Source organism: Dipteris shenzhenensis, chromosome 13, assembly GCF_047967505.1.
Source record: "Dipteris shenzhenensis isolate YYH24624 ecotype China chromosome 13, Dip_SZ_1.0, whole genome shotgun sequence".
Classification (NCBI taxonomy): Eukaryota; Viridiplantae; Streptophyta; class Polypodiopsida; order Gleicheniales; family Dipteridaceae; genus Dipteris; species Dipteris shenzhenensis.
The window spans coordinates 3741413-3813501 of NC_141608.1; the positions used below are offsets into that span (position 1 = coordinate 3741413).

The following is a 72089-nucleotide window of genomic DNA, read 5'->3' on the forward strand; positions in this document are numbered from 1 at the left end:
CTTGCCCACCTCTAGTGACAACACTCATGATCCAAACCTGGAACTCACTCTAGTTTGCATCAGTAGTAGACTCATTTAGGCATCTTCACCACAACATGGTCTCACTTTGACTTTGGTCTCTTGGTTTACAATTGGAAGACTGGACAATGACTATGTCTAGGGAATTCCCATGGATCTAACAAGTTAAAAGCTCAAACAGGAGACTAACAAACATTTAAGGGGGACATACCAAGGCAAAGAACCCTTATTAACTACACACACAAACAACTAAGTTGAAGATGTGGGGAAATTTCCCCCCTCGATGGCAATCTTTTTTAGGCGTTGTTTCCAAGCCACCATTGTATCAGACTCATAAACTTGCTTATCCATTGCATTGTACTTAGTGTCGATGATGAAGAAAAGCTTTCCTTCTAGGCGAGGTCTTACCACAGGGCTGTGTCTAATGCCTTACAAGGTTTGACAAATAGACTCAAGCAAGTGGAACTTGAGAACATATTCTTCTAGAGCATAAGCATCATATCATCCACATAGAAAAGCAAGAGTATAATGGTGAATATAAGCTTCATGATTGAGTTCTGTTGTGAAGCACAGTAAACATATTCAAACCTTTTAGTCAAGTATAAAAGCCCCAAATTTTGAGTGCTTGGTCAATTGTCTTTGATTAAAGTACGAAGAAATCTGCCTGCATAAATAGAGATCGACTGGAGGGTGGAATTCACCCTGATTACAAAGGCTATGAAGGGGCTTTTAGTGGCAAAAGAAGCCCCTATTAGTGGACAATATCTAAACCAGAGGATGCTTGGAAATATGCACCAAGTCACCGGTGAGAACTGCTTCAAAATTGATTGGTTTTTCTTTGATTTCTCCTTCATCTGCTGACCAAATGTGCTCAAACTTGAATAACAGCTAGCTCATAAGGTCACTGAACCTCCCCTAAGAAGAATTAGAGAGATTTGTCTCCAATAGCTCGCAATTGGCAAAATGGCACGGACTGAGTATTATGTCGGCACAGGCAGATGAAGCAGGCATTTGTAGGGCATTTGTCAATTCCTCCTAGCTAGAGGTTTACCTAGCATGGAGATGCTTCAGCTCAAAGGACATGGGAAATGGCATAGAGAATGGAGAGAACAAACCTAAGCAAATTTCGTGGAAGAGAATGAAGAAAAAGCTTGTTGGATCATGGCTAAGCAGCAAGATGGGAGTGGAACAACCAAAATAACTCTTGTACTTTATTCATGAGAGAAGGCCAATATATAGGCACTTGATACATACATACAAGCCAAGCTCCACTAATTTCTCCATTGATTTCTCAATCAGCATCTCTCAAACACACCACACTCCTAGATTCACTCATTCACAACCTACTAACTGACACATCATCAGTCACACCTAGCTCAGGCACACCTACACACATGTGTTCGCACAATCACTTATGTGATCACGCTCACAACCACAGACCTTGTAATCCTTGGTATTGACCCCAGTACATCAATTTGTCCCATCAGGGGGCTCATTGATGGGTCAGTGGCTCTAAAATTATGACCATAGGATTAAATTGAAACATTGTTCCAATTTCTACATGTAGAGTTGAGGGATATAGTCTTGTAAATATATATATGGTAGCACCAAATCCATGAGAGAAGGGAGCCATGACATGAAAAATGAATAGCTCACGAGAAAGGTGTGTGAGGAGAGCATGGAAGTATGAGCCTACCTTGCTCATAACCATCTTGTTTCAAAATCTCACCTCTTTTAATGTTTATTCCATGAAATACTTTTTCATAAAGACATATATGATAGTCTAAGGCCTACAAAGCCATGTAAAATCCTATACCCACATGAACATGAAAGGCATTTACATATGCATACCCCCCCCGCTAGTATGCCAATCAATTACTAACATTAGAAGATGCAACAATAGAATGTCCTCCAACTCTAAAACATACAAAATTGTACAACAAGTGAAAGATAACCATGTAGCACAATAAATATGCCTCAAGTATGTTGATGTAGCTCTAAAATTCTCAAAACAACACCATCTAAGAAAACCCCATCATTGACATAATTCCCCCTTGAGAAAATGAGCATTGTAATGATTGATTCATTGAACAAATGCTACAAAACTCCATTTTGGCTCCAAAAAAAACCCTGAATGCCAAGTCACATCTCGAAAGCACCCTAAAAAGATTATCCTAAGAATAAAACAGAAAATACTCTAAGTATCCATCAACAAAACCCATAACTATTAAATCAAAACAATGAGGACCTAGAGGAGCTCGTACACGATCTATTGCTACAAAGGACCACAACATTATACCAGGATCTTGTTGAGCTTCTTAGAAGAAATGATCATCTTGAAGGACAATTGAGTGGAGGTAAAACATCTCAAAATATATTGTCTTAAAGGAAAAGCCTAGACTCAACAACTCAAAATGTTAAATGCATTATGCACTCTCAATTGGAGTAGACTAGTGGGTGAAAAGACTCCCCTACATCTAGGCTAATACATGGATGAAGATGCAGAAAAGGTGTTTTGTCCCTCAATATATGCGAGCCTCATATGAATGAAACAGATGTAGTGATGGCCTATGAATGCATGATGGGAAGTCCTCCTCTTTGTGTAGTAGCTCGATGATCATCAAGTTGCATAAGGGTAGGCACAACATTAGGTTGTGCTAGTAGATTGCAGTCTCTAAGCACAACTCTAAGCACAAACTGTAAGTTAGAAGCTTGGTCTAGACTCTACATATTGTAGGTTTGGGATGATTTAGGCTTACTCTAAAGGTGGCTCTTCGCATGCAACCTTTAGGTTTAGTGTTCACCATTTTTTGTTCACAACAAATACAAGATTTTTAACATACCAAATTTGCAATTTATCCACAGGACTTAAAGCCTTCAAGATTCAAAAGATCCCACTCCCTCCCTCTGTAAATTACTCTTGGAATCCAATGCATCCCACTACCACAACATTATTTATCCTCAAACCATCATTTTTTCACCACACTACTTGCTCTTTAACTGGCCCTACAAAAAGCCACATAGGCACGTCCTATAACTTAGGTCCTAATCTCACACCCTATAAATTAGGCCCTAGACCAAGACATATATGAATTACTGTTAAGAAATTGCAAATATTTCCATAACTACCTTATGGTCCTTCAAAATTCACATTTTCATTTTCTCATTGTAGGTCCAAAAATTGGAAACCCCAAAAAAACCCAAAAACCCGCAATCCATGAAACCTTGCACACTCTTTTGGTGCAAAAATTGCATACCCAGAAAACCCAAGAACTTTCAATCCATGAAACCTTGCACACTATTTTTCAACAATTCAGTTGACATTGAAGCTGAGTTTTTTGTGAACATTGTCCCAATCCGAAGCTGAGTTTTTTGTGAACATTGTCCCAATCCGGAGGTTGGATTCCCACCACCGGCCAAAAGGTGGTATCAAGGGCTGTAGTCCTACTTGGTCCACCTGAGTCTCTATGCAAAGTTGTGCATTGACTACCGTGTTGCAATCTGCATCCGCAGCTCAACAGATCATAGATCCGGTCTTTGACGACGCGGTCACGGTCTGGCTATGCCTAATCTCTGCAGAAAACACAAATCATGCAATTATGAAAGGTCGTCAGGAAAGGTTGATATCTTTGCTCTCGGAACTCCTTTGTTTAGTTGCAGAATTATTTTGGCGGCTGTAAAAATCGAATCGGAATGAAGAATCCACCTGTCCCACATCTAATGTTTTAACCAGGAACTTTATGGCATGTCAGATAGGTCTTGTAAAGCAGGTTCCATCATGACGTTTGCTGTACACGGAGAGTTATCATACAGTAGTATGAGCTAACTTTTTTAAAAATTCATTATCTGAAGATTCCATGTAATCTGTCTTCAAGACTACATGACATTTTGAAGTTTTCAAAGAAATGAGAGCTGTTGCTCGATGTTCTTCACGTCAAGCTGCATTTACAGATTGCAGTGTTGTGGGATTGTATGGCTGCAGGACTTTCGCTTGTTGGAAGAGACATTGAGACTAGAGTAAGGCAATGTGGGTTGGAGATTATCAGGAGGCAACGATGTCATGACTTGTGAACCACATACAGAGAAAGATATACTTTCTCTGTTAAGAGAGGTAGCTATTGCTGATATGATGATTGCTGCTACTACATCAGTTTCTATAACCCCAGCTATTGAAAAGAAGTTTGTACATGGCGTATATGATGCTATTGCCCCTCATTTTAGCTCCACACGGTTTGCTAAATGGCCTAAGGTTGCTGGTTTTCTTGATTCGTTAGAGCCTGGCTCAGTGATTATTGATGCAGGCTGTGGGAATGGTAAATACTTAGGACTGAATCCAAAGTGTTTTTTCATGGGCTGCGATATAAGTTCCTCTCTTATTTCTATTTGTGCCCAGAGGGGTCATGAGGTTCTTGTAGCGGATACTCTGCGTTTACCATACAGAACAGGATTTTTTGATGCAGCTATATCCATTGCTGTGTTGCATCATCTTAGTACAGAAGAACGGCGAAGGAAAGCTGTAATGGAATTGATTAAAGCAGTTTGTAGAGGAGGAAAGGTCCTTATTACTGTTTGGGCAATTGAGCAAGAGGATAGGACACTGTTGTCAAAGTGGACGCCATTGGTGTTGAAGTACTCAGAGGAGTGGGTTGGTGAAGGTTTGAACGCAAAATCTGGCACACGGTCAACAGCTACCTTGAAAAGTATCAAAGAGCATGATTCACATGGTGGTTTAGCGGAACAAGTCATGCCAGGCATGGCTGAAGAAGCCGTTGAAGGTTTGGAAAACATTGAGAATTATGGAGAAGCTGCTGATGCCTGCACAGCTCAAATCCAAACACAAGAGTTCTTTGTACCATGGCATTTGCCTTACCATCGAGCTGAGATAGGAGCATCTGCTACAGCTGTTGAAAGTGGATTCGCAAGGAAAGATGATACCAAGTCAGCCATTGTGTACAATAGATATTACCATATCTTTGTTGAAGGGGAGCTTGAAAGGTATGGCAATTACTGTTGGGTCTGAATATTAAAAATCCAGTGAGCACTGGTAGATGCATTTAGCTTTTTAAGGTGCACGGTTGACTTTGTCGTGCTATCTGTGGCTGCTTGTACGTGTTTTAAGCATCTATAAGGACATGTGTGTTTGGTGTCTGAACACTAGTACAATTGCGAGCCCTGAATTGTTCACTAGGACTTTATCTGTGTTTAGATATATGTTGCTTATTGTTAGATGTCTTTCATTTCTCTGTTGTCTTCATTTCTGTCTCAATTTTAGAAGTGTGGATGTGTTCCCCTGGTGCAGTTTATTGTGTGCAGGTGTGGAAAGTTCTAAAGAAGGAAATGTGATGATGGGTGTTGCTCTTTCTTAAAGTTTGGATGTGCACATTTTCCGAGTAAAAACCTACGAGCAGAAAAGTCCGAGAGAGAATTTTTGACACCAACCATGCTTGTATATTTCTCAAAGGAATATACAATTCTTTCTTAATTTCTCATTTATGGAAGCATATACTTACTTATTTTTCATTATAACCCTCCTTTTAGAGAACATCATCTATATATGAATAAATAGTGAACACTTTAGAAACTCCTATAAATACCTCCCTACCATACTCTCTTTTGAGGATTATGGTAATTAAATCAATTTAAAAGAGTTTGCCTAATCTTTAGCAATCCCATATTTGAAGCTCTCATATAACAATGTATACCATATTGCTTGGATGAGTAGGAAAAAGATATTGGAAACCTCATACTTGAGGCCATTATAATCGATCATAAATTAATATCTAATACATTATCAAATATGGGAAGGCAAGGAACGGATTTTCAAAATATTTCCAATTCTCCAAACCTAAGTACTTTTAAGGAAATGTGGTCTCTAGTGAACTCCTTCCAACCATAATATGAATTAGGGAGAAGTTGTAACTCTTATATACATCTTGAAATTTTCACTTTTTCTCTTTTATAACTATAAAAAGTATAATTTTAAGCCCTCCTTTGCATAGATCATGAAATTTTGAACATTTTTCCTTTTTATAGCTCTTCAATATGAGATAAGGAGCAAAAGTTATGACCCCTTTTGCGTAGCCTCTCCAAGGGTATTCCGTCTGCGGAATAGGGTTGGGACAAGCTCTTCAAACCATATTGCTCTGGAAAAATACACTTAGAGGGTCTATTAAAAAAGTATTATATTATTTTTTTAGGTCATCGTAAACTGTAAAGAGGATATTTGCTCAAAATTTCATGATCCAACCAATGGTGAAAGGAAAAGAAAGGATTTTTAAAGTAATAAAATAAGTCACCACTTGGACATTATATATGTATATTATATAAAGGTATATTTATATCTATATTTATTTATCAGTATTTCATATTTACTTACATATTCCTTGAAATAATTTAGATTTTTTTGCTCCCCAAAAATGACTTGAGCCTATATATTTTGACTCCTCTTACCTTTTGGCCGCTCGTCGCTCCGGGGTTTTTGCTCGAAAAATGGAAACCCCCCTTAAAGTTTGTATGACATGAAACTCAACGCGAAGTGGACCCGAGCTAGTAAAGGATTCCTTGTGTCCAACTTCTCTAGCCTTTGCGGCTACTCTCTCCCCTCATCCTCGCTCAACCTCCACTTCCGGCTACCTCCTCCTTCTAGTTACGTCCTCCTTTGTTTCTTGTAGAGCTAGCTCCTCCTCCACTCTTGGGCCCACCTACCCCGTCCTTCACCCATTGACTTGCCTTCCTCTACGTCTCCGTGACATATCATTTTGGTTCCTCCTCCTCCATTCTCCTCGCCTTGTACACCTCTTGCCTCTGTGGGTCCCTCCCAACCATGTTAGGTTCTCTTGCACAAAACCTTTAAGGTTAGATAGCTCTTCGTTTCTCTCTCAGTCCTCTACCTTGATGATACTAGCCATTTCTTAAGAGTTTGGGACCTTTGGTGCTTTGGATCTTGGTCAATTTAATTGGTAGGTTGCAACCTTGTGAAATTCCATTGATATGAGTGCCCATTATGAGCTAAGCTTTGACAGGGCCTCATATAGTCCTTGTCTGGGCAAACTAGAGTGTAGCACTTGGATGCACAGGCCAACCAAATGGACAATTTATATTGTCTTGGGCAACAAGATTTGGATGGCCTTGAGGAGGGTTGATGTCACATGCACCAGTGCTAGGCACAGGTGGCAGTGACAACTATCTCGCAGCCTTCGGATGCAACCTATTTTCGGGACTTTTTGGGCCATTCCAGCAGCAGATTCCAAGGCCAACTTGGTCTCGTAGATTCAGCCAAAAAGGGTTGATCAAGCAAGTCGGTCAACCGATTGTTTGTTGGTCAGACTGACTGGACTGGTTGGTCAAACCACTAGCCAGTCGGTCCCCTTTGCCAGCCCTATATAAAGGAGCGCTTGTCCCTCAGTTGAGGACTCAGCTCCGAGCCTCCATCAGCATTTCCAGCTAGCATATGAGCGAGGTTTGGGTGTCCTAGCTCCATCTCCACATGTTGTAGTTAGGGGAATGGTCTCATGCTTCAGCGCAGTTTTGCATGCTGAGTTAGCAACCATGTACAACAGTATGAATAAAGCAATGTACTATAGTTAGGAAGATCTTTGGTGCTCTCATACGTGAGTTCTCTTTCTACATTTCATCTATGTTTCTGCTCAGCTAGTCCCTGCATGTTACATTGGTATCACTAGTCTTTCATCATGGACCCATCCAGTAGAGCAACTCTCAAGCAAACGTTCAAGGAGCAGGATCATCGCCTTGAGCACTATAGGCTCTCGTCTGAGCAGCCCGAGCAGGAAAATAAGAAAAAGGAGGATGCAATGACATTGGACCTGTTGGCACAGGAATGCCTTGAGGCGGGTGAGCATCGATCCAGACGTCGTGCGGACTTGGTAGCATACGAGGTCCAGCGCAGGCGAGACCGAGAGTAGATGCGTTTGTAACATTAGCAGTTTATCATGGCCTGATCACAGTTTCTCTCTTCATCCGCAGTACTTATAGACGGTGCATAAACAAGAAGTCCTTTATCATCACAGTTTAGTGGACTATTTTTGCAATAGCTCAAACAGTGGTTTCCCTTGGGTCTACCAATCCAGGGGAACATTCAGTTTCCACAGTAGCTATAGGTAGTGCCTCAGGGTCTTCCACCCATGGGGGTAGTGCAACCATTTCCTCAGCGTGCTCTTAGGGGTTTTTCATCCCTAGGGCCAGCTCAGCTCATTCCACACGCCCAGATGGTGAGACTCTTGGGTCTACCACCCACGAGGATCATCCAGCTTCAGCAACTTATTCTCTTGGAGTTCCCACTCAAGAGGATCAGTCAATTCGTGCAGTTACGTCGGATGGGTCTGTTACTCGTCCAGCAGCTTTATCATGTCCAGGTAGTTCCTGTGGGTCTTCTACCCTGGGAACTCAGTCAGCTGGGTCAGCTTTAGTAGTGGAGCAGATGGTTTTCACAGCTGAGTGATGGGTCTTCCACTCTTGGAGATATCTCAGACCTAGCAGTCGTTGCCATAGATGAGTCTCTTGGGTCTGCCACCCGAGGGAGTTGTCTATTCCTGATAGTTAGTTCTCTTGGGGCCTCCACCAAGAGGACACCCCAGATGCAAAAGATAGGTGTGATGGGTCTTCCACCCATCAGGTCTCTTGATCAGCTCCGGTCAGTTCCTATGGGGCTGCCACCCTTGAAGCTCAGTTGGCCACATCAATTTTAGTTAGCATGACTCACATTTCACCTTCTCATCAGGAGTGTTCAGGACTAGGTGGCTCAGTTCCCAGTCTCATTGGCTACGATGCTCAACAAGAGAGGGCGTCTCAGGAGTTTGTTGGACCAGTGTCAGGCCTAGCAGGAGGGAGTACCCTCGTAGTGGGAATCGCAGCTCTCAACGGTACAGAGGTTGATGATTCCTCGGCAGTCCGTGAGGATAGTCATGCAGTTCCTTCTGCAGCTCTTCTTTGGGGAGGCAGCAGGTGTATACCGGTTAGCAGGTGTATATCGGTTAGCAGAGTGGTTGATGAGGCCTCCCATTAGTGTGTCCTTCACTCCAGTGGGTTAGTCATACGGTATCCTCTCCATCAAGTCACGAGCCACGAGCAGTAGCAGTGACCAGTGTCTACATCAGCAATGCCCTTGGTGATGGCAACAGTTTGGTCGATTTATAAGAGGTGTGCTCATCAGCCTTAGTACTTCCTCAGTACCTCAAGGGGACATGCTCAGATCCAGTATCCCGTTTGGAAGAAGCTATGCCAGCCATCTCTCTTTCCTTTCGAGAGGTATGCTAGTCATTCATGGTAGACAAGGTGTTCTCAACAGTTCCGGACTTCTCTTAGCTCTTTCCGGCAGCATGCCATTCAGTTGATTCATTAGGAGGGTGCCCAGCAGCTCTCCGTTCATTTGGAGAGCATCCAGTCCAATCTCCTCCTTGTAGGGGTGCTTTGCAATGCTAGTTGCCACTCAGCTCCTTGGAGAGACATCCACAGTTCCATCTCTCTCCAAGTTTCTAAGAGAGATAGCTACAGTTTCTGCAGCTCCCGGCATCAGGCAGGTTCTTCAGGAGACATTTCCATCCACAATTTCATATTCCAAGAGGGTGGCAGATTTTTTACCCTTAGCAGTTATCATGCCAGCAAAGGAGGCATGTCCATCTTTCCCTCACCGCAATCATGCAGACATCAGTACTAGAGTTTCCAGGAGTGAATGTGAGTATACTGGAGTTGCCGGAGTAGCATCGGCATTTCTATGCCGGTGCATCTTCTGCAGGGGGGAGAATGCATGCCAACAGTTGGTAATCAGTTTCCTGCCATTGGACTTCTAGAGTGCAGTGCCTCCACATCAGCAGCCCAATCCGTCCTCATCAGGTCACGAGGATTGAATGCAGTTCATGTGCCCAGGCATAGTTTTTTTCATAAGTAACTATACGCATATGGCATATGGGTATGGAAGTATGATTGGAGTATGGTTCAGCCCTCAGGGCTGAATCATATGCGACCTAATTTTACAACACAAAACAATAGGATAATATACATTGTACACATTTAATGAAAGAGAGTTACAAAACCTTTAACTTCAAACTTGTATTAATTTTAAAGTCATGAAAAACGTTTCATAAAGATTTGGAAACCCTGTTTTCTCCCCCAAAAAAAGGCAAGTATGATTGGCCGTACCATACGTGTGTGCAAAATTTATTTCATGTGTATGGCTCAGCCAACCGTACGCGTACGGACCCAACTATGTGTCTAGGAGCCTATTAGAGTGCCATACTGCCCCGATAAGGAGTTCGCAGTAGTAGCATGGTGGGAAGACTGGCCTCAGCAATTTAGCTTCCAGTGTTAACGGTAGTACCGATTCTCTGGAGTTTTAATTGAGCCGTTGTGGTATCATAGGAGAGCATTCGTTCCTTAGCCTCTTGGAGCGATACTAGATCAGTCCCAGTGCCAGGCTGTTCTTTGCCCGTTCTTTGGGAGGACAGTCAAGTTTCGAGCAGCAGTTGGTGGTCATCACGATCACATTTGCTTGGTAGATTCACTCACTCCCTTAGCAGCTATCATCATCTAGAATTTTAGATGGAGGGAATGTCACATGCACCCCTACACTATGTAGCATTATGACACAAAGTCTATCCCATTTGTCGTACGCCATGACCCCGTTGTGAGTCCTAGTCAAGGGACGAGTCAGGCATGAGCTACGGGGATCCATTCCAAGTTGCCAAAGTCACAAGCCATGGCGGAGTAGGCTGGGTCGCTAGGGCAAAGTGTTGCGAGGTATCCACCTAGCAACAAGTTCAAAAGAGGGGAATGTCACATGCACTAGTGCCAAGCACATGCGGCATTGACAACTAGCTCAAATTCACCATCTTGTAGCCTTCGGATGCAGGACTTTTTGGGCCATTCTAGCAGCGGTTTTCAAGGGCGATTGGGTCGCGCAGATTTGGCTAAAAAGGGTGAATGTATTCATGGCAAATTGCCACAAAATGGTGTGAAGGAGGAGCAATTTGTTTTCCCAAATGAATTCAAGATAGGCAACCTTGTTGCTATAAAGTGGATGAGATCTAAAATGGTTGATTTAAAGGATTGGACAAAAAGACAAGGCTATTTGTCATATAAGATCACTCGTGCACAAGAGCTTATGAATCAATTAATTCAAGCAAGTCGGTCAACCGACCTTGCAGTTTGGTCAAACCAATCCAGCCAGTCGATCCCCTTTGCCAGCCTTGTATAAAGGGGGGCTTGCCCCTCAGTTGAGGACTCAATTCTTGGCCTCCAGCAGCATTTTCAGCCAGCATATGAGCGAGGTTTGGGTGTCCCAGCTTGGCAACATAGCTCCATCTCCTGCATGTCGTAGTTAGGGGAGTGGTCTCAGTGCAGTTTTGTATGCTGATTTGGCAACCATTTTAAAGTAGTGTACTTTAGTTAGGAAGATCTTTGGTGTCTCTCATGCTTGAGTTCTCTTTCTACATTTCATCTACGGTTCCACTCAGCTAGTCCCCGCATGTTACAGTTGACCATTCTTCCCATGCTCGTTGTGTCATTGACACAAATTACTCTTTTTTAAACATCTTTTGGAATCAGTAATTCAGATTCTTCTTCTTGAGATCACGGTTCCTCATTCACTATTCACAAGTGGAGGCAGTTGGGAGTAGTATGTCTTCCCAATCATTGAGCGTGACCTAGGATCTATGGGCTTTCAATGCTCTTTTGGCCTTTGTAGGTTAGATGACTTCTTTTATTTGAGTGATTGGGCATTGCAAAAAGGAGGCTTCAAGGACATCCTTGCAAGCACCACAATTGTTTTATTTGTTTGAAGTTGAAGGAAGAGTGGAGAAGCCACCTGAGATTAGTCCAAAGCGTGAGGGACTCTATAGACAAGTTACATACGATCCTTCCCATTGGTGGAGGCATGGGCAAGTCGTCTTTACTTATGCACTTCGGAGATGGAAGAGAGATAAGGGTCAAGGTATAGATAGTCGACAACCAATTAGGTTCCTATACCCACTGAGGGCCCTCTTCCCCCTAGTATAGGGGATTTGCTTTAATGTTGGAGAACCGAAATACAATGAAGGACACTCTTCGAGAGAGCATGGAATGCAACTCTGAAGAGACACTTGTGAACACTAGAACAGACCCAAGGCGTGAGAGGAAGCTCCAGCCAATAACCAAGACCTCAATGCTGTCCACATTGTAGATCTAAACCACTCTATGAGGCTAGTGATGAGGCTAATGCTGTCCATGGGCATTTAGGGGTATTGTGTGAGTGAGAGAGATGAACTAAGAGGAATGTGGATTGAGATAACTGAGTGAAAACTGAGAGATGAAGTTCTGGACTGTAAACTGAAAGACACTGCTGAAACAGACTGCCCAAACCTCAACTGGTTGCTGTCCAAACACCCTGCTGTTGCTGCATGTAAATGCTGAAAGGGAGTGAAGGGGGAAGAAGAGCAAGAGAGTGAGAGTCAGAGAGAGAGACACTCAAGTGCGGGTGTGAAAAATGATGAGCCACACCACAAACTCACTTGTGTTTTATTAGGATTAGGTTTACCCTATGATTGTCTTAAGACAGTCATAGGTGTCCTATCTTTTAATGAAGGGTTGGCAATGTGCCTTTACCCCAACAACCTCCCACCTAAAGGCCAATGTGCCTAAAGGGGAGAAAAGAATAAAAAATTACAGCAATATACAGTTACTGTATACAAGACCATAAAGTAAGAATGGTCTCATCCTAATCCCATGATGTGGCGGCAATGTGCAAACCGCTCTGTAGGCAAGCTCTTAGTGAGCAAATCTGCAGGATTATCATCAGTATGCACTTTCACAAGCTCAAGTCGCTTGTCTTCCAGTACCTCCCTGATGAAATGATATTTCACTTCTATGTGCTTGGTCTTCTGATGAAAGACCGGATTCTTTGCCAACATGATAGCACTCTGACTATCACAATGCAAAACTGGCATATCTCCTGTAATGCCCAAATCTCCCACCAGCCGAGTAAGCCATATTGCTTCCTTGCAGGCCTCAGTGGCTGCAACATATTCAGCTTCTGTGGTTGACAGTGCAACGCATTTCTGCAACCGAGACACCCATGATATGGCACCTCCTGCAAATGTGAAAATATAACCGGTAGTAGACTTCCGGTTATCTGCATTCCCTGCATAGTCTGAATCTGTAAAACCATGCACCAATGCATCTTGCCTACCATAGCATATGCACAAGTCTTTGGTACCCTTGAGATACCTCAAGACACCTTTCACTGCTTCCCAGTGCCGCTTGCCTGGATTTGCCATATACCTGCTGATGACTCCCACCGCAAAAGCAATATCCGGACGAGTGGCAACCATGGCATACATCAAAGATCCAACTGCAGATGCATACGGAACCTTGGCCATTTCAGCCTTATCATCATCTGATCTGGGGCTGTCCTTACTGCTGAGTTTTAAATGTGGAGGCAACGGGGTACTAATAGACTTCCCCCCCTCCATTTTAAACCTTTGCAGTACTTTGTCAATATACTCCTTTTGTGACAGAAACAAAAGTCCCTTAGACCTGTCACGAGTAATCCGCATGCCAAGAATATGATTTGCATCACCCAAGTCTTTCATATCAAAAGACTTATGCAGTTGTTTCTTCAAAGCACTAATCTCATGCTGACATTTACTGGCAATAAGCATGTCATCCACATATAGAATGAGTAGCATCAAACTGCCATCCTTTGCCCGTTTGGTGTACAAGCAATGATCGGTCTCACACCGATGATACCCTTGGGACTGCATGAAGGCATCAAACTTCTTGTACCATTCCCTTGGCGCCTGCTTGAGTCCATACAAGCTCCTCTTGAGCTTACACACAAGCTGCTCTTTCCCTTTAATAGCATATCCCTCTGGCTGACTCATATAGATCTCATCATGGAGATCTCCGTGAAGAAAGGCTGTCTTCACATCCATCTGACATAAATCCATGTCGTCATGAGCAACAAGAGCTAACACTGCTCTCAAAGTAGTCATCTTGACTACAGGGGAAAAGATCTCATCAAAGTCAATGCCCTTCTCCTGCTTAAATCCCTTGGCAACCAATCTGGCCTTATACCTAGGTAAAGCATTTGAATCCACTTTGACTTTGTAGACCCACTTGCATGGCAAAACCTTTCTGCCTGCAGGTAACTGCACCAAGTCCCATGTATCATTCTGAAGCAGGGAGTCCATTTCTGACTGCATGGCTTTCTCCCACTTCTTTTTCTCTGTTCTTCCCATAGCTTCCTTGAAGCTGGAAGGCTCACCACAATCTGTCAGCATGATAAAATCAGCCACATTATTGGCTCCTGGAACAAACCTGGTAGGAGGCCGTTGTACACGGGAGCTCCTCCTAACAAAATGTTCCGGATTAGGCTGCTGTCCAGCCTGTTCTTCATGCATGACGGGTAGCTGTACCACCATATCTGGCTGTGCTACAGCTCCATCTGCTGGCATATCCAGTGGTGCATCATTGGCAAAATTATTTGGCTGATTTTCAGCTTGTATACCCTCTTGAACAGGGTTATCTGCAGCAGGCTGCTGCTGCATATAAATGGGCATTCTTTGCTGTCCAACATCATCATAAATAACCCTCCTGTATTCCACAGGTTGCATGGGTTCCTTGTGTACACTATCCTCCTTAAAGATGACATCATTGCTGCGTATAATCTTCCGTTTAACGGGATCCCATAACCTGTACCCCATTTCACCTTCGTCACCATAACCCATAAAGATGCATCTGATAGACTTTCGATCCAGTTTGGTGCGTAGTTCTTTGCGTACATGAGCAAAGCACTCGCAGCCAAATACACGTAAGTGCTTATATGAAGGTGGCTTGCCAGACCACACCTCTTCTGGCACTTTCAACTCCAAAGCCTTGTTTGGCGACCTGTTAATAATGTGAACTGCTGTTTGCACGGCTTCTGCTCAAAAGCCATGGGGTAATGCAGCATAAGACAACATACATCGAACCTTCTCCTGAATAGTTCGATTCATACGCTCACTTGCACCATTTTGAGATGCATTATGAGGGGCTGTGAGTTCCTGTTCGATGCCCTTAGCTTGGCAAAACTGCACAAAAGCATGTGACAAATACTCACCCCCATTATCGGACCTGAGGCATTTCAGCCTGCGTCCTGTCCGATTCTCAACGTGAGCAACAAACTTCTTGAAAGCATCTAAGGCATCTCCCTTATGCTTCAAGAAATAGACCCACACCTTACGTGTGGCATCATCAATGAAAGTAATAAAATATTTTGCACCCCCTAGTGATAACTGTGGCATCTCACACAAATCAGTGTGCACTAGATCAAGTGGTGCTCTATTCTAGGGAGTTCTCCTCTTATGGGGAGTCACAGAATGCTTGCCAAATATACAATGATCACAAGTAGGCAAATCTGAAAAAGAAAGAGGCGGCAGATAACCCAAACGTGACAGTTCTTGCATTCCTTTAACAGACATGTGTCCCAACCGGCTATGCCACAATGAAACCTTTGGCAGCTCGGTTATGGCAACAACATGATTACCCACACTGGAAACATAAAGAGGGTACAAGGTATCACTCTTAAAACCCTCAGCCACTACAGTCTGGCCATCAGTAATTGATTTGCGGCACATGACGAACACCATCAAGCATAAATGACCGTCCATCAGGAAATACTATCTGTATACTGCCAATCCCTGCAATCTGACATGCATAGTTGTTCCCAAGATGAACAACTCCATGAGTACCTGTGTAGGAAGTAAACCACTCCCTATGAGGAGTAACATGAAAAGAGGCACCTGAATCCAAGAGCCAGGTGTGCATGTCATGGCCATCAACAACCAAAGCATGTGCTATTACAGCAGAAGAGCATAAAACATCATGTATGTCACTGTCACTGTCCTCTGCTGCAACATTCACTGCATCCAAGTCATCTGCCTTGGCCTTGCCTTTGCCTTTGCTTGCATTTCCTGCATCCTTTGTTTCAGCCTTCTTGGCTTTCTGATCCCGTATGAACTTGAAGCACTTAGACTTCACATGTCCCTTCTTGCCACAATAAAAGCATTCAATGTCCTTTTTGCCACGGGACTGACTGCGGGATTTGGACTTACTAGCAGATCTCTCCTTTTGCTGAGTCCTGCCTCTGTCCTGTACCTGCAAAGCATTTGAAGACTTGCTGCCCGCATTATTCTTCCTGCTCATCTCCTCCATAAGGAGAGAACTCTCTACATCAGCATAAATAAGAGTGGCATTCGAGTTTGACAGGGTGGTCTTGAAAGTGTCCCAACTCTCGGGGAGGGTACACAGCAAGAAAGTAGCCTTGAACTCCTCATCAAGGTTCAACCCCTGTGCAATCAGCTGTGTAAAGATGGCATTGAACTCACTCAAGTGTGAGGTCATAGCTGTACCTTCCTTCATGCGAAGATCGACCAGCTTCTTCAGCCAATAAACCTTACTGGCTGAGCTCTTTTGGGCATACAATTCTTCTAGCCTTTGCCATAGACCATAAGAGGTCTTTTCAGCCTGTACATTGAACACAAGAGTGTTTGAAATAGTGAGCATGATAGCTGCCCTCGCAGACAAATCAAGCTCTTCCCAGTCATCAGCTGCCATGTCAGATGGCTTGACACCCTTCACCCTTATGGGCTTAGCAATCTTCTTTAACAGAAGTACATTCAAGCACTGTTCTGCCCATAATGCATAGTTGTGTGCTCCTTCTAGTTTCTTTATGTTCAGAATTGAAGAATCACCTCCCCCTGATGCCATATCAGATGAGGAAAGTACCTGACTCCCTGGAAGTAAAAAGACTGAATAAAAATTCTGATTTCTCAGAAAAAACTGCTCTATTTAAGAGCCAGAAGCACTCTCAATGGTGCTATTTTTACTGTCAGGAAAATCTGCAGCAAAACAGTAAATGACCCTGCAAATACTGTACCTTCTGACACACTGTACTGTGCTCAAAGAGGCATAAAAACAGTAATTTCAGACTGCTGCAGCTGCTCAACAAGTGCTCAACAGTGCATAATCATCTGACAAACCACAAACACTGCTGTAAACACTGCTGTACTGACTGTACTGATCACTTCTCCCACCTCAGATGAGGTATTGCACTGAGTTAAATTGCAGAAACCACTTGGCAAACACCCAAAAAAAAATGACACTTCAGCCTGTCACATAACCTGCAACAGTAAATGGGATAAATCCCAAGCAATCACCCTTATACCAAGGGGAGAAAATGCATCTGAAGATCTCTGTCGGTAACCCAAGTGCTATCAAACAAAGTCTGGGCAAAAGCCCTTTGATCTGACACCTGAATCAAGTGGAGAACACCTCAACACTGAGGTAGCATGCAATATGAAAATCTCTATGACACTTTTACGTGACAATGTGCAATGCATAGACTGCCCCTGTGTACTCAGTAACAACACAAATCACAACGTACAAACACCGAGAAGAAAATCTTTTGAGCACTGTCAACGATGGGCAGTTAGGGACTGAGTAAACTCGATGCGCCCTGACCAAGCGTGGCTCAACTGAGATTTTCAAAGTGCGTACAAAGAATGTGACCTGCAACAAATGTCACCAAATGCACTGCGGAAACAAAGCAAATGTGTGCTCCCTGGCTACACACTGCCTCAAGGCATATACTGCAAACACGTCCAGGCAAAAGCCCTTTGAAATGGTCACCCAAAACTGAGAATTGCACTCAGTAAATGCATAGAAGCTTCTGCAAAGCAAGCATCTGACCTTCCTGAAAGACAAGTAACTGCGCAAACACCACCACTGTGGCACAAGTCACCTCAAGCGTGAGGGACACGAGAGTACCTGCTGTACCTCAACAAATGCACAGTATACAGCTGAAATGCTTCAGGAATGCATCAGGAACGCTTCATGTACTTCCGTACTTGCGCGTACATGCATGTACCACGCACAAAACAGAGTGCTTCAGCACTATTCCTCTCCCAAAAAAAATTTGTGTGCCTGCTGTACTTTTCTGTACCTGCAGAGTACCTGTTGTACTTTTTGTACCTACAGTAGGCACGCTTCCCCAAAAAAAAATTCTGTCGAGTCTTTTCAGCGAAAAATCGAATGCTGTACTTGCCTGGCTCTCTACGCGCACACACGCACGTCAAAGGAGATCCAGCTGCGCGATGCCTCGAGAGGCTTAGCAGCTAGTAGCAGCTGCATAGCAGCTGCTGGCTGCTTGCTTGATGCGGTGCCTCGAGTTGCAGCTAGCAGCTGCTATGCAAAGAGGCCCGCGACCCGCGTCGCCGCCCGTGCCCACGCCACAGCCCGCGCCCACGCCCGCGCTGTCGCCCTGCAGCCCGCCTTCGCCAATGCGCCGCCGCCCTGGTCTGCTGCCTTGCAGGCGAAATGCGCCGCCGCCCTGCAGCTATGCCTCACAATGCGCTGCCAAAGTCCGTCCGTACGACCGTACGGATGACGTACGGTCGTACGGCGTTGTCCGTACGTCCGTACGGAAGGGGGGTGGGTAGGCTAGGGAGAGAAGGGAATGGCTCTGATACCAGTTGAAAGGGAGTGAAGGGGGAAGAAGAGCAAGAGAGTGAGAGTCAGAGAGAGAGACACTCAAGTGCGGGTGTGAAAAATGATGAGCCACACCACAAACTCACTTGTGTTTTATTAGGATTAGGTTTACCCTATGACTGTCTTAAGACAGTCATAGGTGTCCTATCTTTTAATGAAGGGTTGGCAATGTGCCTTTACCCCAACAAATGCTGCCAGAAATCACTATTAAAGTCTTCGGAAGACTGATGGGTCTATGAGACTGTGAAACCCTGGTACAATCAAGCTGTGAGGGTGGAGCTACTAAATGAGCATCCACACCAATGCATAATGCAAAAATAATGCAGAATGATAGTTCTAAGTATTAAGTACAACATAGTCATGTGATCGAACTACAAATAAGTCGGTGATCAAGATAAGGGAAAAAGGGAGGAGAAGGGGTAGGCGATAGAGAATGAGGTAGGAAAGAGTGAGGGAGTGACTGAGCGTAGGGAGGAAGGAGGAAGGGAGAGTAGATAGGATTAGATGTCACATCAAAAAGTACATAGTAGGGGGTGGATGCGGACTTGTATAGTCCCTCCACATTTTCCACCTAAAGGACCTCTAACTTGGCCCTTTTTTCCCTTCGTTACAGCCATCCCTTCCCATAGAATTTTGCCCTCAAAATTTCACAGCATGACTGTAAAGTGCAGCAAACAGCAACTACTAATCAGATAGGGGTGGCCCTGGACAATGCTTTCTGGCTGCCATGAATTTTCATCCTCATGGAGTCCCCGCCACTTGATAAGATACTCTACGTAGGCCTTGTTTCGGAGTAGATGGTCTCTGAAACCCACGATGCGCTCCGGAACATAGAATATGTGGCCCTCTTCATCCATAGGTGGCAACTCTGGAAGAACATGGACATGCTGTCCAACATGTGGTTTCAGCAAAGACACAAGGAAAACATCATGGATCTTGGAGGTACTAGGTAGCTCCAACTGATATGCTACCTCTCCAACCTTGCGGGCAAATGGGGCTGCGAGTGGGCATTGGCATGCCTTATATAGGCTAGGCCCTTGCCTTGATTGGAGGGCCAAAAGCCCTAGAAGTGGGGGCCAAAGGGCCCTAGTTTTGTGAGCCCTTAAAGGGCTGTTTTGGGGCAGACTGGTCGGCCCAAACAGACCAGCCAGTCGGCCCATTTAGGTCTGGCTGGTCGGTTAGTTCAAGGGGCCTATAAAAGGAGAGGCTTGTGGCCTCATTTATCATCCAGCAGCCAACAATCCAGGAGGCAGAAAGGAGCAGCAGGAAGCCACCCTCTGGACCTATATCCAGGAGGTGAGAGGGTGCTTGAAGGTCCAACCAGGAAGGGGCTGGACCTTGGCTGTCTTCTAGGGCAGCAAGGTGCTGAGATCATCATCTTCTGGAGCAGCCATTCACAAGTAGGTTGGAGCAGTGGAACAGGGACTTGTGTGCTGCAGACAAAGCTTGGCAGGGGCTGCCCACCTAGGCTGATTCACAGGCAGTAAGGTGGAGAAGAACACATTGGACGGAGAGTCTACAGACGCTCGAGGTGGAGCACGCAGACTTGAGTCTAGAGATAGCCAGCAGATAGGAGAAGGACCTTGTGGTTAGATCAGAGGACCACACCATTGGTGGGACTCTGGATCTATCTCTTTTGTATTGTGTCCATAGTTTTGGACGGAAATATATATTTTGGTGTCTTCTATATCTGGCTGGTTCATTGTCTATTGATGAGTCTGCACACCTATTTTATGCACATTAAGTAAAGAAGTTTGTGATTCCACACCCACACCACACTGTGTGAGCTCCTAGGCATTACTATAAGTCTTCCGTTGTGCGTACCCTCTGTTGGGTATTTTCTAACAAACACTAAGTGATCCTAATAGCTTGGAGCTGACTTCTAATTAACCTAATAGTTCTCCACTAGGTACTAGAGGACTTTGATTGACCCTCGGGCTCGGAGACTGACGTACGTACCTCGTGCTTAACTCATCCCCGGATTGGGGCTGACAAAAAGCCTATTGACTTCTACTTATATACAAGATGCATTGAAAGTTGAGTCTAGTGTGTCACAATGCACCTAACTGCAGGGGTGTATGTGACAATTGGTTCTTGATAGGTATTTTAAGGCTTGAGGTGGCCTCATCAATTAGCACAGGTCATTTGGTTTTTTCCATCTAGAGTGGCGTCCTTGACATGGGGTGAGACCAAGGGATTCCCTTGAATTTGATGCGATACCTTGGATGTCGGTGGGGAATGGCATTTTAGCACATTAGTAGGTCGTCCTAATTTTGGATAGTGTCTGTCATAAGCTTTTTTATTGGAACGTTGCACGTAGAGCATTCTTGATGAAATGGTGAATGTAGCTTTGTAAGAGCTCTATAATTGAGATGACCCATTCTCTCATGCCAAAGATGAGTTTCAGCAAGCTGTGAATCTGAAATAACCAATGCTTCAATAGAAAGTGCAGCTGAGTGATGATCAAGGTGATAAAGCCCCTTTTGCAAAGTGCGAGTGAGAACTATGGCATTTTCATCATGAAGATCATATATTAGGCATCTATAGCCATCAAAAATCACTTTGAAACCTGAGGTGATAATTGCTGAAATTGAAATCAAGTTGACTTCAATTCGAGGCACAAAAAGAACATTTGTCAGAGTGACAGGATGGCTTGAAATAGATGTGAGCTGCACATCTCCAATCCCTTTTACAGCATAGGAAGCATTATTAGCACATGTGACAGTGCCCCCTCGAGGTGCATCTGCTAAAGAATGAAACAACTGTTTGCAAGGTGTGACATGCTTGGAAGCACCACTATCAAAGTACCAGGATTGAGCATCATTGGCAGTAAAGAATGCATCAGCTTTGGAGGGATCAAATTAGCTATGGACAGCCCATGCCCAATCATCCTGAAGAGCATATGCATGTGAAGCATCTGCTGGCTCATGGGATTCAATAGCATGTGAGGCATTAACTGTCAATCCTGCTTTCTTTTTCTCCGAAGCAATGCGCTTCCTGCATTCTGAAATGTCATGTCCAGGCTTGCGACAGTAGCAAACTAATCGACTTTGCTCTTCCTGCAAAAGCAAAGTAACTAGCTCGACTTTGCTGTCCTGCAAGACCGGATGTGTGGAATAATGATTCTCTTGCATGATAAAGCAATACATGAATGTGCATTAGCATCTCTTGCATCCCATCTTGACCGTTCCTGAGTTGGAAGAGCAGCAGCAGGAGTGCTAGAAGAAGAGGCATCAGGAGGAGTACTCCCTGCAGAGGGACCAGCAGTAGAGGCAACCACAGTAGCATTGGCTTGCCTCAGATCAACCCCAGAAACAATATTCCACAAATGCTTTGCAACAAGAATATGTTTCATGAGATAAGACCACATCGGATAGTTGGTGCCATCCAACTTATCATCTTCATGAAGAATGCCAAATAGATCTTGATTGTTCCCAGCCACAGCAAATGTGATACCCTGAAAAAGACCTGAAACCCCAAAAGCCTCAAGGCTATCACTGCAAAAAGCTGGCTGTCCAAAACTGACAGCAAATATCTGCAAATTTCCAACCCAAATCAAAGGGCAAATGCAAATCTGACCCAAATGTGACTGTGTCAGGCAATGCTCACTGCAAAAACAGCAAATCTGGCAAAAGCCCCAAATTTAATGAGGGCAAATAGGCCAAAAAGAGGGCAAATGTAGAAAAGCCTCAAATTTTGCTGAAATTTTTGCAAATGTGACCCAATGTATGTGAATCTGACTCAATGTTCTGTAGAAAAGACTCAATCTCTGGAAGTATGACTCATTGTCCTGCTGAAAGACTCAATGTCTGAAAATATGACTCAATGTTCTGCAAAAAGACTCAATGTCTGAAAATCTGACTCAATGTCCTGCAAATGTGACTCAATGTTCTCCAATCTGCTCAATGTATTGCAATAAAAAGAGAAATTGCAGACAAAATCCCAAAAAATATAGCCTCAAGGCTTGTAACTGCAGAATTAGGACTTGCTGTCCACAAAATGACTGCAAAAGTGTGCACCTGTCCCTAAGTATAGACCTCAAAATATAGGCTTTCCAAACTGTTGAAAAGTTTGATAAACCTTCAAATAGTAAAAGCAAGTTAAGGACAACAAAGATCCTAAAAAAACCTCAAATTTTGAGAGAGTCCACACAAGCTGTACGGACAGCCGCAGGTACATGACTGTACGGTATAGTGTATGGAGCAGAATGTACGGCAGAAGTACGGATACATGTACGTGAATCCAATGTACGGTACGTGAAGCCAATGTATGGCGCAAGTACGGAGATTGTACGAACCAGTTACTAGACCTTCCGTACGCTTGTACAAAAGATGTACGATGATGTAGGTACTGTTGTACAACGACACATGTACGAAAATGTACGGCAGGTGTACGGATCGCAGGTACGATGGTGTACGGACAACTGGTACGGAAATGACGGGGATAAGAAGGCGAGTCAAGCCTAGCTCTAATACCACTGTAGGATCGAATGAAAGAGAGAGAGTGCAGGTAGCAAAGAGTCACACGAGTCTTAGCCGTCACGTCAAACTGGGATAACTGAAAAATACAAGTACAAAGTACTTGTATCTAGACCTAGGACTAAGTGTCCTAGGTGTCGCATAGGACTAAGTGTCCTATGTGGCCTAAAAGGCACTAACACTACAAGTGCCTATATTTATGCCTACAAGGCACATACCATGGCCTATAGGGCATCACTAGAACCACCAAGAGATGGCCTACAATGAGGTGGAAAACAACCAAGGCTGAGGCTGAAAGTGCCACCTCAAGCCTGTAAGAGTCTTAGAGAAGAAAGGAGAATCCTTCCATTCCCTGAAGAAAGTAGCCCTCTCTGTGCATACTCGTCCATACGGCCATCAAGGTATGTATGGTGTCTGTCCAGATACTAGCCAATGTGTGTGAGGGATGAACCTGAGTTCCCTCCAATGCCTCTGTACATCTGGCTCTCCAGGTATGCCGGGCTGCTATACTCGCCAAAATCTCCCAAGAGGTATCCACAGAGGCATGTACAGCTGCAAAAGGAAGGTGTGGTACCACATCCAAAGAACATGACTCAACCTGATGACGTCGAATCGAAATGGCCCGAGAAGAGTCAAGTCTCTCATAGAAGACCTGAGGCCCCGTAAGAGAAAGCCAAGCCACTGAGCCCCATGTCATAAAGAATGGGGAGTGGGCAAAGTGCTGAAAATCCTGGCTACCACCATCTAAATCATCCTCACCGGTCTGCAATCCAATAAGCAATGCTGAATCGTCTCCAAAGTAGAGAGGCAACGAGGGCAAGTAGGGTCGGCTCCGAATCTGGATCTCCAAAGGTTCACTGCAATCCCACCATGGATAGAAGGCAAAAGAAAAGAGTGATCTTTCTATTCTTGTGGGATTTTCAGAGTCTCTTCCAGAAGCACCTCTGCAAATCTGTAGTGATATCAAATGCCTCCTAATGAGGAACTCTAGAAGGTCTCCAACCTCTACTACTGAGCTGGAATCTCTTGGCATTACTGACCGTGTAGCGAAAGAAGGGGATGCTCTTCTCTCGATGCCTTGCGTCAATCCACTCCCACTCTTCAGGGTCCCATTGCAAATACCTAATGGGAACTCTCCCATAGAGTCAAAGTCTCCAAGATCCGGTGGAGAGAAGCCAGGGGTCTGGGTCAAGGAACCACTTTGAATCTGATCCCTACACCAAAAGACCTACAACTCTGATAGGCTGAAAAGCAGACTCAAGCAAGATGTCCTCTGTGGACCTGAATAATCTACCATCGTCATGCACACCAAAACCTCATGTGCATCTCGAAAGGCCAAAACCTGAAGAGGAACACCCCCTCTCGTAAAAGCACCTGCCCAAGTGGAGCAAGTGAGTGGCATATCATCTGTGTCTACCCAATCCGCTGGAAGGGCTGCCTCAATGTGCAAGATCCTCCCTGCACTGCCTCTGAGATGTCCTGTCAACTGAAATTTGGTCTTCTCTGGAAGCCTGCGGAAAGCTTTCCATGATCCCAATGATGAGGCGGGTCCCCTCTCCCATCTAGACCACTACATGTAGAGTGAAGCACCAAGTAGTCTACTAAGATCATCCAATATACGGTCATTTCACATGATCGGTTGCCTATCAATCTCTTCATGAGAGGAAGGGGGAATCCTACGAAGAGTGCTTCTAAAACTGGTCCATGCTTTCAGGATGGCAACCATGAGAGGGGACGAAGGAGACCTGAGGTGTGCTGCATTGAAAATCCACCTAATACTGTCCATCCAGTCTCCTCTTGAAGAAGGTGTGCACGTCTGTATGCTGCTAATAAAAAATGCCTTCCACGGCTCCTGCCCTGGCATAAGTTCCCACACCATCATCTTGCAGAGTAAGGCTCTGCACTGTAAATCTGGATCAATAATATTGAGACCCCCTTCCTGTGTAGGAAGGATGAGGGTCTTCCAAGCCACCATGGCTAACGCATGTGCTGTGCCATCAAGCCCACTCCAAAGAACATTTATGATTGGTCTCTTGAGCTGAATGATGCAATCCCTAGAACAGCACCAACATGAACAAACAAACCAGGCCGTGGCCAAGAGGACGTGGTTGACCACCACAATTCTAGAGGCAAGATCCAGCTTGGTTGAGCTCCAAAAAAGGAGCTTCCTCCTGATGCTCTCCAGCACGGGAGCAAACTGCTGCATGGAAGAAATATCCAAGCCGACATGGTAGCCCAAATACCTGACTGGTAGCCCAATCTACTTTGTCATAAGCTTTCTTAAAATCCAAGAGTAGAATGGCTAGATTTAGGCCACTTTACATGGCCCACTCTGAAGCTTCCCAAAAGGAGAAAATGTTATAAAAAATGCTTCTGCCATGCACAAATCCCGTCTGAGTGTCATGAATAAATCTGGAAGAAGGGGCTGCAATTGGAGGCTGATTGCTTTGGCCAAAATTTTATAACATGTCTCCAAAAGTGTGATAAGCCTCCACTGGGACACTAAATTTCTGCAACCTCCTTTCGGGATAAGGTGGATGAGACCCTCTGTAAGCAAAACGGGCATCTCACCCGAGTCCCAAATGCTCTGCAGGGTTGATGTAATGTAGTCTCCAATCATATCCCAAAATGCAATGAAGAAAGAAGGGGTGAGGCCATCCGAACCTGGGCACTCGCACTTGTGAAGGGCTATAAGTGTAGTCCTGAACTCTGTGTTGGTGAAAGGTGCATCAAGCAAAACATGCATATCCAGTTTCACCAACAAAGGGATGCTCTGTCAAATAACCTATCTAGCATTCTCTCTATCCTGTGTGTTAGGATCTGCAGTAAGAAGGGCGGCATAAAAATCTGAAGCTATGCGCATGACGTCATCTGGATCTGTTTGTAAAAGCCCATGTGAGTCAATAAGTTGGGATACACTCTCTCTACTATGTCTAGGGCCAAGAGTAGAGAAAAAGTGTTTATTGACTCTTCCACCCATCTGAATCCAGAAGGACACCCGTGCATGAAAGGCATACTCTGCTCTCTGATCAAGCAATGTCTGCTGATGAGTCCTTGCTGCAGCAAGGTAAAGCTGCAATTGGAACTTTGACTTTGGAGTATTTACAACTTGGTGACATCCCTTCGGGTTCTATTCAATTGAACTCAACTGAAAAGCTTCCTTGTAAATATCCAAAAGTTGTGGATGATCATCCATCCACTTGGCATCCAATGCTGAATAGTTTTTGAATTTTACAACGTACCTGTAAAATTCCTTGCCTTGGGGGCCTTTGCGTACGGTATGATACACAATTTGTTCTGGCTGAAGGACCTTCTTCAACTCATCCACTTCTGGTGGATCCTGTGTTATTGGATTTGTAGGCTTCGGTCTGTGATATTTTTTTAGAAGACTCACATGAAAGGCATTGTGAATCCTCCAATGCTCTAGGAGTGCCAATTTGTATGTAACCTTATTAATCTCATATGTAACTATGAAAGGGCCATAGTACGTGGGAGATAACTTTGCATACACTTTTCTTTGCCCTTAAGTTTGCGGAGGCTAGCTTTCTCGAACTTTAATAGCACCTTGTCCCCTCGCTTGAGATCTAAATGTCTCCTATGCTTATCTTCAGCCTTCTTATGCTTTTCTTGAGACCTTTCTATTGCTGTCCGGACCTGGCTGAAAGCTGTTTGGAGGTCTCTGACAAACTGATCATCTGCAAATATTTCATCTTTGGTTCTCAGGATAGGTGGCAGGATCACCTTTCCCTAGATGACCTCAAAGGGGGCTTTCTTAGTGGAGTATTATAAAATGCAAACTCCACCAGTGCTAGGTACTTTTCCTAGTCTGAATTTTGGTCACCCATATAGCACTTCAATAAATCTAACACTGTAGAATTCGCTACTTCACTTTGATCATTTGTCTGGGGATAGAAAGAAAAAGAAAAATTCAGATTGGTCCCCATATTATCGAAAAGGGCTCTCCGGATAGACTGGTAATTCTGGAATCTCGGTCATTAACAATGGACTTAGGCATACCATGGTGCTTAAAGATCTGTGCCATGAAAATCTTAGCTGTATCATTTGCCTTTATAGTTTTGCGTACCGGAATAAAATGAGCTTGCTTGTTGAATCTATCAATGATAGTCCAAATCCCATTATTCCCTTACTTTGATCTTGGCAAATCAAAAATAAAGTCCATTGGGATACTTTCCCATGGTGCTTGGGGCATGGAAAGAGGCATAAGTAGGCCAAGTGTCTTCTGTCTGTCATATTTGACCCTCTGACAGGTAAGGCATTCTGTAACAAACGGATGTATATCTTTTCGCATTGCTGGCCAAAAGAAATACCTCTCTAATGCTTGGGTTGTTGCTGTAATTCCCCTCTGTCCAGCATATGGAGGTGCATAGCATGCCGCCAAAATCTTTTGGCTCGTCTCTTGAGTGATGCATAGGCAGTCATCTTTCATTCGATACCCATCTTTCAAGGAATAGTGACTGGTGGACTGGTCCTCTTGCACTTGTTACAAAATCTCACCAAAATCTGCATCATTGGCATATTGCTTTCTCATGTCTTCCAGATCCCTATGATAACCAATAGTTACATTGTTCACCTGGGGTCTTCGAGACAAGACTATGCATCTAATACAAAACAATGGAAGTAATCGTTAACCAAGAATAGCTCACACATAAGAGAAAGAAAGAAAGAAAGAAAGAAAGAAAGTTTATTAAAGTCTTCGGAAGACCGATGGGTCTATGAGACTGTGAAAATCCTGACACAACAAGCTGTGGTAGTGGAGTTACTAAACGAGCGTCCATACTAATGCAAAATGCAAAAATGCAGAATTGCAGTACTAAGTCCCAAGTACAACATAGTCATGTCGATGGTCGACTATATATCAATCTCAGCGTCGTCATCAATATCATCATCATCGGCAACAGCAAGATATGAGGATGGATGCAGTGGAGGCATGAAGTCGGCAATAGAGTGCTGTTGGTCACTCAGAGGTGTGGTGCTGGCACGTCTCCTGGTCGTAGCTCTACGTCTGACCAGGGCTACTGTGACCCATTCGATCGGGCTCTGACTCCAAACAAGGAGGGGATGTCCCCAAGTGTGATCTGTGTGTCGACCCTCTGTTGTAACACAGCGTGCATATGCCGCAGACGTGACAGAGACCGCGACCCGACGACCGCAGCACGACACACGAGACATCGAGGAGACACACAGATCACTATGGGGGACCTCCAGTCATTGTTTAGACCCGGGATACGTCCCACGGGAGTCATGGTGGCTCTGGTCTTGCGCCGAGCCTCCTCTAGGAGACCGAGACGCATGGGACCACTTGACGGACGTCAGCGCCCCATCACCGGCTATGCACCAGCCAAGGCGGCATGACATACGGAGGAGTACGTTTTGCTCCAGTCTTTTTTCTTTTCATTGTCATACCGAGTTGTATTTGATTATGTATGATCAGACTTAGGATTCAACACGGGTGATGATGCTCGTTTTAGTAGCTCCACCCTTACTGTGATTTGTATTAGGTTTTTTGTCAGTCTCATAGGTCCATCGGTCTTCCGAAGACTCTAATAAATTTTTTTTTTCTTTCTTTCTTCCTGGGTGTTGCTCTGCTTTGCCGCTCTCGATGCGAAGTCTGTGTGACGAGACTCGGAATTGCCCAAGAGAGATCTTCAGCGAGTGGGGTAGGTGAATTTGCATGTATCCTGGTGGGTCAATGAAACCCTTTGCTGTGATATGTAAGAAGTGATCTCCATAGAAGCTAAGCTATACTGGGAGTTCACTCGGTCCCAACCAGGTCCGAAATGTGTGTAGCTTAGTAGATCCTCCCGGATAACCTGGTTGACCTCGTGTGATAGGAGGGGAGAAAACGGAGCATCCATGCTATACTGGAAGGGAGGTAGTCTATCCATGTGGACCCCAGTCGCTCAAACCATGTCTCTGTACGTGCATACCAGCACCTCTGGTCTCCTCCTGCTGCAAGTGCCATAGAAGAGGCTAGAGCTATCCATGGTAGCTTGCTATGCCCCGAGGTATAATCCCCATATTTCCTAACTCGGTACAGATACGTGATGACCTGAAATGCAACATCTAGCTGTAAAGGGGATGACCCAAACTCAGCCTGAATGCTCTGGTGAGGAACGGATGACTTACCACGAATCATCCGTGATAACATGAGAACCTGTAGCCGCTCCACACGGGCCCACTCTGTATCCGACAAGTTTGGCCCCCAACAAGGGCTGCGAGTACATCCTTGCTGGGCAAACCAAGGAGTCAAAAAGCAACCCCTTGGTACGTGGATCCTGAAAGTGCGAGCGGAAGCATTGCCTCTCTAGTTTGGCCAATGAAGCATACCTTCTACTCAAGCGTGCTTGCATCGCGGGTCTCATAGTGAAGCTGGGTCTAGAGAAGATAACCCCAAGGTAAGTGTATGATAAAACTATCTCAACAGATGACCCCTCAAATGTGAACTACTCCTGACGCATGATGGCTCGAGATGTATTGAAGATCATGACCTTGATTTTACCTAGGTTAACCTTCAAATCATGAGAATCACAAAAGGACTATAGTGCGTCTTGGTGTCTCTGAAGCCCCTTTGCTGAGGAAGACAAGAGAGCCATCATCTGCGTAGAGCAATATCTGGATCAGCGTGCTCGCAAGAGAGCTACATACACCCCCCTTGTGTCTGCATCACGGTCTCAAGCTCGTGAATGTAGAGGCAAAACAAGGTAGGCGACAAAGGACACCCTTGTTTGATCCCGATGGTGCTCATGATCTTGTATGTCCACCCGGATCCTGCCCGAACTTTGCCTGAAACTCTCTCGTAAAGTGCCATGACAGCCCAAATGATCTCATGGTCATAACCCAAGTCCTGTAGGTGCCGTATGAGGCGGGCTCTTGGAACCATGTCAAATGCCTTGCGGAAATCCACAAAGCAATAATAAGCCCTCTGCTTCTGTGACCTCGCCTCCTTAATGATACATGTGAGCATGAGAATGTGGTCCATGGTTCCATGATCACGCCGGAATCCGGCATGTCCTGTTGCTCTAAGTCCTCGACACTATGCAAGTCTGCTAACCTCGGAGTCAAGTACTGATGCATAAATCTTGGACATGACATGTCCAATCATAATGGTCCTGTAGTTCTCTGGGCTCATGGGATCCCCTGCCTTGTGGATAGGTGAGATAGTGTTAATGGTCCAAGTGTGTGGAAACCCCAAACAAACAGCTTCATTAAAAAGCTTTGCTAAGATCGGGGCTAGGAGGTTAATCCCATATGCAATGAACTCAGTGCATAGCCCCTCATGATCCTTCGCTCGGTCATTATGAAGTTTCATTATGACATCCTTTACCCCTCCTCTAGTGAAGAGGGTGCAGGATATGGGGCGAGGCATGTGTGAGAGATTAGGGACTGGCTGATTTGGGATGTCATAAAGTGTGCGTGCATAATCAAACCAGATTTGAGTGTCAGTGAGTGGCGGAGGGGACTGTCCTTCTAGAAATCTCCGCCATAAGTCCTTAGAGTTGTTACTAAACAAAATGTTTAGTAGCTCCTCCTCGTTCCGATTTTACTGGATGTTAATAGCCTTCCTTGTACAACTCCAAAGATGAAGGACCAGCCCTATCGTCCTAGAGGCTAATCTGGTGCCAATTGGAGTTATCCAGTGTTGACCTTGGACCTGACCTGCCATGTGGTAGCTACCATGTCAGCAGTTGACACCACATTCACATTTTTCTATGTCACCAATACCTTCATTCCATTCTTGCTAACGACATAATGGAGAGAAGGCTTTTGTAGAGTTTAGGAACCAAAAGTACGTCAGTAAGTACCTTAACTCACCTTTTTAAGTGACAAATGGACACTTTGAGTTATCATCAATTGAGACTAAAGATCATGGACCCATTGGTCTAAGAGAACTTTACCCCTCCCTCTTGTTGGTCATGTGCCGGGTACCACCACTATCAACATACTAGACATCTTCTAGTTGTGATATGACATGACTAAGAAGGGTACCTCCTCAATGATGAGGAATGATTTGTTTGATGATGACATTATTGTTGCTCGTCTCCTCGGGTTTTTCATTGCCGTCCTTCTTGTTGGCTACTTTCTTTTTGCACTTCTTGGTGTAGCACACCATCTTCTTGCAATAGAAGCACTTGACCTTATTTTTCTTCTTAGAATCTGAAGATCCTTTTCTGGAGATCTCTTATTTTGCCCTTTGCCTATGCATTGAGAGCCTTGTCAGTGTCAATGCCATCATACATCTTCATCCAAAGATCTTCCTCAAGGATCACGGCCCTGATCTCCTCAAACGTACTTGGGGTGCTCCTTTAACCTGTTGCAGTGTCGTGATGAAGCCTTGGTAGCTCTAAGGTAGCTTGCTTAGTAAAGCCTTGCTAGATTTTTGGTGTCAAGATTTTTGCGTACTAAGGCTAACATGTTACATCAACGTAATGGAGTCCTAGGGTTTGGCTATGGTAAGGTGGGACACATAATCACGCATCATAAAGCAAAAGAGAAGGGGGATCCATCGCTCCTGTTGTGGTTGTGAAACTGAAGCCTGCCAGAAAGGATAAGAAAAGCCCCCAGTTGCTCCAATAGATGGGGCCTTTGTGATGATGCATGATGAAGATTGACATCTTCAATGCAATGGGGTAGTCATCTGGGATATCAAGATAGTTATAGGGTCCCAACTTGTAGAACTCGCTATCTAGGAAGATGCTTCGGCTCCAAGGATTGAGAGCAAAAAGGGGGAGTCTCTTGTGCCTGCATCATGGGAGTTGTGCCAGAAGCCAGTGAAGGGTGGGGCTAGGACTGTGATGAGAAAGCCGTGCTTTGGCCAAGCTACCTAGGCAAGGGTGGATGCTATGAGGTGGAAGAACTGGGGGGGGGGGAGGAGGAAGTTGAGTTTTCAGGGGAGAGGAGGGGAGGAGAAAGGAATGATTGGAGCATGAGTAGTGAGGGCGATCATCAGTTGCGTTGCTAAGGTAGCTGTAGGTGGCAGTGGAAGGGGATGGGTGGGCAAGGGAGAAGAGGAGGAAGGTGGAGGGGCGATTGACGGTGGATGTCACGGATGGAAGGTGGAAGGGCAAGTGACGGTGGATGTCACGGGCATCCACGGACCACACACAGCCCATGGCATGCTGCCTATAGACAGCAGTGCCATCAAATATCGCTAGGTAGCCTCAAAAGACAGCCCAGGTAAAAAACATAGCTGACTTTTGGTCAAAAAGTCAACACGTTGACTTTTGATCGACCTGGTCAACGGAAGGCGTTGACCAGCCGACCAGGGTCGGCGGTCAATCTGCCCTAAAAGAATATATAAGACAGCCCCCTTGGCCTCGTTCTTCATCCCACCTTTAGAGCAGTTTGGGGCTTCACCACCTTCGCCAGCAACAGAATAGGCTCCGGCCGCATACCTGCTCCCATCCTGGGCATCTACACTTTCCATCTACAGGCTTGGTTCATTCCGGACAGCAGCAACAGTTAGGGTTTTGTATTAGAGCAGTCCCTTTCCTCCGTCAGCATTCAAATCAGCAGTGAGGGTTTGGTTCCTCTATACAATAGCTCCATTCCTCTTTTGTAGTGAGGGTTCAATCCCCTCCATACAATACTTAGTCCCTTTAGTTCTTACAGTTGTATTCAGCCCTCTGGGCCAGACATTATTTCAGTTACTATTTCCCTCTTCGGATGCCCATTGTATTTCCTCCCTCTGATTCTCACACACTCCCTAGTGTCACTTGTGCTTTGAAGTGCATTATTCTATCAGTTCAAATAGTAGTGAGCAGGAGAGAGAGTGAGTTAGGCTATTTCCATGTTACATTGGTATCAGGGCTTCAGATTTCTTTTTTGAGATAGGAAGGCTCAGTTTAGAAACAACCCTAGTGTTTTATGGTACATACAAGATTTAAAACGGACACCATGAGTACACGTGAGAAGTCCAACACTAGTGGGGATGAGGGATCCGCTTCCCAAACCCTATCACCATAGAATCTTATAGAAGCTCCGATATTTGCCATGATGGATACAGGCCATGATACAGACCATGATGTAGAAGCAGCAACAACAGTTCGAGAGTCTCTTCAACTACATGGTTAAGCTCAAGGAGATGCAGGACAATCGTGAGCAAGCCGCTAGAGAACGCGAGAGAGCAGCTCGAGAGGAGGCCAGGGAGCTTAGAGCTTCTTTTCCTAGGAGAGAGTCCAGCCGTCCATCAAAACTTATTTTCCTAGCAAGCTCAACTGTATTTGGTACAACGGTAAGCAAGAACCTCCAATGTTGACTTTGTGCCTCAATCAAATTGAAAGTCACTTTTTAGTTGTGCCTACGAATGACAATGAGTGGTGCATTCTAGACCTGACAGGCCTTGGGCAACAACTCGATGCTGAGAACATGCAAAAGACAGGACTTCTTCTTTGACATACATTTGCCACCTGGTCACTTGGTGGCTCAAGTGGTAGAAAGACCACTATGATGCAGACAAGGAGGCACCTCTTTATAGATGGATAGAGTTCGTGAAAGACATCCGATGATGGTCCTTGCCACCCTAGTACCTAGATAGGCTTTAGAGCCAGTTCTACGAGCTACGTGAGGGGGACACTAAGATGGTGAATCATTATGCCAACAGAGTCCGGTGTTTGTGCAGTTGCAAATGGAGAAATATTAGAAGCTAAGCAAGTTTCTCCATGGGCTGCGTTTAGACATCTAGTGGTACATACATAGTTTTAGACCACTGGTTTACGAGTGTGCATGCATACAAGCTTGCTCAGAACTTCAAGCTCATGCACAAGATTCAAGGATCCAAGCAGGTCAACAGTACAGTTGGTGGTGGGAATGGGAAGCAAAAGAAGAGCTGGATAGCGAAGGAAATCAATGGATATGGTGGGTACTTGGATGTAGCGCGACACGAGTAACCTATGCCAAAGAAAACCGATGCTTCTATTGTCATGTGCCGAGTCATAAGAAAGAAGATTGCCCGCCTTACCAGAATCTTCGAGTAGAAGGAGCCATGTCAAGTGGTTCACCCCCGGTTCAACTCCTGATGTCATCGAGAGCTTGAAGATCAGCAAAAGGGGGAGCCTCGTCAGTTTCCCAACATGTTTCAGTTTTATGGCTAGCTTGGTGTTCAGAAGGTCCTCATCCTGGCAGATATAGGGAGCTCTTGGGACATCATTTCCACCAAGGCAGCTAAGAAGGCCCAGTTGGCTCTTACGCCGATGGATTCCATTGCCTTGAAAATTGCATTTCTAGGGCAGTAGATAGAGAGCAACATCTAGGTATTTTCAGCCACTCTGAAGATCTCAGGATGGGTGGATGGTCGGCCAATCCTGGTCACCCCTACGCAGGCAATGGATAACATCTTGGGGACACGATGGTTGAAGTCCGACCAGGTTATCAGAACCAAGGCTTGGATATCAAGATCCTAGGCCATGGGTCCAAGTTCATTTTGGGCTTCGAGGTGTTCTGCCTCAACCTTTTATATAAGAAGGCTCAAGTCAGGACTCCAACTGGACATAGTACTACAGCAAGACTAGGTGTACCCTTTGTCCATGCAGCCAGAAGACCACCCAATCAGATGGCCTCGGAGGGTAGAGGACCTATGAGGAGAGGAGGATAGATGAGATGCATAGGAGGGTCTGCACTTCTCGGGAGGTTCAAGGGGATTGTGGCGGGCAGGAGATGGGAGGCGAGTGATGTCCGGTAAGGTGAGGGAGGAGAGGCTCCAGGAAGGCTAATGTAGACGAGAGGAGAGCGGGTTGGGGGCTATGCGAAGGGGATTAGCCATGTAAGGGGGGGAACCTGAGCAGTGAGAAAGGGGGGGCAACGGGGTGGAGGGGAGGTAGTTTTACAATGGTGGGAGACGACGATGGCTGGGGGCAAGGAGATAGCAGAGCAGTGGTTGGGTGGAGGGTCGAGGCGGAGCATGAGGGGAAGAGGAGCTCTCTTTCGATGAATCTTCCTTCGTCCTTATCACCAATACGCACAAAGAAGAATCGCAATGAGCATCTTTCTAGATCATTGGGCTGTAGTAGGTATCCTTACCAGAAGTCAATAGAAGACCTTGGGATTTAGTTCCTTCAGAGCAGAATTCATGAGCCGGGCAATCAGATCAGGATTCATGAGCCGAGCATTCAGATCATGATTCATGAGCCAAGAATATGACAGTCCGCCACCTCTCTCCAGCATATTGGAAGGCTCTCTTCATACCACAGTTCTAATTTTAGTAGATCGGATGTCATGGGCATCCACAGACCGTGGCATGTTGCCTATAGGCTGCAGCACCATCAAATATCTCCAGGCGACGCCTCAAAAGATACGGAGGCCAAAAAACGCAGAGCTGACTTTTGGTCAAAATGTGAACGTGTTGACTTTTAACCGGCATGGTCAACGGTCGGCGTTGACCAACCGACTAGGGTCGATCAATCTGCCCTAAAAGCCTATAGAAGGCAGCCTCCTTGGCCTCATTCTTCATCCTACCTTTAGAGCAGTTTGGGGCTTCACCACCTCAGCTAGCAGCAGCTTAGGCCCAGGATAGTCAATCTGCCCCCTTCTTGGGCATCTACAAGTTCCATCTACATGCCCTGTTCAGCTGGACAGCAACAACAAATAGGGTTCTGCATCAGAGCAATCCCTTTTCTCCTTCATCATTTAGTTCCAGCAGTGACGGTTGGTCCCTCTATACAAAAGCTCCATTCCTCTTTTGTAGTGAGAGTTCATCCCCTCCATACAGTACTTAGTCCCTTCAGTTCTTTACTGTTGTATTCAGCCCTCTGGGGTAGACATTATTTCAGTTTTTATTTCCCTCTTTGGAGGTACATTGTATTTCCTCCCCCAAGGAAGCCCTAACTTCTGCTCCTGTCTGCTGTAGATCTGCTGCTCCAGAAGATGATGGATGAGGGCCTGGAGGCCCTCCTTTCATAGGCCCCCAAGGGCTGCTGCAAAAAACCAACCAGGCAGCTCCATTCTGGCCGACCAGTCTGCTGCTGGTCCAGCCCTTTAAGGGCTCTCAAACTGGGGCCCTTGGCCCACACTTCTAGGGCTCTTGCCCTCCAATCAAGGCAAGGGCCCAGCCCTCAGATGTGCCCTATATAAGGCATGGTTGGCTGCCTCCAAGCAGCCCAACCAGCCTCTCTCCTGGCCGACTCCTTCTGCTGGTCTGTCCTGTCTGTTGTGCCTCTGCAATGGCTCTTTTGCAGGCCTGTAGCCTGCCCTTTGCAGGCGCCTTTTGGCCTGCCATGCTGTGCCATGTGCCAGCTCTTTTCTGTCTCCTGTGTGCCTCTATCAGGTGCCTGTTCCAGCTGCATATCCATGCCATGCTGCCCCTCTGTGAAGCTGCTGTGTGCTGCCCACATGGCAGCCTGTTAGCTGCTCATGTGGCAGCCCCTTTGGCTGTCCTGTCCTTGTGAGGTGCTGCCCATGTGGCAGCCCCCTCTCACCTTTTCTCTTGGGCACATGCCCTAGGTCTCCCTCCCCCATGCTCTCCTCATATGGGGGCTTACAGATGGGGATGTGACCTTTCCAACAGTCTGCACGGCATCTTTGGCTCTTCATAGCTCTCTTGCTTGGCTTTGTGTGGTCCACACGAGTTCAAAACCCTCTGACTGGCTCAACCCAAGGGCTCTATGAAGTGCTACTGTTTGTCTAGGCATGGAGGTCTATCCTCTCAATTGTCCTGTTGTTGACCTGGACAGGTGTGACTTGCACTATGAGGATAGGCTCTTACGAGGTGACCCATTTGTCTACACCTAAGGTGCTGCCTTGGGAGGCTTGAGACCTCGACCCTCCATTTGAACTCGCCCCCATCGAGGTCTCTAGAAGGATCTCCTCGGGCAAGGGCTGTGTAAGACCACCATTTACAAGGACCGAGGCTGCTGCACGTGGGGACTTCATCACGGTATTGAAACAATCACCGATGGAAGATAAAATGGGATGGTATTGCTTTTGAAGCCCCGGGAAGCGAAGTGTCACTGGAAACTGCGGCACATGTTGTGTCATCTCCATGTGGAACGGTACGCAAAGCCCAAATGCTGGCCAAAAAAAAAAGGACTCTGCTCCAAAGTCTTGGGTAGTGTTGAGGGAACTCAGCTAGAGAAGAAAGACACTTGTCCTATAGATGGTGACTTCCTGGATGTGGTCACCCTCTACTGCCAATCTCTCCTTGATCTAATCTCTAAACTGCCTCCTATTGGGTGTAGGCCTATAATGTGGCCTACCACTCCTCTGTCTTGCAAAGACTGGCTGTGGTAGTTGAGGGAGCTGCCACGAGAGCCCCTATAGCTAGACCAGAAAAGGTCACCATCAAGATTACAATCCCCAAAAAACTAGCAAAAAGGAAGAGAGGCGGAAGGGAGGGGATGAAAATTTGATGGAATAAGGTATGGAAAGAAGGAAATAATGGAGGGTGTATCTGCAAAATTACAGCCACCCCAAGAAAACCTTAACGGGTTGTCAAAAAAACAGCCAGCAAGGGAGAAAGAAAGGGTAATTTTGCAGCCGCTGTCATGGCCCTGCAAAGGGCAAGGCAATTTGCAAGCCTTGGAAGCTTTGCTTCAGCCCAGCAGGCCAGCCAATGCTGGATGTTGAGCTCGGGGTCTGCATAACAAGTTTATACAGATTGAGACTGTAGGTAATGAACATGCAGCTATATGCTTATTGCAGTGGAGCATATATGATTTTCAGCTTGGTCATTGTCATATCCACTGCATGAGCTTGGGGTCTGTATAGAAAGTTTTTACAGATTGAGACTGTAGGTAATGAACTGCAACTATATGCTTATTGCAGTGGCGCATATATGATTTTCAGCTTTGCCATTGTCCTATCCACAAAGCTCAGAAATCTTCTCTCTTGAGTAATTTTCTTTGTCCTGCCTGTTTCTATCTTCGAGTCCCAAGAGCTGACCGTTGTTCTGTATATCAAGACTGTCTTGAAGGTATCTTTCTTGACCGGATGAATCATGGGTCTAAACTTCTATGTTTTTTCTTAAATATCAGCCCAAAATTTATTCATTTTTTCCCATTATTCTTTCTGGCCATTTGTTCCCATCTAGGTTAGGAAAACGAATCCTCACTAGCCCACACATTTGAAGCACGCTTTATACATCCTCTTACTTTATGTACTCAAAAAGATTTCTTCATAGTAGTGTAGTGAAATAGTCCCCTTCATTATTTCTCTTGGAAGTTGTAACTGTACCATCTATCTCTCTGCTCGTCTTCAGGGACTGTCAAAGATTTCTTAAACAATGCAAAGGAACAAAAGCAACGACTTTATTTAAATGGGCCTCTAGAATCGTTGTAAGTCTAATAACTGGATGGTCCTGTTATCTTCCTTCTTGCTCGTGGCTGTCAAATTACACATGTACTTCCTTCCCTGTTTTTGACAGCCTTTCTGTATGTTGGAATTCTTGCATTGAATTGTACTCTGTAGGCAAACATTCCTCTATTGTACTCATGAAGAGATTCTTTCTTCAATGAATGTTCCAAATTCCCTATTGAATCATGTCCAGTTGTAAACTGCTTATGTTACATTTCCATTTGCCTGATGTCCAATGCCTTCACCTGCATGTTCTACATTGACAAACTCACTCATGGATTTACTTCAGATTACTTGAGCGTTTTCTTTTTCTAAGTTTTTGCAAATCTCCTTTGATAATGTTATTTGCTTTCGTTACCTTGACTTTGGCTATTAGGATTTCTGACTCCAGATTCGCAGATACTTTTTCTGACTCCAGATTCGCAGATACTTTTTCTTTCCTGGTTAATTCTCGTTCTTGAACCTCATTAGGCTTGTCCTTACATTAGAGGTAGCAAAGATGCTGGTCTCTATGCAGGATTTTGGATTGTTTATGGGACCTTAGTCATAATTTTGTCATTGATACTTGGATTGACATATGTGAAGTGACACTCCTAAGAGCCCCCAATGTGATCCAGTATAGGGAGAATGCAAAAGGGAAACTTTGTTATACATAGGCAAAGTCAACTGTTTAGAAGTCCTTCATAAGACTGCTGCCATAACGATTCTATTTGGATAACAGGTATTGTCCTGCTGGTACAATGTGCGTTAAGTGTGGAGAGAGAGAGAGAGAGAGAGAGAGAGAGAGAGATCACAGTTTATTGTAAAATTACTTTTTGGCTGCAGGCTGGTGTCAGGTCTAGAAGGCATTCGTATTCTGGACAGCTTCTATGATAAATCTAATTGGTGTGTTATTCTTGAAAGAACTTGATATGGTATGATTTTGCTGCTTCACAAACATATGGATATTTTGGTAAAGTTCTTTATAATTAATCTTAGGGTGCATGCATAATTGATCTGAATGTTGCCTCTGAATGATCAACGCTTTTCCTTTTTAAAACATTACATTTGATGGTATAGACCACACCAGAAGTGTTCGACTTTAGTATTCTGAGGCTGACTGTTTTCTGAGTTTTTTGGGGGAAGTTCAGTTCTGAGTTCAGTCTGTTTCGGGCTGTGTAGTCTTTCCCCTCTTTCAAAGAGTCTGTGTGTGTGTTAGTCAGATTGTGTGGGAGATAGATTTGTTATTTGTGTACTCTGGATATCTGCTCTGGAACTTGAGCGTGGGTCGCTGTGAAGCCGCTGTGTGGAGCTTCTAATCAACAGTCACTTGGAGGCGTAATTGAGCTGCATGTAGAGGCGACTGCTAGCTCCATTGTTGTCGACTTGAAGGTAGATTATATGGGATGAGTTACGAGCGGTCGGTGTTGACAGGAGCTTTGAAGCGTGACAATTTGTTGGGGGTGCTAGAGAGCTGAGTTGCAACTCAAGGTTGTAGATATCAAGGAGTGTGTTGTTGAAGCAAGAAACGGGGCCTCCCGTACCGAAGCTTTGGAGCTATGCACTGTTGTTTTAGTTTGAGAGGAAGTCAACCAGAACCATAAGGAACCAGAGTTCCACAGAGATGAAATCGTCAAAGAACCTCTCAATCAAAACCTTACCTTTCTCTCATTCTCATAAGAAATGACGGAAATATCTCAACGCAGTGAACAGTATTTTCATTCAATGGACGGAATTCTTTTAATCTAAAACTAAAACTAACCTAGGAGAAAACATGTATTGAGAGTTCACGCTCAACATCATGTGATCATGTGTGCATAGCACCATCACGTGATCATATGTGCATAGCACTAACCTTATAGAGTGCTATAAAGGAAAGGGTTAGATCCCCTAACCCTAACCCTAAAAGGGTTTGTATATATTCTATTTTTTCAACTAATTCTAGTGTACAGTTAGTCATTTGTGGTGTGCTCTCTAGCTGTGCCCTCTCTCCTCATCTCCACTCTTCTCCTCTCCCCTCTTCATATTTTGTCATGGTATCAGAGCTGCTGTGGCGCTGATTGGGGTGTTGCTGGCAATTCTTGCTCTTCTTCATCAACCGGATCTGTAGGTGACTGTGAAGTCGATGCTTCTATCTCCTGTGTAGGTGAGGTTTTCCATTCTGATTCCTCATCGAAGATTACATCTCTGGAGATAATGACTTTGCGGTTGATGGGATCATACAATTTGTATGCTTTGCTTTCTTCACTGTAGCCAACCATGATGCATTTGCGTGACTTCGCATCTAATTTCCTGCGATGATCATCATGTATGTGGGCATATGCTATGCAACCAAATATGCGGAGATGCCCAATGCGTGGCTTGTGTCCAGTGAATGCTTCATAAGGAGTCATACCTTGTATCGGTTCGGTAGGAAGCCGATTAAGCAAGTAGTTAGCTGTAGCTATTGCTTCTGCCCAATACTGATTCGGAAGATGCTTTTCACTAAGCATTGCTCTAGCACTGTCTGCTAAAGTCCCATTCTTCCTTTCAGCTCTTGCATTTTGCTGAGGAGTATCTGCACATGTGAATTGTCTTCGAATACCGTGATTTTTGCAAAAGTTCATGAATGCTGAAGACATGTATTCACCTCCTCTGTCTGATCTCATGACCTTGATCTTTCTGCCTGTTTGGTTTTCTACCATGGCTTTGAATTCTTGAAATCTGGCAAACACTTCAGATTTCTCTTTCAGAAAGTAGACCCAACAATATCTGCTTTAGTCGTCGATGAAGGTCAAGTAATAAAGTGAACCATTGATGCTGCGGGTCTGGGCATAACCCCATACATCTGTATGAATCAAATCAAGAATACCTCGTGCACGAGAGGTACTTCTGACAAAGTTGGTTCGCTTTTGTTTGCCGAAGCAGCATGCTTCACAAACCTTTCCAAGAAACTGTAGCTTCGGAATCCCAATTGCCATATTCTGATTCCTTAGATCTAACAAGTACTTGAAGTTAACATGACCATATCTCTTGTGCCATTTTGCAGATAGTGGCATCTGTTGCATTTGAGCTGACATGGCATGCTTATCTGGTACTGTAGCTAGCATCCTGTATAAGCGTCCTTCCTTGACACCTTTTGCTACTAGCTGACCTCTTTTGGATTTGTCTCAGATAGTGCATTCATCACCGTCGAAGATGACTTTGTAGTTGTGTTCCGTCATTTGACCTACTGACAAAAGGTTCTTGTTGAGCTTCGGAACATAGAGCACATCATTACATTACCTGAAACTTTACGTTCATCAGTTCAGTGAGCAGACTTCAGAGTTCAGAGGCATTGCAGATTGATTCAGTGGGCAGATAGCACTTGATTTCACACACACATGCCACCATTGTAAAGCCTATTTGGCTATCTCACGGCATCGTGCACATCATTTCTCAGCCTTGTAAAGCCTCTTGGCTATTCCCGGCATCATTGCCACAAGCCTTGTAACACAGATCAGATCTTATATACAGCGGTTCTATCTTCACCGACGGTACAGAGATTTCACTTGGCATCTTGAGTGTATTTGCAGTTGATTCATACAGAGTTTTTCAGGACAATTTTGAGTACAGAGTATTGCCATCCAACGGCAAATTCCAACACTGGAAGAACTTCAGTCAGTTCTACTTGGTGAAGAACTCAGGACTCAGGCCATTCAAGCACATAAAGGTCATTCTAATGATCAGGCATTCACAGCTTCAGACAGGAGCAGAGGCAAAGGCAGAAACAGAGGTAGATCATATCAGAAAAGTGGTCATCATCAACAAAATCAAAGTCAGCATCAGCATCAGCATCAGCATCATCCTCAGCAACATCAAAATCAGCAAAGAGGAAATCATTCCCTAACCCTAACCCTAAAATGGAATAATGTAATGCTCAGTCCTTCTTCGATTCCCCAGAATCATCATCTTGAGGGAAGGCCTACTTCATGATGTTGATCTTGAGGGAAAGTGTTGAGAGTTCACGCTCAACATCATGTGATCATGTGTGCATAGCACCATCACGTGATCATATGTGCATAGCACTAACCTTATAGAGTGCTATAAAGGAAAGGGTTAGATCCCCTAACCCTAACCCTAAAAGGGTTTGTATGTATTCTATTTTTTCAACTAATTCTAGTGTACAGTTAGTCATTTGTGGTGTGCTCTCTAGCTGTGCCCTCTCTCCTCATCTCCACTCTTCTCCTCTCCCCTCTTCATATTTTGTCAACATGTGCTCCTAAGGCAAGCCTACAACTAATCTAGGAGACTAGACCTCAGCTCTAACACCATGACAAAATATGCGAGCCTCAGGATCGATGGAGCGCTCTAAGGTGGACGGAACCTATGTGGAGACATGATGAAGAGAATGCTCATGACATGTACCTCAAGTCAATTAGGTTCCATGATAGATTAGCTTGGACTCATAAAAAGAATCTTGAGATAGTGCAAAGTGCTTGATTGATATTACTTCAAATGAACTTCCGTTTTATAGGTGAGGGTACTTACATCCATATGCTTGCTCACATGTGGGATTATGGATATCTCCTCCATGCCATGTGGCAGCTTGCCCTTTACTCATACCTTTGCTCTACATGTGCTCATGGCACCACAACTCTCAACATCTTCATGCCATAAGCTTGGTCTCATCAAGTTTCTCAAGTTCAATTAGCCTCTCAGGGTGGCTTCTTTGGATAGTCTTTCTTGAACTGTCACCCTTAGGCTTGGTACTATGAATTCCATGGGCATTACCACCTCTACCCCAAAGGTGAGGCTAAATGGGGTGCAATTATTTGTTGCCACTTTGTATGCAGTGCGATACACCCATAATGCCAAGGTGAGCTTATGTTCCCAATTGCTTTGGCTGGCCTCTATCATGCATGTCATAGTGCTATATATGGTTTTGTTAGAGCTCTTAGCTTGGCCGTTTGCCCTACGGTAGTAGGGGATTGATTTCCTATGAGCTATTGGAAAATCCCTCATAAGTCTTTGTATGGTTTTGTTATGAAGTGAGTCCCTCAATCGCTAGCAATTTCTAGGAGGATGCCAAATTGTGATATGACATTCTCATACAGGGATTTAGCTATTGCCCAAGCATTAGCTTTCTTGGTTGCCTTGGCTTCTATTCACTTGGTAAAATAGTTGGATGCCACGATAATATATTTAGCTTATGCCTCATTTCTCAAATTGGCCCATAAGGATTCCTGTAAGGGGCACATAATCCTTCTTTTGGGGTATGGAAGCTCGTTGGCATGGGTCGCAATGCTTACCAAATTCTACTATGTTTGCACCAAAGAGAGTAGGCCACCATAATCCAACTTATAATACCTCATGGGCCGTAAGCTCTCCTGCAAAATGTCTTGCAATACTCAAATGGGCTTCTTCCAATTCCTTGACAAACTTGTTTTTGCAAATGTAGCAGTGCATTATGCCATATTGCCCATTTGGTATAATTGGTTGGCTATTAATTGATAGGGTTCCTCATCCTTAATGAGTTTCTGGGCCCTAACTGTGTACGAGGAAGTTTTTTTTGGCAACCAACATGTTTTGTTCCACCTATTCTGCTTATGACACATTTGTGTGTGTGTGTGTGTGTGTCTGTCTCTCTCTCTCTCTCTCTCTCTCTCTCTCTCTCTCTCTACCTCCCCTCTATGTGTGTGTGTGTGTGTGTGTGTGTGTGTAGATTTAATAATCCCATCAACAATAAATGAACCATACAACTAATTCAATCATTTGGATAATTATAAAAAGATGCATATGAGAAATGGATTGAAATTCTTTAAGAAAACTAAATTGAAGTAACTTTTGACAATATTGTAGTCCAAAAATTTGATACGAAAAACAAGAGGAATGGCAATAGAATTTTTCATTATATTGAGTTTGCAAATTTAAGCAAAGAATTAGTATAATAGTGTCAAATTTGTCAGGTAGAGTCCAGGCTCCAATGTCGGGGTCTACTTACCTGCCACCACTATCCAAACCAATCAATTGTTAGAACAATGAAGTTGAATTTTGGTAGACAGGTAATGTTTGTATCCCCTGGCTTGTTATCGCTTTACCAAAGAATAAGAACACACCTTTCGTAATTCTAAGATAGAAAGGAGCTTTGATGGACTGGAAGAAAATGGCATGGCTTTTCATTCTAAAGAAAATTGATAAAGTGAAAAAACATTCTAAGGAGAGTAAACCTCAACTCTGAGTGGTAATTAATGGCCAAATAAATTAATTGGCTTAAAGCTAACCAAAGTGAAAGCATTAGTGAAAACCAAAATTGGCTTAAAGCTGACTAAATCCATTAGTGAAAATAATTATTATAGCACCAAGAGAATCTAGCTCTTTATGTAAAAAAATTCCAAGGGCGATAGTCCTCATCCTTGTGGGAAAGAAAACTAAAAATTAAATTAAAGATGATGGGAGGTAATCCACACCCACCATTGGACATTACAAGCTAAATTAAAGAAAAAATTAAATGTTCCCTCCAAAAAAGAGAAGAAAAGAACTTACAAAAAGAAAAAATAAATTAATAAAAAAGAACAAAGTAAAGTTATTAAGCTAAGAGAGAATTAACTAGATACTTAGATAACTATTTCCATAGGAGCTACCAGAAATCATTAAATCATAGAAAGGGTAAGGTAATATTCTATAAGGGATTAAATAAATAGGCATAAAGGGTTCAATTATCATTTTCTTGGGGAAAAATTAGAGAAAGGGAGAAAGGTTAGAATAAACAATAAAAGGTGATCTTAAAATGTTTAAAGACAACAACATAAGAAAAAAAGAAAAAAGAACTATTAACAATAAGAGAGCTTTTAAAGTTAAGATTATGTAAAATAAAAAATAAATTGAAAAATAAACAAATACAACTATAAATCTAAAAAAAGAATGAACATCAGCTTATAGCCAACTTGAAAATAAAGAAATAAATAACTTATGAGATAAAAGAAATTAGAGACAATTAATGATAAAGAAGGGGTAAAATAAAATGACAAAAAAATTACAACAAGAAAGAACAATTTAAGTAAATGACTGTATGACCCTAGGTTTTAAAAGGGTAACTTAGATGAGCCATAGACAACCATACAGTTGACTTGGAAAAAAAAAACCATGACTGCCATGCAGCACCGCCTCCATCACGTAATTGTCGCTATGAACACTACAATGCCAGGAAGTGAAGAGCAGGGGTGCACCGAGCTGCGTGAGGGTGCCATAACATAGCTGACTAATAGCGGTACTAAGGACCGTTATGGTAAGAGAATGGAGCTGACTAACGATCGAGAGGAGAGCACCGAAGTAGTTATATATATACTTTTAGACACACCCAGAGGCAAAAGATTCATGCTACAAGTTACGGTCAAGCAAGACGAACAATAAGAGAAAAATCAGAACCCGGCAGTCTGTAGATACACCAAGTCCACGAGGCGGGCTCTCAACAATGGAAGGGAGGCACGAGGCAGTACTAGTACGAGGAGTAGAGCAGGTTGACAAACAAGAGGATCGGGTCTAAGAGAGGTAAGGTAGTGGCCGAAGAATAGAAGACATCCTCAAGAAGACTGCGGGCTGCGTGGAGACGCCTTCAAGGAGCCGGAATAGAATGCTAGTGGAGGGTAAGTTACTGTGAAATAAGAAGATAGTGAACAAGGAGGTGGCCAAGAGGCGTGAACGCAGACGGTTGGCGCGAAGCTATGGAAAGGTTGACAAAGGAAGCTAGGAAGGAAGATGACTCAAGAGGATAAAGTAAGGAGCAGCTGCGCAAAGAAGCCGACGCAAAGCCAAGAGGAGCTTCTCAGGATGAAAAGAAAAGCGAAGGAGAAAGTGATCAAGCGGAGATAAAGAGGACCTGAGAGAAGTCGCCAGGAGCTAGCTCACAAGGATCGGCTTTATGAGAAGACAAGACCGACAATATAAAAGTAAGAAGGGCGAGCTGCATGAAGAAGCCAACGAGGATTCATGAAAAGCTTCTTAGGATCTGTAGAAGAAGGGCAGTCGAAGGAGCACAAGCGCCATAAAAAGGGTGCAAGAAGCTCGTTCCAAGAATACAATGCAAGAAAAAACGTGTGAATCCCACCGTTTAATCAAGCACGGAAGATGATTACGTTACGTGTGAAGGGTGGTGGGAAGGTGGGGGTGAAACACACGGTTCAAGAGTATTAGTTAGGGGGGGAAATGTAAGGGAGCACAATATGCTATCGTTCCAACCATAAAGATAAGGGAATCATAAAGCCTATACCCAAAGAAAATACATGAATAAGGTGCCAATATAAAAACCATGTCGATAAAGTTTCTAGACACAACTAGATGTTGAAAATGCCAAATATCAGAACGGACATGGGATTTTTAGGGGGGTATAAGTGAAAGTAAGGAAGCTTTTTTGCATCCAATAGCTTTACATGAAAAAATATAATTTTGCTAAGGGATTAGTTTAAAAATATTTTTAAATAGGGTTGAGTGCAAGGGAATAATCCTATTCAACTTACCCTTAAAAATGGTTTTATTACCGTACTAGAAAAATGTTAATAATTATTCATAAATACATAAATAAATAGACATGACTAAAAACAAGGGGGTACATTAGGTACGGGAATTAGTTAGAAAGGGGAAAGAAAGTAAGAGATTTAGTTAGAATCGGTTAGGGGTTGGCTAAAAGAGGATAAGAGCGGGCGGGGAATTAAAGTACCTAATTAATAATAATAAATCAATCTAAACAATTCCTAGAAAGGCAAAATAAATTTCTTTAAAGGAGAAGTATAAGTACAAGGGGGAACGGGGGGGTTCAGTGTTTATTAATGGCAATTAAAGGTAAAAAGGAAGGGGGATTTTTGTTATGGAGCATTAGGAAGCAATTACTCACTAAACAAAACAAATATATATAGTTCTAAAAAATAAGTAATAGGGAAGAGGGGTATTTTTATTTACTAATACAATTAAGAGTCTGAGTTTAAGTCAAGGAATTTAACCCAAATTTTTTTTTAAAATCAACTAAATCGAGGCTAGGGGGAGGAGTATGTGTGTAACCCATTAAAGTTATGAAAAACGGTGCAAAAAATAAATAATAAATAGGGACACATGTATGGGGTAGTGTATGCATGTGTCCCATTAAATTTATGAAAAAGCGTGCATAAAATAATAAATGAATTGGATGTGTGTGTGTGTGTAAGATTTTACAACACCCCTTTTCATAGTGAAAAGACAAAAGAGCGAAGCTAGATAATGAAATAGGACTAATTGCATCAACGAAAAAGTTTGTACAAGCTGGTGAATCCCTGTTTATAAAGAAAACTAGCAGTGGGTACTTTTGTAGAAATGACTTTGTGGAAACTGTATGGAAGTTGAGCTTCGATAAGTCTTGGCAAGCATCACTTTTATTGAAGAGGGGAGTCTACCTACTTACCACCATCCAACAAGCAAAATAGTGAGAACCAGTTTTAACTTTAGATGGGAAGACAGGTGTCATAAACACCCCTCCCTTATTATCAGAGTCACAATAAAAATCAACGCTTGGCCATACACTTATCAAGCTTAATGTAATATTAGGGTAACATGATCAGTCTAGAGGTTAAAGAGAGAAAATAATGAACCTTTGTAAAAGAAGGGGGGGTGATTTTTAACACAATAATACAAATAATAGTGGGGAAAAGGGTTTAAGAGAAAGGAATTTTAACAAGGGGGGGGTTAGAAGAGATTAAAAGAGTAATAATCTAAATAGAGAGAGAGAGAGAGAGAGAGAGAGAGAGAGAGAAATGAGGTTAGGGAGAGAAATGAAGAGACAATATAGAGAGAGAGAGAGAGAGAGAGAGAGAGAGAGAGAGAGATGGTAGAGAGAGACAGGGAGAGGATAGAGAGAGATAGATGGAGAGAGAGAGAGAGAGAGAGAGAGAGAGAGATTTGGAAAAACAAGGGAGATTGAGAAAAAAATACGGAGAAAATTAGAGACAAATTAAGGGGGAGGATAAGGGAGTTTGAGGGAAAAGAAATTAGGGAAATTAAGGGGGGGTTGTCAGGGGAGATCTAATGAGCAAGTGGCCAAACCAATGGAGAAAGGGATAGTAAGTGTGTGTGTGTGTGTGTGTGTGTGTGTGTGTGTGTGTGTGTGTGTGTACCCACCTTTGCCCTAGTAGGATACAACACACTAGGTGAGACAATAGGTCATCACCTAGTGTGATGACTTAGTGTCTACCTGAAGAGAATAAGAAGTATTGAGAATTGCAAATTAAAGTAATGAAAATGGAAGAGAAGTACTTGAGTGAGGTAGGTAAACAGTATGGAAGCAAAATGGTTTAACAGATATATGGGTAAGTTGTGGTTATAGTAATATTAGGCAAGAAAAGGGAGTGGACAATTTTGACAATAATCTAGATTAGAAGAGTTTTATATAAAAAGGGAAAAAATTTTAATAACAAGTGTAATAAAACAGTGTTGCTCAAAGGAGACATGAAAGGAGTCAAAAGGCTAAAAAACCATAATGACTTAAATGTATTCTTTGGGAGGTGGGAACCGAAATGAGGAGAGGGCTATAGAGAGTTTTGGATTCGGAGTGTGACATCTAATAAATAATTATGCAAGAACAAGAGAGGGATTAGAAAGATGTTTATTAGAAAACATAAAACAAATAAAGAACAAGTTGAAGAAGGGAGTCAAGAAGCCAAAACGGCCTTAATGACTTAAGTACTATGTGCAACCGTCCATAGTTGCAGGGGAAACGACCTGTGTGTGAAAGATTTTACAACATCCCTTTTCATAGTGAAAAGACAAAAGAGCGAAGCTAGACAATGAAATAGGACTAATTGCATTAACAGAAAAGTTTGTACAAGTTGGTGAATCCCTGTTTATAAAGGAAACTAGCAGTGGGTACTTTTGTAGAAATGACTTTGTGGAAACTGTATGGAAGTTAAGCTTCGATAAGTCCTGGCAAGCATCACTTTTATTGAAGAGGGGAGTCTGCCTACCTGCCACCATCCAACAAGCAAAATAGTGAGAACCAGTTTTAACTTTCATTGGGAAGATAGGTGTCATAAACACCCCTCCCTTGTTATCAGAGTCACAATAAAAATCAACACTTTGTGGGGGAAGAGGGAGCACACACAAAGGGATAAGGAGATACCAAAAGTGGTGGAGCAAAAGCTACTCCAGCTTATTCCTATATCATATATATATGAGTATACATGGGCACTGTACAAGTGGGTGGGCACACTGCCCTTTACCCCAACAACCTCCCACTTAAAGGCAGTGTGCCTTTAAGGGAGTATAGTACACATATAATACAGTTAGCCATAGGCTGAAAAACAAGATGACCAGACCGTCATCCTATGCCCATCGGCACTTTACAATGTGCAAAGTGCATAGAGGATAAGCTGCTAGCCGACATCATGTTTGCAAGATAGAAAATGACAAGCTGTAGATGCCTATCAACCAAGATCTCATGCCAGATCTCACTGGGAGAGTGAACTCTCACCACCACGTACTCCTGTGCTAAGTCCATAGCACCCGAACTGTCACTATGCAAAGAAAATGTCTCTGTACCACCTGTGACCATAAGCACATGCCCTACAATAGACCTCTGCTAGTCTACCCAACCTGCATCACCTGCATGATGCTGCTCCTAGAAGCATAAGGACCTAATGTCCACAACCGCTTCCCTACTGCCAAAATCTGCCATAATCATGCTACCAACTCCCACTACAATAGAAGCAAGAACCAGGAGTGTAGCCCCAATGGCAAACATGTGAGAACCAAGTCTCAACACATTCATGGATGCATGAAGTACTATGGCTGCCATATCAACCATAACTTACTACTCAACTGATCTGTGATCGTCAAACCTGCTGTGTTTCAAGTATGGAGTTAATACAGGCAATGGAGTACTGAGTAACTTCCCCCTCTCCATATTGAAACAACCATGTATCTAACAAACATCATCAAGACCATGCAGCTCCCACTGCAAAGCATCCCTGTCCATAAGGAACCACATGGCAAGTAACCTCAGAAGGATAGCAACCTCCTGAATACTGAGATCATAACCTGTCTCAGTGCGCATCACATCCTGAGCTCTCATAACGGTATCAAACCTATGAAGCCAAGCTCGAGGGGATTGCTTCTGGCCATAGAGGCACTTACGAAGCAAACATATCAATGATTCCTGCCCATGCACAATATGACCCGAGTCAATAACTGTAGAAACCACATCTGTCCTGGCATAACCAACCAATGGTCATACCGGGCATTATTAGCCAAGGTATTCTCCTCACCATGCATAGCCTCATCCTCATCTGCAAGAGGCACTCGGCATCCTGGGAGTAAATTATAACTATCCATAGAAGATGCATCAACAATCTCCATAGGAGTATAAACCTGTGGAATACTCGAGACATCTGACCGCGTCTCTGACCAAAATGAGGAAGTAATCGTGGCTGTCCTAACTTTATAACGTGCTCACCGTGGGAAAAACCTCCCACTCCAAGGGATATGGGCTGCCCTTGCAAAGAATTCGATGGTATCAATGCACTTACACCCTCCTGGAACACTACTCTCCTGCTATTCACAGTCCTGGGCTGTCTAAACATAGCATCCTCTTTGAAATAGACATTATGGCTGTGTATCAACTCTCTAGTTGAAGAATCCCATAACCTGTAGTTCTACTGGACTCACTATATCCAAGGAAGATACACCTCTTCGATTGGGAACCATGGGCATAAGCCTCATAGCCAAACACACGTAAATGCTCATAAAATGGTGCCCTACCTATCAAGAAGTCAAATGGCACTCTACCATTTAGAGATCTCTTGGGTGACCTATTAAGCAAGTATGCAGCTGTCTTACATGCCTCAGCCCAATAGCATTCGGTAAGACCTGCATATTGTAGCATGCTACTAATCTTGTCCAATAGAATCCGATTTATGCCTTCTGCCAAGGCATCATCAGCAGAAAGATGAGGAGTGGTCAACACCCTCTTGATACCAAGTGTATCACATAGATGCTGAAATCTAGAAGAGGTAAACTTTGCATCACCATCAGTCATCAAGCTCAATAGCTTCTTTCTTGACTGATTTTCAGCATCACCCAAGAAGCACTGAAATGTATCATATACATCATGCTTCTGCCGAATCGGATATACCCATATGTACTTTGTAGCAGCATCAATAAATGTCACAAAGTAAGAGGCGCCACCTAGTGAAACGGTAGGTATAGGCCCACAAAGTGCACTATGAACCAACTGCAATGGCTCAACATACCTCTCATTGACTGTCTTCCTCACAAAAGAGGATCCTAACTGCTGACCATCATCACAATCATGACACAAAATTTGAGACATCCATGACAGGAATGTATCTCAATGTTGTAAGGGCTTCCATACCTGTAGTAGACATATGTCCAAGTCTGGCATACCATAAACTAACTGATGGCTGCTTACTAATCATAAGCATCTTATCTTGGACACCTAATACATGCAATGCATAAGAGAATCCAACCCGTGATCCCCTAGCCATAACCAGATTGCCTCTAGCAATCTTCCATGCATGGTCACCCAAAGAGACATGATAACCTGCCTCAACCAACTGTCCAGTACTAATCTTGCTCGTAGCAGTCCTGGTATATGTCTAACCCTCTGTAGAACAAGAATAGAGCCACTAGGCATAACAAGGTGAATATCTCCATAACCATAGACATCCATAGAATGATCAATGCCCATCAAACCACTCTCCACAGTGCATTCCTGATATGCACTGAACCATGACCTATGAGGGGTCATATGACATGAAGCACATGGATCTAACATCCAATCACTGAGAATGGGTACATCAGTGGCCAAGAAGGAGGTGTCAGACATAGACAAAAGAATGCCTTCATCACTGCTACTGTCAGTGGAAACCTTGGCATCCACACCTTGAAGCTCAACATGCTTCTTCTCCTTCTTCCTATCATTCTTAACCTTGCTCTTCCTCTTGCATTTTCTTAGCCATTTCTAGCAGTACTTTTTCATGTGGCCATACTTTCCACAATAGAAACATCTAACACAAGTCCTAGAGCTAGACTTGCTCTTGGAATTCCCCCTTGAACATGACTGTTTCTACCAATTGATCTACCTCTGGAGTGCATATCAAGGCTGTATTTCAGCACATCAGGGCATTTCAACCCATCATGCTGTAACATAACACTATCGTGGTCATACATCTGGCATATATGAGTATAGAACTCATATACATGGCAGTCTACACCCTGTACACCATCCTGTACCTACAAGTAGATTGACTTCAAGAGTGATGACTGAATGATAGAGCATGCTTGCTCATCCATGTCATCCCAATCACTCTGTTTAATGCTATTAAGCTTGACACCTTTGCATTGAATGGGCTTATGCCACCTTTTTTGCACTAACGCATCATAAATTTGCTCTTTCCAATGCTGAAAGTTTGATCCATCCAACCTCTCAATATCAAAGAGGGCACTACCAACTGTAGATGCCATATCTGTGGCACAATAGCTCACAATCAAAGAGCAGTATAGTGCAATAGGCAACCCAAATGACCAAAAAATATAGTGTTGTCCAGACCAATCAGGTCTCCAAATAAGCTGGTTGACCAATGGTGGCTTTGGATACATCATGCATTGAGGTCATTCCAGCCGTGAAGATGGCAGCTGAAGGTTTGCTATCATGAAGGCCTCTCGTGGTCGCTGCTTGGAGTATGTCGCTATAGTCCCATCGCTGCAGAAAACTCTATGGCTGTGGCGTTGTAGCTGGCTCTACATGAGAGTAGAGTGGTTGTTGTTGGCAGCCATTCGCAGTTGGAGATGGCTTCCCGTTAGAGAACATTGACAGTGGGCTATGAGGCTTTGGGGAGCTCGTAAAGTTGTGGAGCTTGAGCAACATTGATGGAGCGACTGGTTGCTGGTATAGTTTGTCTAGGAGTTGCATGGGTCACGGGAGTTGAAGCCTTTGAAGGAGGATGCCTTGCATGCAGCTGTGAGTTGAAGGCATTTGGAGAGCCACCTCATTTTGGCTGTGAGCCACCTGGTGGCTATTGAAGAAGCTAGGGAGCACGCAACCAACTATTTCATTAAAGATGCTTTTGGCATTGGTTATACTATGGAATTGAGTGGTTTTGGCCAGCAAGTGGTCTTCATCAGCACTCTTCTTTTCGAGCACCCTGCATTCATACCATACAATCATCTCCCAGGCCTCTTTCATTCCCTTGTCATAGAGCTCGGCTCTCTCTGTCTAGTCAGTGGGTTGCATATCTTTCTTGCAGGTACATCACTTTGGTAGTGGCAATGACACATGCTTTGACAGTGGTACATGCCTGGTTGAGATGCATTGACAGTTTGTTGGATGCATGGTTATTTGCCTATGTTGGATACATACGGTGGTACGCTGATGTATTGAGATCCTATCAGATTAGCATTGTTTGGAGCTGTTTCAGGGCTGGTTTGTCAGCATTTTGGGGCTGATTTGTTACCATATTCGGGGCTAATTTTATGACATTGTGTTTGCCATTGGTCAGGACATTACAATTGCTGTTGTTGCTATTTTATGACAAAACAGTCATTTTCAGGACTGAATATCTCTTTCTTGGTGCAGAATTGCACTTTGTGCTAAACTGGAAAGTTGTATTTCATAGAACATACTACAACTTTGCTTTTGGAAGAAAGTTGATCTGGTATAAGCTACAGGAGTTACAGCCTCTGCAAAACCACAAAAAGTCGCAGTCTACTGTCTATTTGTGACCAATGTGGAGGAAGCTGTTTTTCAGGTGAGAATATCTAAGAATCCACAAGGATTTGGCTCTTGAAGTCAGCTGATAAGTTGTAGATCTTTTTACAAGCTACAACTTTGCTGTTTAGAGCTTTGGCATCCGGTCTTTCAGTGAAAAGATATCGTTGTTCAAAAACAGGGACAACGTGTTATTTTGCCCAAAGTGGATGTGATTTCTCTTGCACAATAGTAAATTACAAAAAAGTGATTGGGATGTCACTTCAGTCCAAGGGCATTATTGGCATTTTGGCAAGTCACTTTGGCACATTTGGCAAGTGGTAAATGCTTGATTTTATTGCCAAAGGATTGCACACTTGAGGTGATGCATTGGTGATGCAGTAAATGCCATTTCGATGGATTATGGATTTGCATTGGTGGATGCCGCACTGATGTTTATGGATAGTTGAGCTGGGCTAAGAGCGAGCACACACAAAGGGATAAGGAGACACCAAAATTGGTGGAGTAAAAGCTACTCCAGCTTATTCCTCTATCATATATATATGAGTATACATGGGCACTATACAAGTGGGTGGGCACACTGCCCTTTACCCCAACACACTTGGCCATACACTTATCAAGCTTAATGTAATATTAGGGTAACACGATCAGTCTAGAGGTTAAAGAGAGAAAATAATGAACCTTTGTAAAAGAAGGGGGGTGATTTTTAACACAAAATAATAGAAATAATGGCAGGGAAAAGGGTTTAAGAGAATGGAATTTTAACAAGGGGGGGTTAGAAGAGGTTAAAAGAGTAATAATCTAAATAGAGAGAGAGAGAGAGAGAGAGAGAGAGAGAGAGAGATTTGGAAAAACAAGGGAGATTGAGAAAAAAATACGGAGAAAATTAGAGACAAATTAAGGGGAGAATAAGGGAGTTTGAGGAAAAAGAAATTAGGGAAATGAAGGGGGGGTTGTCGAGGGGAGATCTAATGAGCAAGTGGCAAAACCAATGTGGGAAGGGATAGTAAGTGTGTGTGTGTGTGTCATTTGTCTCTTCATCCTATATATAGGCCCTCTATCTTCATCTATGTCCAACTTTATCACATCTCTCTCTACCCCTCTCTCATGCACGCATTGCGGTCCTCTCTCTCTCTCTCTCTCTCTCTCCCCCCTTTTTTACCATCATAATTTGTTCTTTTTCCCATCATTTTGGATATATTTTTAGCCTAAAAGGGCTTCTCGAGGAGAGATAGCATGCACATAATCACATGAGAGATAGCATTTCATGAAACTAACAAGAGAAATGAGCTCATTTGATGTGTTCCGATCATTTGATACTAAACATGAATAGATTTGGATATTTCTAGTAAAGCTATGAAATTTTTCTAAGCCCAAATTGAGCTAAAGGAAATTTCTTTGATTGCTTTTCTTACTCTCTCTCTCTCTCTCTCTCTCTCTCTCTCTCTCTCTCTCGCCTTGATGATTTATTCTTTTTCCCACCATAATGGGCATTTGTGTGTGTGTGAGAGAGAGAGAGAGAGAGACTCTCTTGCCTTAATGATTTGTCTTTTTTTCCCACTGTTTTGGGCCAAAAATTTTAGCATTTTGGACATATGTGTGTGTGTGCGTTTGTGTGTGTGTGTTTTTTAGACTTGGCATGCCCCCTTTCCATAGTGAATGTAGCTCAAAGGAAAGAGGAATTGTCATTAATGAAAAGTATTGAACACTAAAGTTTTATCAAAAGGTCAATGAGAGGTGGGCATAAAAATTTACAGAATGCACAATTGTTCAAAAGGTTGCGCTTTAATAAGTCGTGGCAAGTATCACTTTTATTAAAGAGGGGAGTCTGCATACCTACCACCATCCAACAAGAAAAACATGGTGAGAACCAATTAAACCTTAGTTGGGAAGACAAGATAGGTGTCATAAACACCCCTCCCTTGTTATCAGAGTCACAATAAAAATAAACATTTAACCATTGACTTACAAAGCTAGTTGAAAAAAACCAATAAAACAAAATTGTAGAGCACTACAAGTATGAAGAATTATATTAAGGGGGTGATAAAGTGGGGGTACAAAAAAATAGATGCAAGAGAAATTAAGTTAAAAGAAATGACAGTTATGGATAAATAGAAAAAAGGGAAGAAATTTTTATTTTATTTTTTTTGGAGAGACCATTTAGAAGGGATTAGGTTAAAAAAGAAAAAGTTTTTCAATATTAAGCCAAGGAAAGGGAAGGGGGGCCAACTAAAAACGTGATAAGGTTTAAAAGTAATCTTTTGCAAATTAAAAAAATTTTGTGTGTAAAAAATAACTAATGGAAAAAAGAGTACGCTAAGTGAAAAGAAATAAAAAGAATAAGAACAATGTTAAAATAAATGCAGCGGGAGTTAATAGGGAGGGGGTAGAAATGGAAAATTAAGGGATAGAAACATAATTTAGAGAAAGAAGAAGGACTAAAAGAGAGGAAAATGACTAATATAAGAGATGAGAATGACTAATGATTAATATAAGAGAGGAGAAGGACTAATATAAGAAGGATTAAAGAAGAAGGACTAATATAGGGGGGGGGAGAAGAAGAAGGGTTATAGGGTATAAAAAGTTATAAATAAGGGGGGAAGAAGAAGGGTTGTAGGGTATAAAAAGGTATAGATAAGTATATAAGAGGGGGATTTAGACGTAAAAGATTAAGAGGGTTGGAAGAGGGGGGGGGAGAAAAAACCTGTCCATGTGGGTAAAAGAGCATGAGACATGGTGAGAGGATCGATGCACAAGCCTCAAGGAAAGGCCAAGGAGAGTAATAGTCACGTGCACAGGACTGAGGGAAAAAGCCAACGCAGGAGCCAGAGCATACGGTCGTAGCAACAGAGTTGTATGTACTACGTAGAGCCTACGAAAGAGGCAGTTGAGCGAATGGATTTCGAGGTGATGAAACGAGTTCACGGGATAAGGGAAATCTAAATGATGTGCAAGATAAGGGAAGACTGTGGCTATTATACGGGAGCTATAGTCAAGTACATAGAATGTGGATAGGCAGAGCATAAAAGAGGTGGTCGAATGGGGGAAGAGCACAGAGATATTAAGGAGTGGATAACGTAGTAAAATAGTAGGCAGTTTAGAGGCAACCAAGTAGGGCAGCATAGGATAGACATAGGTTTATATAAAAGTAGATATGATGAGTTGGTAGTCGAGGGTGGGGGAAGAGCAAATGCTAGTCAAGTGAGGGGTTGGGAGGTGGAGAGACTTAGTTGAGTTAGGGGTTAGGGAAAAAGGTGGAGAGAAATAGTTGAGTTAGGGGTTAAAGTGGGGGGGGGTTTGTTAAGTGGTTAGGGGGTAGTTAGGGGTAACACATTAGTTCATGAGTGTAGTTAGGGAAAAAGTGGAAGAGAGAGAGAGAGAGAGAGAGAGAAAAGAGGGGTGGTTGAGAGAGATAAAAAAGGTTAGAGAGAGAAAAAAAGGGCAAGAAAAGGAAGAAATTGGGAAAAATTTAGGGGGTAAAAAATAGGGGAAAAAGGGAGAAGAACTAGGTGAAAATTAAGGGGGGAAAAGGGGAAAAGGGGGGTTAGGAAAATTAGAAAATATAGAAAATCTATATATATATAAAGGAAAAAGGGAAATTTAAGCAACATTAGGGGGGAGGGGCAGGAGAAAACTAGGAAAAAATTAGAGAGGAGGTGGGAGGAAGGAAGGAATAAAAGGTAAATTGTATGTAAAGTGGAAAAGGGATAGTGTGTGTGTGAGTGTGTGTGTGTGTGTGTGTGTACCCAACTTAACCCCAGTAGGATACAACACACTAGGTGAGACAATAGGTCATCAGCTAGTGTGATGACCTACTGTCTACCCGAAAAAGGAAAAGAAGTGTTTTGTTAAGGAGTGGAAAGGACGTATTAGAGTATGTGAGTTTGAAATTCGACAAGCGAAGGTAAATGTTTAGGAAGAGGTCTATGGTAGGTAGTAGTACCGGGGTGGGAGAGGGAGGTGGGTTAAGCTAGGACTTATTTGGGATAGAAGTTTTTATTGGGGCTGCTATGGGAATTGTTTGGGGTAGAAGAGCAAGATAAAAAAGGTAAGTGGGGAAGAGAAAATTGCTCAGCGAGAAAAGAAGTGAGTCAAGAGGCAAGAAGGCCTTAATGACTTAAATGTACTATGTGCAACCATCCAAAGTTGCAGGGGAAACATTATGTGTGTGTTTTAGACTTGACAAGACCCCTTTCCATAGTGAAATGAAAACTTGAATGTAGCTCAAAGGAAAGAGCAATTGTCATTCATGAAAAGTATTGAATGCTAAAGTTTTATCAAAAGGTCAATGAGAGGTGGGCATAAAAATTTGTAGAATGCACCATTGTTCAAAAGGTTGCACTCACCATTCAGGAAAGGCTGAAATGTATGCTTTCAATGCAAGTGTTTCTGATGGTTTTTGGGCTAAGGCAATGAAGACTACAATGCATGCGATCAATAGATCACCTAGTAATAGTTTGGATGGTGGTATTCCTGAAGAGGCATGGAGTGGCAAGGATCCCTCTTACTCTCATTTGCATATATTTGGGTGTGAGGCATATGCACATGTGCCAAAAGAGCTTTGAAAGAAGCTAGATCCTAAGTCTAGGAAATGCATCTTTATGGGTTATGGTGAAAGAGGAGAGATGGGCTATCATCTCTGGGATCCAAAAGCAAAGAAAATTTTAGGAAGCCATGATGTGGTCTTCAATGAGAAGAAGATGCATAAGATACCCATGACGGATGTGAAAATGAGGAGAATGACTTTCTAGAATGTGAATCCACTTGCATATGTTGATAGACAGCAAGCTGTCCATGGATAAATGTGTAGGAAATGGTGCCCCAGGTACTTCCATAGGTACACAATTAAGGGCAGATGATGGATCATCTATTGATAGAAATGATGAGCCAAATGTGGCTAATATGTGCAGGCGGGATAACAAGCGAAAATGCCCTTGAGAAGATTAGCTAGAGTGTTTAGACCGTCGCCTCAGAGATTTGTTCCAAGGGCAGGCTATGTGATGCTTATTGATTACGAGGAGCCTTCTTGCAATAGGGAGGCTATGATGCGCAAGGAGAAAGCCTGGGTTATTGGCTTGAAGAAGAGCCTGGGTTATGTGCCATGCCAGTATGTGGCTTTGCTGGTTGTGGCACTAGAGGATAACCTTGCAGTGGATTGGTTTTCCATCTTTGAGAAGGCATTCGGGTCCTAGCCAAAGACTGTCAATAGCAAAGGGAAAAGCCACTGCAAGCTAGATCCTCACCTCTATATGATGCATTATAGGCTTATGTGAGGCCAAGTACAATGGTTGAACACAATCCCCGTGGATAGTGGAGTTGGTCCAACACATTAGGAGCCAAAGATGATGAGCACTTGGAATAGCAGGGCTTTAAGGAGTGTGGTGACTGCAGTGACCAAAGAGAATGAGGGAAGCAGTCAAAAAATCCCAAAGGGGAACATTGGCAAGGGCACCTATCCAGAGCAATTGGCAACAATGGAAGATTCTACTAATGGGATAGACAAGGTTGACACCAAGCAACCACAAGAGACACTGGCTGAGCAACAGTGGTAGCTTGAGCAAAAAGCTGATGAGTAATAACGGGTTCTCTGACCAATGCCATCTTTCTCCCTATGCCTCCCACCACTTTATTGGGCTTACCACCTCTTGAGACGTTCTCCTTCCACCACATGCGAACACAAATGATCACCCAAGTCGGAATTCCATTGAGTCATAGTGGCAAATATAAAGCAAGAATTTGGTGCATGTAGCTCTAGATTGTCTAGCACACCACTGGCTCCTTCCCCAAGTCTTAGAAAAGCCAAGGCCGAGCACTTCAATGAATTTGAACGAGTCCAAACAAGGATCGTTGAATTGTACCTTGCAAAGCCAGCTCCCTCAAAATCAGAACCACCGCCTCTTGAATGGTCCCTTGAGGGACTGGAAGGAATATGCTCAGCAAATGAACCCTTACTTGGAAACACCTTACTAGTGGAAAAGTTACCCCATAGTTCCCAATGTAAGAAGTTTCAGAAATATAAGCCACATGTGCGGATGAAGGTCGATCAAGAGACTTCTGAAAAAGAAAGTGAAGAAGAGCCTAACAAATTAGTAAATGCAACTATGCCACCAGTACAAATGAAACATGTCAGGCTAGTTCAACACCATCAGAGGCTGATCTTCGAAAAGTGTTGGAATACTTTAAAAATTACACAAGTGGCAGTGTGCCAATAGCAATGCCAAGACCACTAAGAGAATCTGAAGTTCAAGAAACTCATAGCATTGGAGAAACTCCAATCTATGGGGGATTGGCAAAAGCACACACAATAAACCTCTCCCTTAAAGGAGAGGAAGAAAAAGTGATTTTCATTGGGAAACAACTTCGACAAGAAGATGAAACCAAACTCAAAGCACTCCTAATGGAATACCGTCACTGCCTAGCTTGGTCATACAAAGAGATGAAAGGAATTTCACTAGAAGTGGCAATACACATGATACCTATAAGGGAAGGTGCTCACCCTAAGGTATGTGGACCTTATCGCACAAATCCTAAATATGGCACCATGGTTTATGATGAACTAGAAAAACTCCTAGATGCCGGATTCATCTATGAGATAGAGCACACTGATTGGGTTTCACCCATTGTCATTGTGCCTAAATGCAACAAGAAGCTCAAAATATGCGTAAACTTAAAAAATATGGATGCTGCCACAATTAGGGATCACTATCCCCTACCCTTAATAGAAATAGTGTTGGAAAAGGTGGCAAGTTCATAAATATATAGCTTCTTGGATGGCTTCAGTGGCTATAACCAAGTGTAAATTGCTCCTAAAGACCAATCAAGAACAGCATTTGCTACAGAATGCGGTATTTTTGCATATAGAGTCATGCATTCAGCCTTTGTAATGCCCCGGCCACATTCCAGCGAGTCTTTTACAAGTGTTCTTGGATGATTTGTGCATCCATTCAAACAAACAAGACCACTTCAAATGTCTTGAAGCAGTACTAATCAAATGCAGGGAGTTTGGCATTTCCCTAAATCCAACAAAATGCTAGTTCATGGTCACCCATGGAGTTGTTTTGGGACACATCGTCTCTCAACATGGGATTGCAACTGACATGGACAAAATCAAAACCATCATGGAATTGCCTCCTCCTACAAATTCCAAAGGTGTACAAGTCTTTATGGGACATGTCGGCTATTATAGAAGATTTATATTGTAGTATGCCATGATAGCTAGACCACTTTACAAATTATTAGTGGAATTCTTATGGACCGAAGAGTGCAACCAAGCCTTTGAGCTTTTAAAGTGGCACCTAATCACAACACCCATCCTTATATCTACCAATTGGGATATTGATTTTCATGTTCATACTGATGGATCCAAGTATGCAATTGGGAGTGTGCTTTGTCAACCTGGTGAACATAAGAAAGACTACCCGTTCTGCTTCGCCAGTCGACAACTCAATGATGCAGAGATCAACTATACCACCACAGAAAGAGAAGCCCTAGCAATGGTGTATAGTGTAAATAAATTTCAGCACTATCTACTGGCAAATGATTTTGTCTTCTACACTGACCATCAAGCATTGCTTTATCTTGTGAACCATCCGTGTACAATAGGAAGAATAACCAGATGGCTCCTCTTGCTTCAAGAATTTAACTTCAAAATAGTGGTCCGCAAAGGTGCCCAACACTACATTTCCGATCACATGTCTCGTGTCAAGTCAGGAGAAGAAGCAACTGGAGTAGAAGACGACTTACCAGATGCCACACTATTTTAAATAGATGCTATTCCAGAATGGTGTGGAGGTATCATTAGGTACTTGATGGTAGGAAGACCACCCCCTAAAATGAAAGTAGTAGATGCTAGAAAATTGATTCTAAAGGCTGCACCCTATCAACTCATTGCAGGATAATTGTAGAAGATGGGCAAGGACTAGATATTAAGAAGATGTGTAATGCCTCATGAGATCATGCCAATCTTGAGTGAAGTCCATGAAGGCATTGCAGGAGGGCACTTCCAAGGGGAAGCCATAGCAAGAAAAGTTCTCCTCGCAGGCTACTGGTGGCCAACACTATGGGTAGATGCCTATGAATATGTAAAAGGCTGTGATATATGCTAATGGACTACTAAACCACAACACAAAGACTTCAATCCCCTAACAATAGTTGTTACACAAAAACCATTTGAAAAATGGGGGATTGACTCTGTGGGTCCCATACATCCAGCAGCAAAAGGAACACACGCACGCTACATATCATTGTGGCCATTGATTACTTTACAAAATGGGCTGAAGCTAAAGAAGTCAGAAAGGCAGATGCCAGAAGCACAATAAGATTCTTATACGAAAATGTGATCACCCGATTTGGATGCCCCATTGAAATTGTGTCAGATAGAGGCACACATTTTGTTAATGAGGTAATCCAAGAACTCTTGTCTAGCTTTATGGTAATCCATAAAAAAAGCACACCCTACTACCCCTAAGGAAATGGACAGGCCGAATCCACCAACAAAATAATATGCATTATCCTCACCAAGGTAGTAGAACCACAACGTTCTGATTGGGTAGAGAAACTGAATGCAGCCGTATGGGCATATAGAAACACACTCAAGGTCAGTACAGGGAACACACCTTTTCAATTGGTGTACGGCCTTGAAGTTGTGGTCCCACTAGAATTTGTAATACCAAGTCTATGCATAGCAGTACAGGAACACATGGGAGACCATGAATCCTTGAAAGAAAGGCTCTATCAGTTGGAGAAGCATACAGAGACAAGACTAGTCACCTACCATGCCATGACAACATAAAAACATAGAAGAAAGGCATGGTTTGACAGAAATCTTAAAGCTAAAGACATCAAGGAAGGTGACTTAGTCCTGTTATACAATGCCAAAGTACACAAGGGGAAATTGAAGTATCTAGGTCAACGACCATACCAAGTATGAAAGATGAATCCCATCAGAGCTGTACTGCTAGAGACATTGGATGGAGTCCAATTCAACACAACAATAAATGGGAGCTGACTGAAGCGCTACTACATCAACACGCAAGCCATCCCCGATAAAAATGAAGACTTGGGAAACCAAGTCTTCCTTAGTTAGGATTAGATTGTATCATGAGCACTCACTTGCATATGTATGTCTTTGCACATATAGGTAGCATCAATCGATTTTAACCTAGGGCTCAGAAGTGATGCCTAAGTTCTAGCTACCCTATGAAAATCCCTGCAACAAATAAAAGCATATAGTTAGTCCTTACCTAGCTACTAGGTCATGTGCACTCACACGCTTTCGCTTAGACACATAGATGATTGCATGAATAATTGTACCACACACTTTTATTCTACACTCTCAAAGCATGTATAAAAATAAGATCTTTCACACACACACAAAAAGGTCATACCGGCATGCCAACCAATCTAATGATCAATGGTACACCACATGCACATGGATGCAGGTTCAGAAAAGATGCCGCCACTAAAGAGGATCCGTAGAAAGAGCCCACCGCCTCAACCATGAGACCCTCTTCAAAGTTCGTAGCCATCTACATCCTCTCAACCACGACGACCATAGGCATTCATGGTCCAAAGCGATAGCTCCGAAGAGAATTCAGTGCATGACCATGATGAACAAATGCCACCCCAGTCACCACCGGCCTACACAACCATTGACGAGACCTAGTCACTGGAACTTGTTTGGCCACCCACATTGACTTATGCTCTTTCCTAGGAAGCAACATCTTACTTAGAGCAAAGGGGTCTAGGCAGTTTCCATGAGAGCCTAAAATCCTTGGAGGAAAGTCCTACAATGACCACATACATCAAGGACTTCCTCCATTCCTACCACTCCAGCAATGCAAAGGTTGGCAAGTACGATACAATCACTATACATCAGAGCCCACTAAACATTATCCTCTATAGTACAGTCATTCAAAGGGATTTCTCACTGCCAACACAAGGTACCAAATACCCTAAATGGCCTACCGATGCAAAGTTTCTCGAAGTATAGTCTCTCCTCACCAAGGGCACACTGTTCCATAGAGACAGCATATTTCTTCGCACAATCCTTGACCATTGCCCCAAGGAAGTAGCACAATTCCTATCCACAATCCTAGGGGTTAAGTGCGGCAAGAATCAATCCCTTCCACTCTGCACATTTGCTTTGCTGAGTAAGAAGCTAAAACAAGATTGGGTCTAGCACTTCGCCATCTTCTTTATAAAGAAATTAGATGGTTCTTCAGGTCAAAAATGTAAAATTCCACACTTATTGGCTATAATTATCAAAAAAGAACTACAAGAAAGAGAAATGACTCTACCCCAGTCACCAAAACCAATTGAGGAGTTGGACATATCCTTCTCACCAGTATGGGAGCCGTCACCAACATCTCCTACTATCACATTGATAAGTGCAGATGCCTTAGAAGAAATACCTATTCTAGAGATCAGGATTGAGGAATTGCCCCACGAGATGCTACAGCTTGGTGCACAACTGCAACCAATATATCCCCAATAACAACAACAACCAGAGCCTGAGGCAAGATCAGCACCAGAACCTAAGGAAAGATCGGCACCAGAACCTAAGGCTACATCATCACTAGAACCGCCCATCGATGCCATGCTAGTCAATGAGTCACAAGGGGAGCTAGTGCCAAATCAACAGTATGACTATTGTACACAAGGGACTAAAATATCATTGGAACAACCTCCCCCAAGTACTACAGAATCATCGGGCTGGCTACATGGGCACCACTTGTATCAACAGTATCATCAGACCTCATCACCGTCTGTCATTCTCCAACATCAAGCTAGCCAAATGATCCAAATGTTAGAACTATTCACTAGCTTGGCCAAGGAATAATATGCAAGAGAATTGGACAGATAGACTGCATCAGAATTCGAAGACTAATTCCAGGCAATCGCCATAGAGGTCAAGGCACTTCGGGCACAGATAGATGAGAAGGAGGTAGAAGAAGTGCGCATGAACCAAGCTCTCCAAGCTCAAGAGAAGGCAGTCAGGGATGTGACCTCCAACCTCCATCAAAGTCAAACACAGCTGACAGTAGTAGTACAAGCAACGACAATCCTACATACCTACTATAACTCCTTGACATCCACACATGCTCAATAGATGGAGGTAGTGGCACAAGCTCGACTCACTCTAATTCACAAAGAAGAAGAGCTCCAGGATTGCAAAGACAAGCTTGAAGACATGAAACAATCTTTGGTAGTACGTGCCTTCAGCATTGATGAGCTCACAAGGGAATGCAGAATCTTAAAAGAGCAACTTGCTACCACTCAAGAGGCCAGTACTTCACAAGCACAGGTCTTGGACCAATGGTCCAATACCACTGAAGACATTCCTCAACAGGCAAAGGTTACCTTGCAAATGAGAAAGCTTAAGGAGGCATATACAACCATCTACCATCAATACAAAGAAAAAATGAATGAGATGCACTCCCAAAAGATAATCATCTCCAAGCTTGAACTCCAATTGCTAGTGCACAACAATGAGAAATTGGAAGACAACACCAATGAAGCCCCACTACAATGCACAACAGTGGTGTACCTAGAGCTTGTGGCTGCTCTACAAGTGAAAGATCACCTCAACGCACGCGCGCTTATTCAATGGAAGCAACTCCAAATTAGGATCATATCTGCTCATCCAACAATCAAATGGGAACATTCCATTGCGACTAAAACCCTACGCATAATTTGCCAAGACTTGTCTAAAGATGAGAAAAATATCTTCTGCCTGTCTACACATGCCAGGTTTATAGCACTCAGGATGCGGATGCTTTCATTGCATATGTATGCCTCATGGGTAGTCCTCCCCTCATGGTTATTGCAAGTTTGTTGCCATTGCTACAATGGCCATCACTATTATTTGCAAGGCATGACATAACCAACATCCCACCCACGCAATTGATGATCCCATTGCACCAGCAAAAAGAAGTGTCAGAAGATGATAGGGCCTATCTCACATCCAACTTCCCATATCTAACCACTCTTTCTGCCAACCTCATAACCTCACTTACCCTTGCTGCTACCACCCTCTTAACCTTCCCCGAGTTCCATCCTAACATCTATTCCCTCCATCGTCTCTTTGCTCATGCCTCTCACCATTTTCAACTAACCCAATAGACACAAACTTATGAGCCCCTCACAGCTAGCTTCTTCCCCTCCCTTGCTAATCCTACCCTTGAGGATTACTAAGCTGCTCAAACCATTTGCCCAGCTCTTCCCCCCCTCCCTCTGCTCCCCCTTCCACAACACTCTTCCATATTTCTCCCCCATGTCCCCAGATTCTCTCTTTGCCCCATCATCACCTCCAACACTACTTGTGCTTCCATCAGCAGAAAATGACACAGTATTTGATTTTAAATATCAGGATCTAGATAATCCAATTTGTACTCCCATGCCAAGTTCTAATGATGGGTATGATTTTGATGAAATACAACTTCCCCAGTAACCCCATCAAGGAATTTTGGAGCAAATATCCTGATATGAAAACTCGAGGTGGATGGGACCTTGGACAACTTTCCTACCAACCTTCGTCAGTGTCAAATTAGTGAAGGTTGGATTAGCAAGTTGGATCCACAACTTGATTGGCACTGCCCCAAGCTCTTTGATGTAATTTTATTGAAGGAGTACCTACCTTCTTCTTCAACTTCAATTTGCAATGCTTGCATGTGCCATGAATGCATTTAATCCTATGCCACTCACAGTCTCCCTTTGGCCAAACCACTGGCTCCCACAGAGACCTTAGGCTACAAACCTGCCCTCCCTTGCAACACGTGATGAGGATCCAGGTGACCTATAGATTGCACATTCATTAGGCATAGGCATCGATCCCCATGGAGCAATTCTCCAACACGACCAGATCTCAAGTCATTCATAGCTTGCTGGGCCAAGTCAAAGTCTATGTGTGTTTGTTTTGCAACAACAAACATTCCTGTCTTTGAGGCTTTTGATGTACCAGGGCTTACAATGCTCAAAGCTTCTCTGCCCAATTGAAATGTCTGGATTCTAATCCATAAACTTGAGATACAACTCCGTCTTCTAACCCAACATGAGGGAATAATAGAACAATGAGCCCCCTTTTTTCTACTAGTAAAAGAATACAAAACACAGGCTAATTAAAGTATATAATGAAGCAAAACAATTTTCAACCACCGCGCTAGTTTAGGACAGTCACAATTTCAATCACTAGGCTGGTTTAGGACACATTTAGGACAATCATAATTTCAACCATCGAGATGGTTTAGGACACTGTCATAGTTTCAACCATCAGGATGGTTCAGCTTGACGGTCTGAACTTCACATATTAGACAATAACAAGTATATTTCTTTTCATTTCTGAATTTCACCATTAGAAAATAACAATATATTGCTTTTCATTTTTAAATTTCACAATTTAATAGTGATATGACTCGAATAGCAGGAAATTAAATTTAATGAATTTAAGTACTAAGAAACACAATAATTTCAACCATCGGGCTGGTCAATAACTAATGTTTGTTCAACCATGCTAGTTTAGGACAATCACATAACTAGTGATTGAGATGAAGCTATGGTTGAGTCAAATCAATCCTTCCATCTAGAGATCAAGGTGGTTGTAAGAGTTCTACACCATAGATCTTTAATGGCATGCCATGAGCTATAGAAAAAATTCAATAAAATCTCACAAAAACTTACTCGCAAAATGCCAATCCCCCTAGGAAAGAAAGCCATTGCAAAAAAATGGGTTTACAAATTGAAGTATAATTCGTATGGAAGCATTGAAAGATACAAAACTAGACTTGTTGCATGCACTATCAGACAATCTGAAGAGTGGGGGTGTGGGGCAGCCACACTTGTAGAGCATTAAAATGGGGGTAGACATCATGCTGTTGGAGACCAATGAGGGGCAAGGTAGATTGTACCCCCGACTCAAATTGCTAACATTTGGAGGGCTCAATTGCAGAGGCATCCTCGAGGACCTAGTGGTGTCGAAATCCATGAGTATTGTGCTACTATGGATAGATGGTGTCAAAGCAAGGATTTTGGTAGATACAAGTCATAAGGAACTTCATTAAAGGTGGGTGACAAAACCCCTTGGATCTAGAGGAATCTAATCTAGCTAAACAAGAAAAGTTTTTCCCAACATGAATTCTACCACCTTGAGCCCATTCTATCCTTCTTTCTCAACATAATCTTGATTTTTTTTTGGTTATTTTGGTTCCATTGCCCACTATGAGCCTCAACCGGTGCCTTGTTCTATGATCTACTTCTTTTCCTAGTGTGAGCCTTAGTTGCTACACTATTTTATATTTTTCTCCTCTTCCCTTGATGAGTCTATCTAGTACCATTCTAACCACTCTCTTTTCTAGACCCTTTCCCTCTACCCTTTCAATCCACTGTGCACATGTTCACTATAGTCCCTGCTCCCTTCCTAAGTGAGCCTCCCCCTTGCCTCTGTTGTAGCTACTAGCCACCCCATATTGCACTTTGATGTGCACTGGGAGGTCTTGGTTTTTTATGTTGCCCCAAAACCTTTGGCATATATGGTGGTTGCGAGGAGTTTTAAAGGAAGTGGGGTGGGCATGAGTCCTTGGAAGGAGAAGGATATGCCCCACCCAAGCCTTCACAGTCTCCTTAGGGAAGTGGGTGATCTCAGTTTTTAGTTGCTCCATGAATAGGGACAACTAAGCCATAAACTTTGTGTCTTCATCCTAGTGAAGCCATCCCGTGGCTGTCACAAAAATATTGATCATCTAGTTCTCCAGTCACACTAACTCATGGAAGAAGCGATAGGAGGGATCTTGTTCTTCAATATGAGATTACTAAGAAGATTCTCCTATGCCAATTTTTAACCACGAAGTGTCCCTCCATATTTTTGGGGAGTACCACGGGACATGATATGTGCCATTCTTGGGTAATTCAAGGTGAAGGGAGACCTAGTCCTCACTAACAAGGTAGTCATTGCTTGCTACGCAAACATGGTTTCCCCTAATTGAGTTGGGCAATGACTGCATCAAGTTTGAGATGGATGGGAGTGGTGATAAAAGGGATTGAGGCTACTAGTGTCACTTCGTAAAGTTTTGGTAGATCACCATCTTGATAGAGCAATCATGTATAGGAGAAGAGGGGGTGAAGAGAAGGGCTATGATCATTAAACGAGTGAACATGTAGTAATCATGATCATGCATAGGAGAAGATGGGTTTAAGGGAAGGGCTATGATCATTGAACAAGTGAACATGCTGTAATTGAGAGTGATGGAGGCAAGCAAAGTCCAGCACATACCATCTCTTCCTCCCTTTGGATTTTTGTCAAAGTTTTCCATCCATCAAGTTTTTCTTTTTTCTTTTTCCCCCTCCCCCTCCACCATTCCCCCCTCCACCACCATCCCCTCCACTTCCGCCCTCCCCCCCCTTTTTCCCCCCCCACCCCCCCTCCCCCATCTCCACCCCCACACCCCCCTTCCCATCTCCACCCCCACACCCCCCCCCATCTTTTTTCCCCCTCCCCCTCCACCACCCCCCTCTCCACCCTCCACCCCCCCCTCCACCAACCCCCCATTCCATCTCCTCCACCCGCCCCCCTCCACCATCTTCCCCTCCACCACCCCCCTCTTCCATCTCCTCCCCCCCCCCCCCTCCTCCATCTCCCCCCCCACCACTACCCCCTACCCCCCTTCTCCTCCACCACCACTCTCTTCCCCCCCTTCTCTCTCTTTCTCTCTCTCTCTACCCCCTCTCTCTTCTACTCCTCTCTCTCTCTCTCTCTCTCTCTCCCCCCCCTTCTCTCTCTTTCTCTCTCTCTACCCCCCCTTAGTGTTCTCTCTCTCTCTCTCTCTCTCTCTCTCTCTCTCTCTCTCTCTCTCTCTCTCTCTCTCTCTCTCTCTCTCTCTCTCTCTCTCTCTCTTTTTCCCCCTTCTCTCTACTCTCTCTCTCTCTCTCTCTCTCTCTCTCTCTCTCTCTCTCTCTCTCTCTCTCTCTCTCTCTCTCTCTCTCTTTCCCCTTCTCTCTACCCCCCCCCTCTCTCTCTCTCTCCCTCTCTCTCTCTCCCCCCCCCCCTCGCCGACTGCTCCACCCTACCTACACCTAACAAAGGGCTATAGCCCTTATATTAAGCAAGGGCAAGGATCCCTTGCAAAGCTGCTATGCCAACCCAGGCGGTGCATCTGCAGTGCTCGCCAAGGGTGGCACAACCAACCGCCAGTGACGGAGTCACCAACACAGCCAACAACGGTGCTCGCCACTCAATGATGGCGCCTGCCTCGCTAGGGCCATTGGCTCCTCCCTCCGCCAGCTCCAGCAACCCCCGCCCCTGCCTCTACCAGCATACTCTCCCCCTCCACCCTCCACCCGTGACCTCCTCCTCGACAACACCTCCTGCTTCCCTTCCACTCCACCCTCCCCTCCTCCGTTCAACCCCCTCCTCTCAGATGCCTCCCATCGGCTGCAGCGAGACGCCCCCCCTCCCCTCGAAATTTTTTTATTTTTTTAAAAAGAGAAAAATTAATTTAAAAAAATAACCTAACCTAACCCTAGTTAGATTTAACCTAAGCTAGGTTAGTTTAACTTAGGTTACATTAGATTTTACTTAGGTTAGTTAGGTTAACTCTAGAGTTAGTTACTAATAGCTAGGTTAGCTTAACTAAGCTTCAGTTAATAGACTAACTCTAGTTAGTGAAAGTAGTTAGGGGGTTATAGGCTAGTTAGACTAACTGGAATTAACTTGGTTCAAACCCCTCAATTGGATTTAAAGTCCATTCACACCAACCTTAAGACCAAGGCCCCCCCCCAAAAGGCCAATTTTATCCCTACTTCAACACTTCGTATCGCACCCGTTTGGAACCCAAACTGGACCCCGTTTGAACCAAAATTTCACACATGGAAACACCACACTATAGGACATTTTTCCAACCCATGGCACACCATTTTGGCACCCCTAGCACTCGCTCATTTGTGCCCCTGTGCAAGCCTCGTTTCGCACTAATTCGCTCGTATCTTTACATCGGGACCTCTGATTGATGATCCGTCTGCACCGGCACATTTTCCTACACACGTGGGACAATCTTAGGCACATTATTAACACAACGGTCCCCACAACACTAACACAACTCTAACCCTCCAAACACAACTACATCAACACCCACACTTGTGGCAACTCTCGCCCAAACTGCATGCAGCTACGCTCCGGCCAACACCTCTGACTCCAATGCTCGCCAAATCCACATACAACTCCGTTGCAACCACTGCCTTCAACAATCCTCTACCCTAATTCCCCCCTTGAAATTTAAGAAATCCATTTAACTCCTCCACGCCACAACATGGCTGAATGCCATCATGATGATGATGGGGATATTGACCTCGATGTAGAGGAGGCTGACAATTGCTTTAATCATAGAAATAATAACAATCAAGGTAGGTGCCCCCTGGGAAAACTAGAACTTCCCAAATATAATGGTAGGGGAGATCCAGCCCGTTTCCTCCACCATTTTGATGCCGCATGCTGAGCAGGTGGAGATCAATCCCATGAAGGTGGCTTGGTTTCCCATGGCCTTAACTGATGAAGCATCTGAATGGTACCTAGACCCTCTAGTGGAAGAGCGAGCCACATGGGACCTGCTTCAAACAGAATTCAAAAGGCGCTTTCAAATGGAGAGGCTACAAGATGATCCCGATCTCCAACTAAGTAAGATCGAACAAGGCCGTCAAAAAGATGTACGCACGTATCTTGGCAAGATGAAAAGATTAATCGCCAAATGTGACCCATGTCCCAATGCAAAGTACCTCACAGCCTGGTTCATTGCAAGACTAAGAAAGAAAATCTGGAAGGATACAAAAAAGATTAGCAGCTATGAAACGTTTAGTGCTGCTCATGCGACAGCCATTGACATCAAGGATGGCATGACCGCTGACTCTGACACTAGCAGTGATGATGGTAGATCCAGTGCATGAGATAAGCACTCTAAAAAGGGCAAATCCAAGTCCACTACTGAAATATCAAATGAAGATTGCCTAGAGGCCATGGCCATGAAGCTGAAAGAAGACATGATGTAGGCCATGGAACAAAAACTTACACTTGTCTCAGCCACCAACTCAGACATATCCACGGTGAGAAA

At 43.7% G+C, this 72089-nt stretch overlaps 1 protein-coding gene across 3 annotated transcripts; it reads left to right on the plus strand.

Moving 5' to 3' along the window:
* Positions 1-3228: 3228 nt before the first annotated feature.
* LOC147894929 (S-adenosyl-L-methionine-dependent methyltransferases superfamily protein) lies at positions 3229-39393 on the plus strand. 3 transcript variants are annotated; one of them, XM_087383779.1, is made up of 5 exons: positions 3229-3469; positions 3532-3637; positions 3771-3830; positions 4001-5013; positions 39141-39393. In XM_087383779.1, the coding sequence occupies exons 4-5, from the start codon at positions 4079-4081 to the stop codon at positions 39223-39225; spliced, it is 1020 nt and encodes a 339-aa protein (XP_087239905.1). In that variant the 5' UTR covers positions 3229-3469; positions 3532-3637; positions 3771-3830; positions 4001-4078; the 3' UTR covers positions 39226-39393. The 3 variants fall into 3 exon arrangements, with proteins under 3 accessions (XP_087239905.1, XP_087239907.1, XP_087239906.1); XM_087383781.1 differs by lacking the exon at positions 3229-3469 and having other exon boundaries at positions 3511-3637; positions 3775-3830; XM_087383780.1 differs by lacking the exons at positions 3229-3469; positions 3771-3830 and having other exon boundaries at positions 3511-3637.
* Positions 39394-72089: the final 32696 nt, after the last annotated feature.

Coding starts and splice junctions, on each gene's coding strand:
- LOC147894929 (XM_087383779.1), top strand. CDS start 4,079: ATGACTTGTGAACCACATACAGAGAAAGATATACTTTCTCTGTTAAGA. Junction 5,014..39,140: donor GTTGAAGGGGAGCTTGAAAG/GTATGGCAATTA, acceptor TTTTGGCTGCAG/GCTGGTGTCAGGTCTAGAAG.